This window comes from Vidua macroura, chromosome 2 (assembly GCF_024509145.1).
Source record: "Vidua macroura isolate BioBank_ID:100142 chromosome 2, ASM2450914v1, whole genome shotgun sequence".
Classification (NCBI taxonomy): Eukaryota; Metazoa; Chordata; class Aves; order Passeriformes; family Viduidae; genus Vidua; species Vidua macroura.
Window position 1 is genome coordinate 111990102 of NC_071572.1, and position 71700 is coordinate 112061801.

The following is a 71700-nucleotide window of genomic DNA, read 5'->3' on the forward strand; positions in this document are numbered from 1 at the left end:
GGGATTACGAACCCCACTGTCAGCAGCAGCAACCTCCTGCAAAGGTTCTCCAGTTTGACACCTGGGCCACCAGCCTAGGGACACCATAAAGGAACTGAGAAATGACAGCACCATGGTCACCTTTAGTTGGGGAAAGGTGTCACTGGCCCTTGCAATTGTTCTTCCAAGAGACTTTCAGTGGTTTGTACTAGACAAAAAAAAACACTGGAAAACAGTCAACACTGTCATTTGTCTCTCCCCCTCTCCCTCCTCTGTATTACAAACTCTGAAGTTTGTAATAATTTTTGTATTTTCCCCACTGGCTACCAGCTGACACAACAGCTGTCAAAAGGGTTTCCCCGCAAGATGACGAGGTTTGAAACTTGAGATACTGGACTAATTTGTTTCTTTTACTTGCAACTTACTGTATTCTGCTTTCACATCAAGGCCCAAATGAAATGCTATTCAGAATTAGCAGAAACAGCGCATTTGCTTGGTTGTTGATTTTAACATAGCCAGGAATCTAATGGAAAGCTCACTTGTCATACCATGGAGCTCAGCACAGCAGTGGCACAGCTAAATTTTGAAGATACTGGGATGCGACAGAGTGGAATTGGCTCATGCTCAGTGCAAGCCAGCACACTTTATTACCATTGCAGTCAGAGCACAGCCTCTGCAGCCCCCACGACCTCAGCACTGGCTGCATTCTGCTGAGAGAAAAAATTGCTCTCGGCATCAGCTGTGCTCTGCTGTCTCCAGAAAGAGCCATGAATTTTAGCTTTCCAAAAGGATTAGCAGATTAGCAGGAGGCAGCACAGAAAACCCCACAAAATCATTCACTCTGGAAGACCTCTGTTTCCCACATTTCCTGAGTCATAACCTTGGGTGTCTTGGGGGAAATCCATTCCTCTCCCCCTGCCTCTCCCTTTATGGCTGCTGGAGTACAGACTATATTGTTTATCCTCTTACTTGTAAGATGTTTGACAATATCTTGTGAAATCAAATTGGAAGGAAAAATAGGGGCTGTTTTTCAGGAGAAAAGATACTTAAAATACTCATTTAAATAATAATGGGTGAAGATCAAAGAAGGAACCATATGTAGATAAACAGAAAATAGCTGTCATTTATGCACTGTTAACAGTATTATACTCTGAAACTAATTAAGCTGCTAAACATTTCTCAAGATGCAGGGTGGTTTCTTTTGTATAGTTTTCACCGAGCTGTATCTGCTCACCCTTCAGCACAGCGGTGGGAGAGGCAACTACAAGAAATCTGATCAAACAAGTGGGAAGTTATTCCATTAAAAGCACTTGCGGCTTGAGGACCATCATTTCTTGGTGTCTGACTGCGACTCATCACTCGTTCCCTTACAGAACCCACTGTGCCAAACACCTCCCCACACAGTATCATTTCATCTCTAGCATTTACCCATGCATGTGATGCATCCAGAAAAAAAAACAAGAATTCCCCTTTCAAAATGGATAGATGTTAAGATGTCTGCAGGATTCTGCTTTCCCTCCCCATGAAGCACACAGGCTTGCACCGGACCTTAGCACCAGGTTCAAGCAGTACAATTTTAGGCACTGGAGCTAAGATTTTTTGCAAGTAGTTCTGCACCCTGTGAGAGTTCAGCCTCAGCAAAGAGGAAAAAAAGTGTCTGGTTTCCCACCTCCGTCAGAAGACTCTGAGTGTATTTCAGGGAAAGGGTTTACATGTCCTCCAGAATTTGCACAAAGCTTCCTGGGTCCCTATCCCTGCTGCAACTGCCCTCCCCATTGCTGTTTGCTGCCCACCCATCAGTTTAAATTTCTTCCAAAACCCAGAGAACTGGATTTGGAACAGCTGACCCACTCCCACTTCAGCTTTCACAGAGACTTGTTCCTGAAGCACCTGTGAACACAATATCCAGCTCAGGTGGATGGTTTTTACAAGCAACAAGCAATTAGATACACCTCATTGTGCTGTACTCATTTCTTTGCCTTTCCTCCCTGCCCTGATGCTTTATTGGTGTCCTTTCCTCCTGAGGATGGCATACCCCTACAAAGAGCTTGGGGACTCAAAAATACATTTGTTTTAGTGATGCAGTCACACTTGTTAACACATGACTGTACCACCCAGAAACACCCACCTCATCCAAATGCACTTTTGGCAGTCGCCGTCTTCAGCTGGCGCCTGATTGTTCTCCGTGCTGGGGAGGTGCATGGAAATAGCTCAGCGCCAAATTATTTTCTCCAGTAGTTACAAACTCAGCACTTTATTTCTAGGCAAGTACACATTACTACTCGACCTTTGCATGTCAGATTCTCCTCGCAGAAGAGAAACAGAAAATCACTGCTGTACTGCTGTAGCTGAAAAAAAAAAAAAAAAAAAAAAAAAAAAAAGAAAAAAAAAAAGAAAGGAAAAAAAAAAACAAAACCCTTGTAACAGCCCTGTAAAGATTAAGAAGAATCTTAACACTTGTGTCAGTCCTACTACACAGACAGTACCACCAATAGCAGAACTGCTAAAAATTACTAGCAAGATGTTGATATCTCCTCCCCTGTGAAATCCTGAAATTAATTAAACCAATTTTTTTTTTCCCCAGATCTTTCATTGTCTTCTGGACAACCAGGATCAAATTTCTTACTTTAATTCTCAACCAGGAAAGCTAAACCTCTAAAAGTAACATAAATGGCTTTGTGATTTAGAGTTTCTAGCCATCATAAAGTAACTCCAAAAAATTAAATCTTTGATGATACTGATCTTGGCTAAGAGGAAAGATTACAGAGAACAGAACAAACAGAAGTCAGCTGCAAGGGCTGTGAACCACCAAGGTTACCAGCCAAATTCAAAACAGACTTTCTGGTGCAAATCCCCCACACATAATGAACACCAGTGACTGAAAGCAACTTTATATCCTCACTTTCTCTCCTAATTTATCACAGTATGAGTTTCATAAATTTCAGTTGTTTACTTCACATTAAGTGAGTTACTTCTTAAGTAAGAACTCTGCAACTCAGGAAAATTTCAGAAGGGAATATTTTCAGGCAAGGAAAAAACATACTGTCTATCATTAGTCAAAGTACACTAGTAAAATTATGAATTTAAAATCCTGGTTGGGGCTGGGTAAAGTCAGAGATCTGCTTATCGAATGCTATTGCTTTTAATCCACTAATAGCTCAAACCAATTTTATCTACTCTTGTTTATTATATAATACTATATTATATATATAATATAGGCCTAAAATTATTTAAAATATAGTTTTGAAGGTATTCATTGCTATGCACCAGATGGGCAGCACACTAACAAAAATTAGCTCTCTTTCTACTTTAAAGCAAGATACCTCCTATACATGGATGATATTTTCCCCTCACTAAATTGAGACTTTTCCTTTCTTCCTGTACACTCACTTATCCGAAACGCAGAGCTGTATTTCATGGTTTGGGTTTAAAGATGAAAAACATGTTTAACACCACAAAAAGCGCTAACTGCTAAGGTAATGCTAGAAGAGGGATTAGTCTTCTCACTTTCGGTTTAGATCATGACTGGTGGTAGACATTTAATGCAATAGCTGGTTCTGTGCTCTGGCAGCACTCCAAGATGCAAAAGCTGTGGTTAATTTGTATGACAGCAAGCGTCTGCTAAGCAACTCGCTCTTGGCTAAGCCTGGTTTCCTATCTTTCACAGTACAAGCTGCATGAAACAGTCCACAGCCATGAAATAAGGAATCAGCCAGTTTACACTCCAGATGTTTCTAGTCTGGCAGTAACTGGAAGATAGTTGCCCCACAAACACACACCACTAACCAATAGCAGCAAAGCTGTGCCTGCATCCACAGGAAAAAAAAATCTTTCACATTCATCTACTACTTTGGAGGCAGGCTGAACTGACTCATAGCCAGGTGGGCTCAACATAGAGCAGCACTGCTCCCCAGCCAGACACAAAAAGAGATCCCTTCAAAGAGAATGCCAGTGATTAGCAAAACAGTGTTGAATTACCTCAACAGCTCTGGTCAATACAGGGCTTGCATTCTCTGCCATCAAAAAGTTCGCCTCTTGAAGCTTGAGGTGATCCATCAGCTGAGATATATACAAAAATGCTGGAATTTAAGGTAAGAAAAATTCAAGCTACGTGTTTTCAGGTTGGGGATTCCTTCCAAATCTACTTTAACAGCCAGTAAATTGCAGTCATTTTGAACCCAAAACAGTTTTCCAAGTGAGATATATCCACAACAGCTAAGCAGGACTTCATTTTTCACACACATAAATATATGTTACTAGTGGACTGTTTCAAACATCTTTCATTGATGGTCTCCTCCATTTTGACAAGTATTTCTTTCATCTGGTTTACAAAGTGTGGAAGAAATACTGATTAATTAATTAGCTAGGTAGGTCTTATCTCATTTTTATAGTCAGAAAACCAAAAGCTAAGGGGAGAAGGCAGCCAGCACCTCATCCTGAGGTCCTGGAGTGGAGGGGAAAGCAGGGGAAGGGAGAACAGGAATCTCTTTTTAACTGCACAAGGAATCACATGCTAATGTCTGAGGGATGAAAATGAGAGCTGTGGAGCAAAGCAAATCAGAAAGGGGAAGGAGGAGGAAAACAGGGAGAAAGACTGAGCAGCTTTCTCCTTATAGGGCCTGGCAGCCTTGAAATAAACTCGCTTGAACTCATCACAGCTCAGATCCAGCTAACAGAAGTGCCAGTTCACTTCGGAGCTGCCTGGCACCTCCTGGAGCTGAGAGAGGGAGAGGAGGTGGTTTTGCCACCTCCATCCCACGCAGGGTCAGTGCAGCACTGCACAGCTCAGCACACGTGATCCTTCTCCAAAACTGCTGTGATAACTCTGGTCAGCACCAGCCGTGCTCAGCCAGTGAGGCTGGGGAACTGCAAGTACTGAGATCTTGAGAGGTACAAACAGCAGAGGAAAAAAAAAAATTAGTAGTAAGAAAGGGTATCTTAAAATCCCATTCCAACACCCTCCCGCCTTCTCAAAATCCACCCCAAGTACCTGGAGAGCTGAATGGAGACTTTGTCCCTTGCTTTAGACAGGGATAAATGCTCAGCTTGCTTTATATTTCAGAAGTACAACCCATACAGTCAAACCACTTCCATGTTTCCCGCTCTTCTTAGTTAAATACCCCAGTGTATGCCAATCCTCCCCAGCGCCTGCCAGCCTGGCCCTCGCCTGTGTCTCCAGCTCACTGAACATGGTGTTAAAGCACTCCATAACAATTTACTCCAGCACTCCTCTCTTTCACTTGACTGGAGAAGAATAACAAAAAGCAACTGAAACCCCCTCCAAGCTCTAAACCTGCAAATAGGGCATAAAATAGAAATAGAAGGAAGCAGCCTAGATTTAAGAGAAAATAAATCAAGTGACAGTCCTCAGAACTACCCTTCCTATTCACCCCACTCCACAACACACACACACACACTGTGAGGGAAGGGAAAAAGTTATTTCAGTAGCGGGTTTGACTTATTTTGTATAGTTGGGTAAAGAGCTCTCGTTTAAAGATCCTTCAGGGGAACGAGAAAGGCTGTGAAATTATAACCTGGTTTGCCTTCTGTCATCCTCAGCTGTACAAAGAAAACCAAAGAGGAGCGAGGGATTATTGACTTGGGTGCAGACAGGGAAACAGCACAAAGGAAAGGGGAGGAGGAGGAAGGAGAGGCTCTCGCTGAGGGATGGGTTCTCACGGGACAAAGCAGCTTTGCCTGAGCCCTCGGACACTTCGTGAGGGGATAACCCCAGCCCTCCTCCGGGGGCAAGGAACCAGGAGTACACAGCCAGCGGGGTGGGAACGGGAGGCGATCTGGGGCTGTTCTCGCCGTGCCAGGCCCCGGAGCCGCTGGAGGCTCGCTGCAGGGCCGGGATGTGCCGGGCCGCGGAGCTTTTCCCGGGCGGGCGGGTCCCTCTAGCGGCACCTGAGCCCGGCAGCGGCCCCGGCCGAGCTCCCGGTCCCTGCCCGTGGGTCACAGCCCCGGCTGCCGTCCCCACACACCCTCCCGGCCGGCTAGCAGCCGAGCCCCGCGCCCCGAGAGCCCAGCATGGCACCCCGTGCCGCCCGGTGACAGGCACCCTTGGCGGGGGAACAAACGTGCCGACAAGTGGGGAAACCATCAGCATGGGATCCCCCTCCTTTGCCAGCAAGATTCCCAGAACCCCCGTGTCTACCTTCACCCCTGTTCAGTAGGGTTTATCAGAGAATCACACAATACCCTGATCTGTAAATCAACCATAAGGATTATCGAGTCCAACCCCTGGTCCTTGCACACGCCAACAATCACATCACGTGCTCAAGAGCTTTGGCCAAGCTCTTCTTGAACTCTGGCGTGCTTGGATCTGAGACCAGTTCCCTGTGGAGCCTGTTCCAGTGCACAGCCACCCGCTGAGTGAAGAGCCTTTCCTGATACCCAGGCCACTTTCTCCTCCTCGACACAGCTCCACGCCGTTCCCTCAGGGCTGGGTGCCAGAGAGAAAAAAGCTCTGTCAGCCGCTCTGCTTCCCCTCATGGGGGTGTTGAAGACCACAGTGAGGTCTCCCCTCAATCTCCTCTTCTCCAGGCTGAACAGACCAAGAGATCTCAGCCATTATAAGGCTTCCCCTCCAGTTCCTCTGCCATCCTCATGGTTCTCCTTTGGATGCTCTCCAAAGTCTTTTTTTATATCATGGCACACAAAAATGCCCTCTGGACTGGAGGTAAGGCCAACCAGCACAGAGCAGAGCAATCACCTCCTGACTGTTGAGTAGGACGGGAACAAAGAACTCTAGATTAGTAGGCTAAGAAAATGAACTCTGATTTATTTCAAATGTACCGCTCTATATATAGAGAACATCAAGAAGACTAATTTTATTGGTCTTAGAGTAAAAACATCCCACACCATTGGTGGGCAGTGAATGATGCACAGTGGCAGGACATATCTATAAACAATGTGAAAAACAAGACAGATTAGAGAATTATTTACATTCTTTCTAACTGCTTTCCAGGCTCTCACCTGGTTAGAAAACCTTTTTCTTTTCTCTCTGACTGAGCTGAGAATATCTACATTTTCCCTCGACTGACCAGTGCTGCTGCGCCTGACGCACCTCAGTGTCTGCTCACTTAGAGACTTGCCACACACACAAAAGGAAGAATTTCAGTGAAAAGTTGATTTGTATACGGAATCATCACTGGGACAATAACCTGGGAGGAGCCACTGAGCACAGAGCAAGTTGAAGGCTGGGTTGGTGAACAAGGGAGCTGCAATATAGCTTTCCTGTGGGTTAATACTCCCGTAGCACGAGGCTCCTGGGACAACCAGGTGCCAGAGGTAACGGAGTTTTCCCAGAAAAGGAGCATGACATTTGCTCCCTCTCATGGCTGCTTCAGGACTGAGGTAGTAAGTAATATTTTGTGAGCTGAATGGGACTCCAGGGCATTCCAATTAAAGTTGGCAAGTCTGGGGAGTTCAGCAGTGTGTACAACTTCCCGAAGCAAAGGTCATAAAAGACTCATTTGAATGGTGTGCAGAAGCACCTATGCAGTTGAAAAATGTACATAAGGGAGAAAAATTAGAAATCACCAGAGATCAGGGGAGCTGATAATGCAATAATAAAGGCCTCAGTAACAAGTAGACACTTCTAAGGTGGTTTCTATAGAAGCTGTTTCTTTCTGATGTGTTATTTGGTTTATTTCAGGATTTAATTCTAAGTACTCATGAACAATAGCAAGCACTACAGAAATAGCCACTTAGCTCTCTAATTAAAGTAATGACGTAATTTATAATAACTATTTTTGATTTGGATTTGTTTGTGGTTACTGGGCTAGAGGTTTTGTTCACAGTTGCTCTTTACCACTTTTTGATACTGCACAGTAGTTTGCAAAGTGGCCAAAACTTCCTCATCTCCAAAATCTGTAGCCCCTCTCATACTGCACAAGGACAAAGCAAAGCACAGGGCAGTGGGGAGTTATGCTCTGGAATTATAAAGTGGTCAATAACTGGAATTTCATTCTAGGAAAGAAAAGTCATGCTGAAGTGTGAATAACTGAAGTCTTACTGTCTTCATACATTCTCTGTAAAATTCTACCAACAGCATGTCTGAATTTGGTGGAATACTGGGCAGCAGTACATCAATGCATAGTCTGGGTACTGAGGAGAGGAGTTTTAAAGTCTCAGCTGACACCAGAACATGTACACAAAGAAACATATATAGGCCACACAAATATTTGTACATGAACATAGAGCTAAAGTGCCATGAACAATCCTTTACAGAGTTAGAAATTACCAGATATAAGGGATTCATGATGGCAGATTTTTTTTCTGAGCAAGAGAAGAACTGTTCTAGAAAGGGCTCTTTCCAATTCCCCTGGCATTTTTCATGTTCAGAAATTCTCTCTTGTGCATTGCCTAACCATTGATTTATACCCAAGTGCTTCAGCTGGTTCCTGTCAGCTGTCCAATTCTATTCCTGTTTCTGGAAAAGTAAATCTAGAATTGTTTATGCAATTCACTCACAGTTTGAATTTGCTTCTTTTTTTTTTTTTAAATATAGACAGTACAAAAGCCACAGAAATACTTGAGCTGCTTTGCAAAGCTAAGAAAGAAAAATTATGACAGATTTTTTGACTCCTGTGCTTCTGTCAACATCTTTTTTTTTTCTGTCCTATATGCTTTCTTCACTGTCATACAGACACAAAACAAAGAAACAAATAAACAAAACAAAAAAAAACCCTACACAACCAATTTTTCCAGACCTGGAAATTTCTTTCCAAGTTTTGTTGGATTCCAAGGGGGAGGGGGGAAAAAAACCAAGGATCAAAAAAATTAATCCAAATCTTTCATCACAACTGTGAAGCCAGTTACAGTTACACATGCTGCATTTCCAAGGGAATACACAGGGGCAGTATGATCCCATCTCATTCCCTTCTGCTGTGGAATATATTGCTAATATTGGTGGTAATTACAGATACTCAGACACCCTCAAGCCAAGCTAGTTTTAAAAAGCAGAGAATTTACATTTTCAGGTTGTTTGGAGCGATGTACAAACAGCAACCCTGCATTCATCATGGTCATACGGTGGTGCAAACCACATCCTCCTATTCAATTGCCCAGAAATGTGTGGGTAGGATTTCTTGCCAGATAGTGCTCTTTCAAATATTCAATGTTTTTTTGATGCAAAAAATATCACGAAGACTCTTTCTACCTGCAGTAGTTCACCATATAATAAGCAAGTGTGGAATAAACTCCTTCCCTTATTCCCCTACCTCAATTTATTTCTTTCTGTCCCTACATAACATCTAGACAAATGTTCTGGCATGGGAGGTCTCCTTGCTCAAATGCATCTCCTGGAGTTTCATTCCTGTAGCAGGGAAGTTCAGACATTGTCACCAACACCTAAGGAGATCACAGATGAGTGAGTGATCATCTCTGCATCACACAAGGTACCTGTCAAAGGCCCCAAGGTAAAATGAAGTAAGTTGATCTGAAACAAATAAGGATAGGAGCTTCCCCAGGCCCTGCTAAGGAAAAGGAAGATTGATGGTGAGCCAGTCAGCTGAGTGTGGCTTGGAGCACAACCAGAATGAGTGAAATCTACAATCCAGCATCCAGGGAGAGCACCCTCCCAAGAGGTCTCTCAGTGTTCAGCTGAGCTGGTGTCCCAGCAGCAGCTGCAGAGGGACAGTGTGGGGACATGCTGGCTCACAGGTCCACAGGGCTGAGGTCACTGCAGTCAGGGAAAGGCCAGCCCAAACACACAGTCAAGGAAGATGACAGGACTGTGTCCCTTTAGTCCTTCCACTGAAATGCAAACACTGCATGCTAGACAGTCTGCTGTCATTAAGGTATGGTCACTTCTGAGCCTTTTGAGGGCCTTTTTCATACAAGGAAGTCCCCTGCTGACCAATAAGTCCAGATTGCCCTTTGTTTCCCATCACACTGTGCAAGCAATGCAGACCATGACTCTGGCCTTTGTTGCCAGAATAGAATATCACTGTCCTCAGCAATGGATTTTCTGATCTGGCTATCTATACATATAAAGTACGGCTTAGTAACCCAAAAGTATAAATACAAAATAATCCTTCATTAATGCAGCAAAACACTGACACATGCTACTGTTTCCTCCCTGGTCTTTAGAGGTGTATTTCTATTTCCTTCTTTCACACCTCCCCCACACTGTGGTCATTTCCTTGCTCTAACCCCATCACCATGATCTCCTCCTGCTTCAGTACAACCCACTTCTTCACAGGTGGCCCACTGCTCAGAGAGGCTTCTCAGACCACAGGGCAGCCAGAGTCTGATACTTCTGTAGCTTCTACATGCAGAATTACGGCTCACAAAATCATGGGCTTTTCCATTTGCACATTTCCAAGTGTGTCAAAAGAGCAAAGTCAAGCACCTGGACTTTTTTTCCAAGTACAGAAATACAGATATTACCTTGTCCCAAAAAGGCTAAAGAATGCTCCCCAAGCAAATGGAGATTAAAAAAAGAAAAAGGCAATAAACCAGACATTCGTCTGAATGACAGCACTGTCAGCCAGCAGTTTGTCCTGTCAGGTGGCTGCTTTGTCTGCATGTTGCAGGGAAATTCCTTCCCTCCAGGCTGCTTCTGCCTGAAGTTCATCAAATCCAAAGGTATCAGCCAGCACCATTTGTGGACAGTCTTGGTAGTTATGGGAGCTCAATGTCATGTGCTATTTCCTTGCTAATCTATTCATCTCCTTTTCAAAGTTGTTAATAAGCCCAAGCTGTAGCAATCTAGGCACAAAACTCAAATACAACAAGAGGAATTCTTTAAGTACCTTATTTTCTATTTTAATAACAACATCAACAAAAAAAAAAAAAACCAAAAACAAAAAAAAAAAAAAAAAAACCCCACCGTAAACCAGAAAAAGAAAAAGCCATTTCATTCTACACTTCCATTTCACAGGTGGTTGTGTTTTCTACAGTCTTTTTCAACATCAGAGATTAACAGTTGCAAAGATATCTTTAAAAGTGAGACCAAGGTTTGAGTTGGCAGCAGAAGTCGGATCTCTAACCCAGTAAAGTGCAGATGCTATTGGTGTCCTGACTTCCCATGTTCACAACAAATTGATAGAGATATTTAAACAATCCAGCCTTAAGTCATGAACCTCAGAGTAGCTTTGTTTGGGCTTTTTTTTCTTCTCTTGTACTTAACACAATCCCCTTGCTTTACTGTCTGAGCTCTTCATTGTCTTTTATAGTAATTAAAAGAATGCATCTCCAGGAGAAACAAGAAAGTTTCCTTTGTTCCGTGTCCTCAGTTAGAGATAAAAAATCATACCAGAGAGAGAGACAGAGAAGGAGAAACTATTGCCCAAGATCACAAAAGAAAACAGCTACAAAGAATTAAAGACAATTCTTCTCACCTACTATGACATGATTTGATTCTCTCTTCATTATGTAATTTTTAAATGTCTGTAAAATGTTAAAGTCAGGAAACAAGCAAGGGACCTCCTTTGACATAAAAGTGCAGGGTCTACAGTAGAGATTTGATTAAAGAATATAGAAATTTATTATTTTTGGATAGTCTCTTTATTGTTGACCTTTACTGTTTGAAGTCATAGCTGGGGCTTCAGAAAATAGTACAATTGAGATTTGCTTAATTTGCCATCAACAGCTGTGGTGTCAGATCCACTGGGTTTTCAATAATTTTAAAATCCAGAAATACAGAGTAACCAAAACTGGCACACAAACAAATGGGATTTTAAGGTAAAACAAAGCAAAAACCATCAGAGACTCTGTGAGTAATCAGTGAAAACAAGCAAGGCTGTAGTCAGCTTGTGTTCTCAGAGATGGTGGAAAGTGCAAAATTATTTCACACGAGGAAATTTTGCATGAAGCCAGTAGGAAAAATGTTAAGCAGGTTTCTGTGGAAGGCCACAATTAAATTTTCACTCTGTCCATTCAACATCACTCTAAGATGGCTCCTCAGGCTGCCACTTGGTAACCTGAGGAAGGGTGTGATCTTCCAAATATCAAGCACATGTCAAACTCTTACCATATCCAGCAGTTTTCTGATCCAGATACAGCCACCATGGATTTGAGGAGGGACACATCTATTTTATGTGGGTCTGTTTATCCCTCCACACACCCAAGGAATGGACACAAAAAACATATGGGAGTCATACTGAATGTATACCTTGCATCAACACAGATTCATTTACATCTCTGCCCAAACAGCTGCTGAATCCTCTGATGTGAAACTATCACACATCAAATTAGTGATGAGACTGATAATTAAAATTTCCTAACACTTTGCAGTGAAAGCCTTCATTTGTACCACTTCTCAAGGCTTTTCACTGCTCAGACTGACCCCCTTCTGCCTCAAACAGGTGCCTCATATCACAGGAGTGCCTAGGCTAACACAGAACCCTGGCCCAGCCCACCTTGCCAGGTACCAAAGCAAACTTGGACCAAAATGCTCTTCTCATTACAGAAGAAATTCCAAATGTTTCTCTGCAACAGCTTTTACCCACACACACCCTTTTCCTACTTACAGAGCACTGGCTGTCCATGACTCCAAACACCAATCCCACAAAATCCTCTAGCTCTCCCAAAGTCCAGGGATGCAATGAGAGCTTTGGGATTCAGAGCTGCTCTCATCACAGCTTTTCTTGCCCAAAACCTAGCAAGCCCCTTGCTTAGCAATTAAAGGTATTTTGCAAGACCAGCTGTGCTAACCAGGTGTTAGCAATTCCCTGAGCTTCTTGATCCACAGGACAGGCCTTTTTGCAGGGCAGTCATCTTTCCCCATCCTTTCAGGGTTTCCCCGTGTTCCTAATGTCCATTTTAATTGAATTTACCCTTATTTCCAGAGCTGACTGGGCTGATGTTTCCTTTGGTTTAGAAGAGAAGTCCCCAGCATCTCTACATCTTTAACATTAAGAAACTCCCAGCTTCATTTAAAATGAAATCTTGAGCTTTTTGGTCCATTCTGCACCATTTAGTTTCCCCTAGTTATGCATGATTTTCCCTTTTTAAACTAGGATCACATACCCATGTTCCAGGTCACATAAACTAAATCAACCTCACTTGCTCTCTCAGGGGTTTTTCTACAACTATCTCCTCTAAGTTGTTAATGTTTAGTTTCAGAAACAAAATTTTAAGTCACATAAGCCCCTGGTTTGTTGACTGTGGAGTTAAATAGATCTTCTGTTGTCACTCCCGTGGCGTATGATTGCTAATGGTTTTCAGTCTGGATGACTAAGAAAATTTCCTGTGACACAAATCTCTGGAGTATTTCACTCTCTAAAAGCATTCAGTAATTCTTTATTTGCATCCAAATTCAACTCCCCAGTCTGTCCCAGGAGGGCTTCCTTTGACATCTTTTTCTGGAATAATTCTGATGGAAACTAATCTACGTTATCCACATTACCCCTTTTTTTCTTAACATCTTTAAAGTATGTTTCTACTCCTCCAATACCTTTAAAATCATTATTCTATCATTTCTGTACAGCCCATTTCCAACATGATTGCTCCTGTCATGTAATAATCACTGCTGCTCTTCCACCTCAATGTAGTTGATGTAGTTGATGAGGATATTCAGTTTCCTGCTCTAACAACACCTGCAATAAACACTTGGTTGGTGTGAACACCATATCTGCTGTCTCCTGACCATACTTTCTAGGCATATAAAAGTAAGTACTTTGATATTCATATTGCCCCCTTAACTACAGTTGGCAGCAGTTTTACTCCCTTTTCCCCTTCTGCTGGTATTATAAAAAAAAGCTGTAAGGACTTCACTACTTTTCCAAACAATTTTATTCTTTTCTTTATTTAGATTTCTTTTCACAAGCCTTGTTAAGTGTGATCCCAGGAAGCTGTGTCTTCAGCATTATCCACCCTCAGATGGGGGATGCCCTTTGCGTGGCTTTTCCTTCTAACAACATTGGTTGCACTGACTGCAGTGATCTGGAGGAACATTCCTGTCCTTCCTTTCTATCCTGAATCCTACCAAATTTCATCTAAACCAAGTCTTTGTTGAATATCACTTTCACACAGGTTTTGTTTTTTTTTTTTTTATTATTCCTTTTGGGCATTGACAGTTTTTTTTTAACAAGGAAAAATACACTGTTGATCCTTCCTGTGACCTTCAGAATCTTTTACAGCCTCAACACCCTGTCCTAGTCCTTCTTTAGGGATGTGGTTCATGAGTCTCTCATTCATCAGTGAAAACCTGACCAATTTTTCCTTAGCCAGAGTTGTTTGTTTACACTCCTGGATGTGCCCTTTTGAAGGCAGGTGGGAATCTTTGAGGTCATCTCCCTACTATTCTTCTTCCTGACTCTTGCCTCTCTTTTGGAGTGAGGCGCTTTGCTCCTCTCCTTTGCCAGTACTGTTTCTTTTGCTACTTGTTGATGGTTTTCTTCAGCTTCACCATAATAATGCCTCCTCCTCTCAGCATTTAACTACCAAGAAGTGGGTTTCAACCACCAGCAAAAATATTTCTTTCACAGAACATAATTAAATTTGTGGAACTCACTGCCGGATCTTATATTATAGACTAAAAACATAATAAAGGTTAAAAGACATTGAAATAATTATGAAGGGCAGGTTTATCAGTGGCTGTTAAGAGATGATTCAAACACAACTTCCATCTCACAAAGTCCTAAACCCTTGACTGTAAGAAACTGAGCAAGGTTTTCAAAGGGTCATATAGCTGTGGTTTCCTATGGTCTTTTCTATTCTGGCTATTCTGGACCATCCTATAAAAGTTACACAAAGTTAAAACAGTCTCAAGCCATCTCCAGAATGTTCCTCTGAGCTGCTGAAAAAGAGATAAGTTTCACAATATCTGGCTTGTTTCACAGCCAGCTCCTCATTCAAATTATAGAATGAGTGATGAAATGGTTGGGGTTGGAAGGGGACCCCAAAGTTCATCTGGTTCCAGCCTCCCCTGCCATGGGCAGGGCATCAGACACCATAGATGCATTCAGGTACTGATTCAGACCCAATTCCATCAAACTCTACCAGGCTGAGCTCTCCACTGATGGCACAAAAACTGGAAGGGCAGAAGAACTGCCTGCTCACCAGGCAGTGTCTGTATCTAAAATGTTTGCTGAGGGTGAACTCCAGATACAGGACTGCCCTTACAAAGGACACTACATCTAGTAGATGTATTCCAAGAATTTGGCTTTTTATGTATTTTTTTGTCACACACCCTCCTTTTTTTTTTTTTTTTTTTACAGATATGCTAATTCTCCATTGGCATTTAAGCACAATGACCTTTCAAATGCAAGCTGTTGTGCAATAACAGTAGAAATTCTATGCCAGTTTATATTTATTTATTTATTTATTTATTTATTTATTTATTTATGTGTAACAACTGAATAAGGGAAATAGGACTAATGCATTTGCAAATCATTGTGCAGATTGATCTTAAATCGTTCTTTGTGGTATTTCAGCATTTGTGAAGAAAACATGAGGCTTAGCCAGCAATAATGCCTGCATGAAGCCATGTCTGCTATGTTTTCTTGCCAAGCAATCCAGTTTTGGCAGGTCAAGAATCAGTCCCCAGTGCTTTTTGCTAGACTGAAAATCACAGGAGCACACTCAATAGTTGGCCTCATCTTTTCCATGCGCATCCTTTGTGTGATCAAAAAAGATCTTCAATACATGAGCACTGCAAATTGGTATTTTTCAGTGCCTTCTTGGAGCTGATGCTGAAGTTATTTCTTGCATACAAAACAGGTTAAAAAGAAAAATCACACTGCAGGAAGAGCTTGTTTAACAAAAGCTAAGTTTATCTCATCAGCTGCGTAGCTCAGCAGGAGTGATTTGACAGAGCACAGCACGAGTTGGGGGATTTTATTTTGGGCTAGCTCTGGTCTGATCCTGTGAGCTGAACACCCGTGAGCAGCTGGAGAGCATTAGGTGAAGCCCTGGGGTGCTGCAGAAAAGATGCAGCGTTTGCTGTGTGCTCCAAGGCTGCTGGACAATACCAACCCCGCACAGTGAGCACGGGACCACCGGGAGCTTCTTTTCAAAAGCACATTCCTGACCCAGGGATTCACTGTGTGAATGCATCTGCCAACAGATGACTGCAGAGAGCAACAGCTACAGGAGAGTCCCAAGGACAGAACGTGGACACCAGCTCTGGTGTGATCCAGCCTCTCCACACCAGAGCTCAAATCTCTTTTTTGCTCATTTGACAGCCCTTTTTGAAATGTGTTTTTCTAAGAATGTGCTATAGAGGGAAGATGACAGCTGCAAGCTGAGAGCTAAAGAATGTTTTGTGTTTAGCCAAACATTTCCTCTGTGCCTTAACGTCTTCTATGTGTTTCTTACTCTCTCCTCTATAACCTACCCCAAGCTGTCTCCTACACCAAAATTAGGTCCTATTAAGACATTAATCAGTTCAAAACTGCTGCAGCAGTTTTAGATGTGGGCAGAACTGACCAACAGGAATTACATTTTTTTCTGCCTTACACCACACTGATACCAAGACAAGAGAAAGGTTTAAAATACTCACAGGAGAGGAAAAAAAAATTCCATTAGTCTGAGATGCACTTTACAGTCACTGTCAAGATGGCATTTCCATTTGTGTATCAGAAATTCAGATTCTTTCTAAAAGAGGGAAATGATATGCAAACAATATTCTAATGGAAGACAAAGACTAGGATTTTGAGTGCACAGAAGAAAGATTTATTTCAGGTTATGGTTTCCACAGCAACTTTTCATTTTATCTCTCATGTGTCTATCTGTCTTATAAGGTCTTTCACAACATTTATATATAATAAGATGTTCTGTTGATGGGAAATTATTAAGAAATTAATTTCTCAAGGAAAAAACCCTGTAACTTTTCCTGTGTATATTCACAGCTTCACACACACTCACACACAGAGCAATGTACCTATGAATCAAGATGTTTGCATATAGGTGTACATTTTTATTTTTATTATCTATAGGAGCATGAAATTGGCAACCACTGTTGATTACACAAAAATGACAATAATGAAGGATGTAATACTAAGTGTAACTGGTAGATATTCAGACCTGGAGATAGGCAGTGCTCCTGAAGGCATCAGAGCTTTGCAGGCACTAACTTGCCTAATTAAGGAGGCAGCCCTAACAATACACTGACTGGTGGTGTTGGATTCCAGTCTTCCTGATTTGAATATTTCAAGCAAGTTGTACAAAAAGACAAACAGCCAGACCAGAGCTTTTCAGTAGTTGGCTCGCTCGTCTGTTTATTCCACACAACACTCCTCTCACACGAGAGGGAGTGAGTTACAAGACATTCATGTACTAAGCACATTTTTCTGCAGCATGTGGCCACATGTTTTGCACAGAAGAGGGGGTTGTACTCTTCAGAGATCATAAATCTACCAGAGAAATTATTTCAGGGGGGCTGTCCATGGTTTCTTTTTCAGATGTACACACGGAAATCTAAAATATAAGCACAGCTAGATACGAACATTATGATATGACAATATAAACGCTGTTGGACTGTGGCAGAAGTGAGACAAAAATCAATCCCAAAAGCACTTAGCCTTGTTTGCTCAGCAGTACTTATTGACAGCTGAGAGAATAGAATGAGTGGAAATGAAATTTTCAGAGCTCAGTACACAGTGATGAGATTAAAGTCAGAAGACCTAGAGAGGGACCATCGGCATAAAAATGCCTTAATAATGTAGAATCCGATGTTTACAGCATCCTCTTTCCTATTATAGCTCTGCTGGTGACTAAGCCTTGCCTAGTGCATTGACCTTGGCTGGCTGCCACCTGACAGTGCCCAGCCAGACACTCTCTCACTCCCTCTCCTCAGCACAACAGGGGGAGAAAATATGATGGAAAAGTTCATGGGTCAAGATAAGAACAGGGAGATCACTGGTTAGTGTCATGGGCAAAGCAGACTTTACTTGTGGAAGTTAATTTATTTTATTAGCAATTAATAAGAGTAGGATAATGATAAATAAACAAAATTGAAAACACCTTTGCTCTCACTCCCTCTTCTTCACAGATTTAACTCATATTCCCCAGCCCCAGCAGTGCAGCGGGGTGGGGAATGGGGTTTGGGGGTCAGTTCATACCTCTTCACCGCCACCACTCCTTCTTCACACAGTTCCTCTGTTCCAGCAAGTTCCTTACCATGGGATAGAGTCTTTCACAAACTGCTTCAGTGAGGATCTTTCCCACAGGCTGCAGTTCTGCATGAGCTGCTTCAGCATGGGTCCTTTCCATGGGATGCAGTCCTGCAGGAACAGACTGCTCCAGTGTGATTCCTGCCAAAAAACCTGTTCCTGCACGGATCCCTCTCCAGGGTCAAAGCTCCTGCCAAAAGTGTACTCCAGGATGGGATCCCCATGAGCTGCAGGTGGAAGTCTGTTCCTCCATGGACCCCCATGGGTTGCTGGGGCACAGCTTCCTCACCATGGTGTCACCGTGGGCTGTAGGGGAATCCCAGCTTTGGTACCTGGAGCACTTCCTGCCCTCCTTCTCTATTGACCTTGGTGTCAGCAGGGCTGTTCCTCTCACATTTTTCTCACTCCTCTTCCTCACGGGTGCTGCAGAGTATGTTAAATATTTGGAAAAGTGTCTTCACTAAGAAGCCGGTCAGGCATTGTAACAGACTGCCAGGGAAGCGGTGAAATCACCAATCCTGGATGTCTCCAAAAACATGTAAATCTGTCACAGAGGAGCACAGTTTAGTTGTGACCACAATGGTGCTGGGTTAATGGTTGGACTTGATGATCTCAGAAGTTATTTCCAACCTTAACAATTCTATTATTCTGTTAGCCAAGAACAAATAAAATGCTGCATGTTATGCATTTGGCTTTGGTAAGTCTAAGAACAGAAGATGTTTCTCATCAAGAGTGATTAACTTTCTATTATGCATTGGGGGAAAAAAATGAAGGAGACCTGGAGTAAGTATGTCTCTATGGAGAAGTTCAGTGAAAAGCACTAAAAAATTCCAAAGCAAGTCACAATTTGAAACCACTTGTTGCACACATGAAAAAGGCAATAAAAGAATGAAGAATAAAATTGTATTTGATGCCAAAAAGAGAAAGAATAAAACTAGATAATAAATTATCTAGAGAACATAAAAATCAATAAACTGAGAAAACTAGTGCATGGAAAGATGGGGGAGGAAAAAGAGAAAAGTTGGTACTTGCTTAGAGAAGCATCATTAAGAGCATAAGTACAAACTACGGCAGGACAGAGAAGTGATAGGAAATGTAGAAAAAGTCCTACTTGGTTAATTCCTGAGCACTTCACTGTCTCCAGCACATGACAGGTGTATACAGATTGTGGACACAAAATCAAGGAGCTGACAAGTTATCATTAACAGCAAAGACTTCACAAAGTGAGAAAGACCAGGTCACAGAGACATCACAGTTGTTACAGTTACTAGAGGAGAACCGAGGAAAGCATTATATTCTCATCAGAGAGGAAAATTTGTGACAAATCGATGCCAGGAAGGTTAGACAAAACTTATAGCTGCAATTTCAAACTTAGGAAAACCGAGCTCTTCACTGAACTGGCAAATATCCTTTGGACATGTGCTCCATTTCCAAAGTCTGTAGGAAAATTGTTGTACCTTCTTCATTTCAATCCTGGTGTCAAAATTTGTGATTTTAAACAAATATTGTTCATAATCTGAAGCCACATTCCAAATTAAACATAAATGCTCCAAATATAATGCTTTGTCACCATTTTTTTCCATATTCAGTGAAGAGAAAGAGGCATCACAACACCTGCTATTTCCAGAAGACAAATTGTTCATAGATTAATCAGAAAGCAGACATCATCATTATTACAAAGAGTGTCCTATGAACAATGTGAGTGAAAATCCACACAATAAACAGAAGCATTTTCATTTATAATCACATCTGGTGCTAAAAAGCTCAAGTGACATTCAGTCAACTGTGCATTTGACTAAACAGTGAATCTGAAACAGCAGTGTCATGCTCCCAGGCTTTTTTAAATTTCTCTTTTTTCTTGTGACAATGTGCAAATAGTTCACTCCAATTCCCATCACCTTTTAGTAGCTCTCTCACAATGATTATTCAACAAACAGTCAGCATTTTCCTACACATTTTGGCAGTCTAAAATACCTGCCTGCCTTGATTAAATTTTCTTTCAGTGCAAATAAAAAGACTAGGGTCACCAAGAATGTACTCATAATTAACAGGGGGGAAAAATCATGATAAATATAAAAACATTTTGAGATGCTTATTTTTGAGACCAAATTGTTATAAGACCCCAAACACATTTTGTGTTGTTCTCTGGGTTACACCAAGCTGCCTATCCCATACAAAAGCAGCATGACAGAAAATATTTAAGTGATTTATTTCTCATTCTCTAATACTCAACAGATCAGCTCATCAGCCCAAGAAGCATGGCACACATAGCTCTGGTCATGGCAGGCAGAGAGGAAGCCACCAAAATCCATGCCATGAGCTCCACCTATGACAAAACCCTGTCCTTTACCAGTCATAACCAACAGTGAAAGTACCTATAAAAGCTTTATTGATGTCTCAGTCTTTCTTACAACAACCCCCATAGCCACATTATTCTCTTTGGCCTGATAACTTTTATTAATCATACACAACAAGCCTAAAAAGCACAAGGGGCCAATTTTATTCCAGGATAGCCCGTGTCATTGCCAGAGCACTTCATTTCAGCACTAAGTCTGCTCAGAATTTCTACCTTAATGGAAGTGCTGACACATTGCAGGTGACTGGGCCAATTCCACCAAATACAAATTAAAGGTGAAAATAAAGATATGAGTGTGAAAACCATATCCTTCCAGCCAGGACATATTATCACAGATAGCTTCAGAGAGCTTTCTCCCCATACACCATCATCTCCCTGTCTACACTCTAATCTTTTCTGTATCCATTAGATCTTACCCTTCAACACTTCACTTAGGGCAAAGGAATTAAGAAAAGGTCTTACATTACACCCTAATGATTACAGCACACCTGCACTGTGATTCCCAGAAGCAGGCTGCTCCACAGCGTAACTCTCTTGATTTTAACAGCCCTGTCATCCTTCGGTCTGGCTGCAATGATTCAGCTTCTGAAAAAGGCACAGATTGCTGTACTTGTCCACAAAAACAATCCATGCTCACTTACCCCACTGAGAAACACCAGCCCAGGAACCCAGGTTTAGACCTGACTGGCCAGATCCTTAAGCAACAAGAGATCTTTCCCTCTATTTCAGAAGCTTCAAATCACAAATGGCCCCTTGACTGCACCGTGGACTAAGGCACTGCTGCGGATTTCACTAGAGCTGCAAAACACTTTTCCTATCTAGCATCATTTCAAACCTATTTGCACTACTTCCAAGCTGTCACTTATTTCTCCTAGAGGTTTTACATATGAAAAGTGCCTCTCCTTCCCCACAGAAGGCATAATGGTGCTGCACGCCAGAGTGAGAGCAACCCATCCCTGACATTCAACACCACAGGAAAGGCTTCGCTTGTCCACCAAGCCTGGAAACCAGCTTGGCCTCTGTAGGCCCTTTTCCTTAAGTCATTCTTCATGCCTTTCTGACTAAAATGAAAGGCTGCAGTGATGTCAGCAGACATCCATGTCTATTTAGAAGTGATAAAATGCAATTAAAAGGCACTGGGAGATGCTTCTGCCTAAGAACACTTATGGAGCAGAGATGACCTTGCAGAAACAGTCAGGAAAAGGCTCTTCAAAACACACATTTCAGTTTAGTTACTGCTGCATTAGTGTTTGGAAGCTCTGACAGACCTGACCAATGAACACTGAAATTAACAACCAGTCTGTGGAGAGTTTTTTTATCTTGGAGACTTGAAGATGAGAAGAAATAAATGGTGCGGTTAGGGTTGTCTTTTTTTCTTTTATTTTAAACAAGCACACCACCTGCACTTTATACAACTTAATACTTCTGTTCTCAGCTTTTCAGAAACTGTTCAACAAACATTTGCCCAAATAACCACAGAAATCTTTCAGGTAAATATTTGCATATTTGCACATTTACATTAAAGAGTGTCCAAAATTGTCCATTGCTGTTTCTTATTTCCATATCCAAGTATAATGTCAAATTGGTTTTATTTTCCATCAATTATCAATGCAAACAGATTAATTGAAAAAGAAATATGTTAAAAATTAAAAATAAACAAAGATATCAAATACTAGATCATCATATGTCATGTGCAACCAGAAACAAAACAAAACAACCAAAAAAAACCTAAAACTGCCTTATTTTTGCATTTCTGTTAGATGTATTGCTTTGACCTTCTGTGGTTTTGACCCCGTGTCATTTTCTGGTCTCCAACACAGAACTTTAAAGAGAATCCACTTGTCAAAATGGAAAGAAAAGTGCTATATTTTCACCAGCAGTCTTTTACTCTGGCACAGAAATATGTTTATTATTGTTTTGAGGAAGGGCGGCACATACATCAGAGTCCATTTTCAAACAAAAATAAGGTATTTCCCTAATTCAATCTTTAAAAGTTCCAACTTTCTCTAGAACTGTACTGATATTTAGAGAAAGAGAAAAAAACTTACTAAAATGGGCCTTTCTGCCCCACCATCATCAGGTCAGGAAGGACAAAGGTTTTTGTCTTTTGGGTAAGGTCTGAGGCTTAAGAGTTAAGTACCAGTTTGAGTAGCTGAGTATCATTAGTAGCTGAGCTGGCTACTTGTGCCTACACTCTTATGAGCATACATAAACAGATCTGGGGTTGTAATTCACATAGATGTTCTCTGGAAAGTCAGGAGGCTTGACTGCTGCTCTTCTCACACATGGGAACTTCCAGGCTCTAATCTGCAACAGGAAGAAAAATATGCACCATTGTATTACATTGTAGAATTTTGTGGGATTGTCATTCCTACAGATCCCAAAATAAAAACAAAGAGTAGAAGAGATCTGGTAGGTAACATTACTGTTGAAAAAGAAATGTGATTTCTCTGAGCTCTCTGTGCAAAAGGGTAGAGCACAGAGGGTGAAACATGAACTGGCAGACAGATGCAAGAACAGCCTTCACAAAGCCTCAACAGGACAGCCTTTGAAACTGTTTTCTTAATATTGTCTTTTCAAAAGCAAATTTCGAAATGGTGTTATCTACAGCAAAATAGATGAAAATGAACAATGCTAGCTTCTCTGAAAACAAAGTACCAAAACAAAACAAAAACAAAACAGACAGACCATAAACAATCCAATTTAGGCACCTAAAATCACTGGAATTCTTTGATCTCTGCAGCTCCCCCTCTCATCAATGAAATTGTCCTGAATGTCCCACAAGAGCACACCAGGAAATGAATCATTCTAACTTCAGAGCACTCTGACTGGTTTGCAACAAACAAGGCACACGGACATTAATTAAATCATGAGCAGAAAACAAAATAGGAAATAATTGGTCTTTCCATGTGTATTAAGTAAGGCAGAAGCCCCGAGGAAAAGCAGCACATTTTCATTTTGTTAAATATATATCACAAAACACAGGAATTAGAGAGTGAGTAAAAGTTGTGGTGGCAGATTTATCCCTGGTGTTTCCTGGCTTACAAGTATATGAACTGCCACATAAAAATAAAAGTTTCATAGCTGTGTTTGTCTCCAATACAGCGAAACAAAATGGGCCTTTTTCCCTCATTGTAAAAGGCGTGTCTGATCCCATCCAATCTTAAATCAGGCAGGCTTCTGCCATTAAGAATACACATTCTTAAATAAAACATCTGAGTAAAGTCTTCTCTGTGAAGCAGAAATATGAAAATATTAAGTTTTGGGAGAGTTAAAATTCAGCATGGTAAATGTGACTTATAGACAGGAAATGCACCACACCACTCTCTACCCAGTGCTTAAACAATTGCTCAAATACTCTGATTATACATGAAGATAGGGCCATCCAAACAACAGACATTCTCACAGATGATGTGTTCCTCATTCCCCTCCAAGTGCTCACAGAGGTACATGGGAGGTTTGTCAGAGCTGACACAGTGCAAAGAAATCACAAGTTTTAGTGAAGAATACACCAAAACCTGCAAAGCACAGACACACACAAAGCCCACTTACTGTAAAGTGTTCTGCTGGGCCCTGTGCTCCTTTACGTAACCAGCAAGCTGAAAGTAGGATGTCAGGAAGGTAGAATGGTTTGATGGTGCAGGGTACACAGCTGTTATAGCTGGGGTTCTCCTCCAGCTGCCCCCAGCTCTTGAAAGATTTTCTTCAGAACAGTTCCCCTCATATCTCTTATTTTTTTACATCCTGCTCTTTAACATGCTCTTGTTTTATTTTTCCCTTCATTGAAACTTCTGGTCATGCTGGGTGCCCTGGTTTCTACTGGAGTAGAGTTCATTTTCTTCTAAGTAGCTGTGTTTTGCATTTAGTATGAGAAATTAAACAAATTAGCTATCTAATATGCCCAATGCACAATTATCTGAAAGATATAAAACTATCTTGTACATTGGCCTATTCTTACACTTGCTCAAAGGAAAACTTATCACTGCTCATGGAAAGAGATAATTTGTGTTTAGTCATTAGTTTATAAACTGTCATTCTTAAGTATAGAATTTCATGCCAGTAAATGCAGAACAAACAAAATAATTCTAAAAACTCAGAGCCTTCCCTATTCTCAGAAAGAATCCTTTTCAACCTGAATGAATCTCTGACATGTCTGTAACACATTAATACCACAATACCTATGGCTCTTTCAAAACTCCAGACTTATTTTAAATTGCTACCCCTTATTTCATTATGACTTCTCCAAAAGGACCATGCATTTATGAACATTTTCCTCAACCCTTGCCTCCCACCTCAGTCTCAGCAATAAAGTGCGTGTCCTTGTACCTGCACATAGTCAGCAATGGGATTGTAATATATTTCAGATTCAAAGGACTCACCTCTGCGCCTGAAAATCAAGCATAAAGTCACACCAGTGACAGCAACGACACCTGCAGCTGCTCCTGTCAGGATGTAGAGGAGCCTAGGGGACGTTGTTCTGGTTTGAAGGACAGAGGTGTCTGAGCAATGAGAAAAGAGAGCAAGTTACAGAGCTAGGTGTCACTATCCGTGAATTTGTGACATAACTGCCTACCTTATCTAGAAGAAAAAGCTAATCCTCTGCTTCCAAACAAAGCAGAAAGATGAGATGTCTGGATGCCAACCAGCAATAAGAAGCTGCCTCACATCCCAGTCGTTTGTGTGTACAAACACATTTTCATTTTCAACTCATCTACCTTTACAGTCTCATTTTCTTCAAGTACTACTAGCCCCAAACAACTGAGTGGCCATCCCTGCAAAATGCTGTTATTAATGACTGATTTAGGCTGATTTTTGTTCTTCTTGCCTTTACTAGTAGAGATACTTTGGTGATACGAGCACTTCTTTACCTGTTCTTACAAATCCCACTGAGACTTCCAACAGGTCCAGCACAGCCAGAGAAGCTAAATTTTAGCCTTTACTGCCTTTGCAAGTCACAGACAGACAAGCTCCAAGTAAATTTCGTCCAGGCCATCACTACTGTGGAAAAGCTGGACAAAATGCTGTGGGGAAGGTGCTTTTAGATTCTTTCTTGTTTCTTGCTATCCTACTCTGATTTGAGTGGCAAGAAATTACTTTCTCTCAAGTCTCTTTTGCCTGTGACAGTAATTGGTGAATGATCTCTCCCTGTCTTCACCTTGACCCACAAGCTGGCCATTGTATTTTTCTCCCTGCCTTGTTGAAGAGGAGGGAGCAATAGAGCAGCTTGGAGGGCACCTGGCAGCCAGCCAAGGTAAACCCACTGAAAGCGGAATAAGGAATTCTTGTAAACAGAACAGGAATTGAAAGAAAAATACACCAAAGGCTTCTCTATACAGTTCCACAAAGCATTTGGTTTCAAAATTATTAATTTATCTCTCAACATGCACTAGGACTTCGCCTTATAACCACGCTAACCTAGTTCCAGGGCTCTGGCATTTAGTGGGAACAGCTGCACAGAACAGCAGAGAGGAGCCCAAGACATGATGAAAAGCAGTCACAAAATAACATTATTTACATTTCAGGTCCATGACCAGAGTCTGGTTCATGGCTGCATGGGTGACCAGGCAGGTGACAGAGGGAAATGAGCTGTTGGCCCAGCCAAAGTAGCTCACTCTGGTTACTGTCCCATTGGGGTGATGGAATTCTTCCTCAGAGCTGTGATTGCTTGCAGGGATCCAGGAGATGTCAGCAGCTGGCTTTCCTGCAGATGCCTGGCAGACAGCCACTCTGCTCTTGTCATGGGTCAGAGTCACCATAGGAGGGACTGCAGAAGAAATTTTAAAAAGGCATAACCATTATTTCTATTCATATTTTATATTTCTATTTCATTTTTTAGTATAAAATCACTAACTGAGAAACTGACAAACAGGTATTTTTTAAATTGTATGACGAATTTGTGAGATTTTAAAATAACTTGAAATATTAGCACATCTTAAAGGAAAAAAAAATACATCGAAAAGTCCAAGGTGGACACCTCAAAAACTAGCTGGCTGTATCTGAAGTACTGCTTCCTCCTTTTTGCCTAAAGGTGATGACAGATTAACAGGAGATGGGATGACAGAGAGGGGTGGATTCAATAAAGATTTTCAACTTGACTGATAAAAAGGCAGATTGCTGAAGTTTCAGGTACAATATTTAGGAGTTTGGATATGTAGAATCAAAAATCTGATAGCAGGGAAATAAAAGAGGAATTGGGCAAAACATTTATCAGAAAGGCACAATTCTAAAGGGAACAACAACAAAAAAAAACCCAAAACAAACGAATAAAAGAACCCAACCAAAAAAAAAATCAAGTTACTAAAATTAGTAATTGCAATCATAGAGTTAAAAATTAATTTCTTATAATTTTCAGTTAGATTGAGATGATTTAACTAATATAGCCAAAACACAAAGTTTTCCTTGTCTTTGTATTCATTATGCTTCTGAATATTGTTTTGTTCTTGCCTATGTAGTAAATAGACTAATTTAATTTTTATTTTAGTGATGCAGTCTTACCTATCACAGTCAGAGAAGAGAAAAAATGAAAATTCCCTTCACTGTTGGCAAATTCACAGGTGTAAATTCCCTCATCCTCAAGTTTCACAGGGTAAATACGAAGTGCAGGGTCATTGACAGGTGAATATTTCCATGTGATCCTCTCACTGCAGTTCAGCCTTCTTGTCTCATTGTGATCCCTTCTATAGGACAAGCAGTAGCAACCTCTGCAATTCCTCTTCCATGTCACCAGCAGCAAAGGCACCCTGGAGGTGCTGGGGCAACTCAGCACAGCTTCATGGCCAGCCTCTACACTCACCCTGTTGTGAGCTGCACAAGATGAAAAAATGACATTAAAAAGATGTTACAGTCATTGTAAAAACACAGGAAACTCTTGGCTTCAGCACCTTTAAAAATATACTTCCTGACTGTACTAGCAGCCTTGGGGCACAAATTGGTATTCAACTTCCAAATCCACCTTCCTGAAGTTTGGAAGTGTAGTGGAGATGGTGCCTTATTGCTGTGGACAGTGATGCTGCAAGTCCTCCACCTTTATTTTGGGTAACAAATTTCTATCACTTTAATATAGGCTTTGAAAAATTGATGGGGCAGGCAAAATTCACTCTTAAGGAAAAAAAAAAAAAATTTAAAATTTACTTTTAAAAATTTATTGTGTTCCTGAATTAGGTGCCTTGCTTCAAGTGCCAGTAAAACCCAGAATAGCTGTGGAACAAACACCTGTGGCACAGTTAAAACCAACATCACCTGGAGCAGAAGTTTAGTAAGAGACATATGTGGATCCCTTTTATTCCAGAAATCATAGCTCTCCTGCCTTTGTCCCAGCTGAACAGGTATGATGACCAGTTTTGGATTCCTATCAGATTTATCATTCTGTGCCACTCTGCAAGGCACTCAATTATTTTGCCAGCCGAGGTGACATTACTCTTTCCATTCCTACTAAACAATAGGTAAAACTTGCTCTGGTGTACTATGAAGTTTCAATGTCCTGGCAAGTTGGAAATGCAGAGTACCAAACAGTGCTACATGTAGTTTTGCATTTTACTCACTTACCTTCAACCAGATTGATTGGCAAGAAAAGGAGCACAGCCAGAACTGCCCATTTCTGAGCCATCTTCAGCAGAAGGAATCAGCCCTGCAGAAAATGAAGGCAAAGAAAATGGCATATAATCACAAAGGGTTGTGCTCATCCCTTCAAAGAGAACATGCAGTAAAACCCCTGTTTCCTTTGAAAGCAGGAGTTCTAAACAAGACCCCATGTCAAGTGCGACTCTTACAGTGAAGAAAGTAAAGCAAAAACAGGGTTGAAAAAAAATTTAAAAGAAAATAAAGACCAAAAAAAAAAAAAAAAAACCCAAACTAGCTACTGTTTACAAACAGTTTTTTTAAATCCTGGATCTCTGGTACCACTCAGGATCTAGACTTCATCAACTATTTGGCAAAGAAATTATTCCTAGCCTTTGCATGCCTTTAATTTCTTTAAAAGTAACTTCCCTTTTGGAGCAGAACAAAAAAGGGCAGCCCTCCTATTGCAAAACCATGTAAGTTTGTTTCTTGCTTTCATAGGCAGAGTGAACTAAAGGGACATCTAGTAACTCCTGCTATTCTACAACTATCTAAACCCTTTAACAAACCATGTCTTATAACTGCTGCCATTTCTATCTCTTTAATAATTTACTTTCTGAATCAGCACCTACAGCTAGAGATGATTGGAAAATTGTGCTCCCATCCCATGGGAAATAATGACACAATGTTTTCATTCCCAAGTCAAAATCCAAGATGCAGCAGACAAGCAAACACCTCTGTGCAATGGCTGATTCAGAAATGTCATATTTGTAGTACCAGGACTTTCCTTGAGGCTTGTTTGGATCATGCACTGTTCACACCCTTATTCAAACACAGCCAAGTTTCCCAGCATGTGCTGGGAGGAGGGGAAAAGGCACCCAGGGTTCACTCTGCACCCAGAGACCTGAATCCTCACCTGGTACCAGCTGCCATTAAAGGAACGGCCTTCAATTATGCAGCATTAAAGATTTCATTTTAAATGTGAAACAAACCATGAGAGGCTGCCTGGTGTAGAGGAGAGAAGCCACAACACTGCCACAAGTGTGGCACAAGAAGAACAAACGCTGCCACAGGCACGAGCAGGAGATGCAAGAGACGGTGTTTTCCTTAACACAGGGCGATACAAGTGCATGTTCAAGTCACTGAATCACAATCAATGGTTTGGGTTGGCAGGGACATTAAAGATCTTCCAGTTCCAACCCACTGCCATGGGCACTTCCACCAGACCAGGCTGCTCAGAGCCCCATCCAACCTGACCCTGAACACTTCCAGGGATGGGCCATCCACATCTTTTCTGGAACAGGGCAACCTGTTTTCCTTGTATTCCTCAAGGAATTGTTTTGCTCACAACTCTAACAAAGAATTGTGATGCATCTGGATGAAAAGCTTTCATTACCACCTAGCAAAAATGCCAATACAACCAGTTTGATCTACATTCTGCTACTAGTGTGTAACAAGCAAGGTAATTCTTACATTAAAAACACCTCAAATTTCATTTTAATTCACATAAATTTTTTGCCATAAAGGAAATATTTTGGTTTGTTTCATTTTATTCAGTGCTGTCAGAAGTTTTGGGATTTTTTTTTCTTTGCAATTTGGATATATTATACATGCAAAAGTTGCTTTCAATCAAAAAAAGTCTGAAACTTTAAAAGCTGATTTTTTTTAACCAAAAAAATTTAAAAGATACATTTTGACCAGACTTATGTACTGAACTTGACCCAATTTGCAAAGATTTTCTCAGTCCTTTCAAAAGGAAAGTAAAAGAAAATACAACAAACCTTCCACAATTTCTTTCAGCAAATTCAGTATTCACCAATTTTGATGGATCCATAAATATTCATAACAGAATATTGTCATATTGGAACTTGTCCCAGAGAAGTATCTTTTTTTTTAAATGCATACAAATCTCATATATGCCGTTTACTTGCTCAAAAGAACACGCATTAATAATTAAAAATGGGACCTTACAGAAAGAAGAGAATATATGACTCTCTTTAAATATTCATGTGTGAAACGCAGAATTTAATCTGCAATTTTTAAAATTCTCAACCCTTGAACAGTTGTGCCTCTGAGCGAGAAGGAGCTCTCAAAGTCCAAAAAGGAACAACCAAGCAGAGATGAATCAAACCCATTTAAAAGTAGCAAATGAATACTTGGTAGCTCGCCTTGTGTTATTGCCTTTGATGGAATTAAAATGCCTCAATAGCTGCATTAAAATAAATTAAATTTTTTACTCAGCCTCGGTGGCGGTGGCTGGCACAAGACCGTGCGATACATGCGCTGCTCTTCCCACTCGGATTCATCCCAAGGAGAGCTGAGGCTGGGGGAGATCCACTCACTTTACAGGCTCAAGAGGAGCCCTCCTCACCCTGGAGCCTGGGAGGGGAGCGGCAGCAGCTCCAGCGTGCTCTGGGTGTCCCAATTCTCCTTCTGGGGTGAGCAGGGAGACTTCAGCTCTCGCAGCCGCTCCCACGGGGATCCCAGTCCTGAGGGCTGATTCCGAGGCAGCTCCTGCACACCAGGGAACTGCAGGGATGTAGCTGGAGCTCCCCTCCCTCTCTGTCCCCACCAAGGGCCCAGATATAACTGCAAAGTGGGAACTATCTCAATTTAGGAGATTCCATCCCTGCGTTCAGGTGTATGGTTCATTAGTTTATTTTTGTTGATGCTTCTGAGACTTTAACATGCAGCTGATTTTTCTTATAGGCAGATAAAGCCTCCACCCCCCTCCCCCCTTGAAAGAGATGCCCTGAAGAGGATGTGGCAGAGTTAAATTGAGAGAAACAAACTGCTTTGTGACATGACAAACAAGTCACAACCTTAGCTGTCTGTTGTTACACATCACACACCCGCCACAAGCCTTGAGCTATGCAAAGCCCCAACTTAAAATCAGGCAAATGCATGCAATGTCCAACATGATTTAAATATTTGCTAACACAACCTGAAAAAGGAAAAGGTCAGGTATCCATCAGTGCATCAGTTGTCACCACAAATTTTTAAAGGATAACCAGTATGTAACAGAGCCATTCCCATGTTTAACTCGGCAAAATATGGTTCTGTTTTAAAGTGAAAGCACATTTTAAAGAGTACAAAAGGCCCTGCCTTAGCAGGGTCTCTGTTCTGTATAAGATGTGTGTCTTTGGGAAAGGAGGGGTTGGAAGGGATGGCAAGAAGAGGAAGCAGTGGCACACATCAGTATCAACTCTCTTGCTTCCTCTTATAAGGATAAGGATTTGCTCTGCAAATCAAGGCTAGGTTGTTTAAAATCCAAGGCCACAGTTTTGGCAGTCAGAGCAGCAGCAGCGTCTTCTATGCAGTATTTGATGTTTCTACCTCATCACCAAGACCACACAGCACTCAACTCAAAAGCCTGCAGTTTTTCTGAAGTGAGAGATGCTGGTTATGCTGTATTTTCAACATCCCCAGGTCAGGCTCTTCTGCTCCCGTTTCTTCCTACCAGTGGTCCTCTGCTGGGAATTCCTCAAGTCCCTCCACTGAAAATAAAGCAACAAAATACAGCAAGACTTTGAATGCCCTCTGTGGAAGACAAAACATATCAAAAGGGGCAGCAGGTAGATATTCCCAAAGCTGAAACTGGAAAGCTCTGGGGGGAGAGGAGAGGCTGTGTTCTTTCTCTGTTCTTAGGCATCTTCCTGAGCCATCTGCAGCTGGCCCCTGACAATGCTGCTGGGTAATGGATCTCTGCTTCAACTTTAGAGCCTCTTTATTCTCTTAAAGATACCCTGGCCCTGAAAACTGATCTCTGAATTCCTCTACTAGCACAGCAGAAGACTGTTAGCTCTGTCAGGGACTCATGGATCAGAACCCCGTTAGTGCATTTTCTTCTCAGACTCCCTGTTTGTCTCACAGTTGCTGGCATCAGCTGAAGCCACAGATGATTTGAACTTTGGTCCATCCAGTTTGTGAGCTATTTTAATTCAGTTCCAAACTACAATGCTTTCTCTGAAAAATGGGAAATAGAGGGTGGATGAGAGAGAATTTCTGAAAGAGAGAATTATCCTAATAGAATGAGCTCTCAAAACAATCACAAGCAAGTTACACAAAACAACTGTAAAATTACAGTGTTTGGGTAAATATATACCTAAAGGCAAATAGTTTTGAAATTTCCTCCACAGCAAGACAGAGATTTGTGCCACCTATTGAATTCATCGAGATACCAGTATTTAGAGTAATACCAACATTACAAAGTGTGGATTTTTCCCCTGGGGAAAAAAGTTTGTCATACATAGTAGCTGTAATTCCAGAAAGCAGTTGGGCATCTCCCCTCTTCTCAGATATATTTACCTTTTTATCACTAGCTCATCTGGAAAATAGTTTAGTCCCATGAAGTTATTGCACAAGCCAAGGCATATTCTTTACACCTGTAGCTGCCTTGCAGCCAGTCCCTCAGGGAGTAATCCAGTGTTGGGAAGGGGCAGTAGGAGCCAAGAAAGAATGAGAACACATCACCCCTGGTAGCTCATTCTCTTCCTTCCAGAAAGGGAGAAGACATGTGCTTTACATCTTCCATTTATCCAGAAAAAAACCCAGTTCTTGTACCTAACACCTTGACTTTCCCAGGTATAAACCATCTGTGGCTCTCACCAATGTCAGCAAAGAGAAGGGGAAAGCCCTGCTGATAATGAAGCCTGTAAAACATGAGACTTCCATGTTAAAATATCCAGAGGCAATTATATCACAATTTGCAGAGATCAAGGAAATGTATTGCTTTTTTAACTGTAGGTCATTAACCTTAGGAGCTTCTTGCTCTATCCCAATACTGCAGCAGACAAATGTACCTACCACATATATGTTCATGATCTTAACTGCTTTAACTCCTGCCCCTTGTGGGCCTACTGCTCTTTGCTGCTGATTTCCCAGAAAAAAAAAAAAAAACACCTGGGAATTAGCAACCCACAAGTGTAATTACTGCTTTCAGGGCTGTGGCTAACCAGAGGAAAAGTCTTCCATACAAGTATTCAGAGATGAACAGAGAGGAGATGGTTTATAGCTTGATGTTTAACTCCTTTAGTAAGCATCAGGACATATCTCAGGCTCCCCAGATGAAGGTTTCCTCCCCATCTTTCAGTCACAGGTACTGGCCTCCCACTCCACAGCCAAACACGATGGAATTGCACCACACATCCCAAACTGCACATAAAGAAGCTACAAACCTCAAGTAATTCCTGCTTTAAAAAGAACAGAAATAGCAGAAGACCTGGTGTATAGCAGAAATAAAACCCCAGGTAGTCCTTCCTCACCTGTCAGCCAGTCCAATCTGTAGCATCACTAACTGTGGTTTAGGCAGTGTTAAGCAGGGAGTTACCCAACCTCTCACCTTCGGTTCTTCACTGCTCCTTCTCCTTCACACTTCAGGGAACATAATTTTCTCTGAAATCTACCACTTCCCCATTCCATGGACAGCTGTGAAGATCCTGCAAGAAGCCCTAGGAACCCCCATCAGCTGGGGGACAGCTTCTCCAGCCTCAAGGAGCTGCATCCTCCACCCTCATTGGAATCATTGCATAGATATGTATTTTATATATTTAAGGAAGGAAAAAAATGTCCCCTGTGTTTATAGAGCATCTAGATCAACACAAATACGAAATACATACTGCTATTGTATGGCAAAGGAGGAATAGTTTTCTTTCATTTCCCTTTCTGTGTGTTTGTTTTTTTTTTTTAAACAAGTGGAATAAATTGGTTGTATAACAAAATGTACCTAAAATAGAAACCCACATCTATATTGGAAAAAACTACACATCCCACCTCTCAAATACCAAGTAAAGTCATGACACCAGGGTCAGGATGCCATGTATCACTGCCTACACTCTTTTGGTGCAGCGTAATACACCAAAGGGGATGCTTGTCCTTTTTCCTTCCTCACCACATAGGTTTCTTTGCTGTCATAGACTCCCTTTCTCATGAGCCAGTTAGCTCTGTGTCAGTGGTGTAGAAAAACTTTCCCTGATGGTTTCCAGTAAAACTTCTCACCTCATTTCTTTTCTGGTTACCAGCACTTCTAGCAGATTTTAAGCTCCGTTTGAGGCAGGATGATGCAGGAGAGTGGAGCAGCTGGGAGGAGTCCTACAATATATCCTTATTCAGGTTTTTGCTAAGCAAACTTCCCCCATATTTTGTAGTCCAGTGGTCTGCAGGTGAAAAGGACAGTATAAATTCAGGTAATCTCCCACAGATGTTAATGCTGTCACAGGACTGTGGGTATTGCTGATAAAAGATCTTCATTTTCTCATCTTCCCAGAGTGGCTTAAAGTACAGCCCAGAGGGGAAGCTCCTGAGGACAGGGTGGCAGAGCTTCTCCAGGCTGGGAGAACATGCACATCATTGTCTCCTGATTCAATGCCCAAAGGCGCTGCGTGAAAAGTCAAGGCACGGCACTATGACACAAATCAGAGAATGGGAAGTAAGATGCAAAAAAACAAACATATAAAAAAATCAGCTAGCACACAGAATGCAGAAGTGTCAGACAGAGACTCAGGAAGCCTCTAGCTCTCCGCCTCAAGGACTTGGCTGAATGCATTCATGCCACAGACCACAGCCTTTTTGTCACCCCTGCCCTCAGGCCTGTATAGGTTATGTACATACATGGGCTACAGCCGTAGCTAAGGGCTCACTTAAAATATATGAAAAAACATGTCTTAATCTGCTAAAAGTGTCTGTGCTGTGGCCATGTCTATGTGTATTGCTATATACATGAATATTTTTTTAAAATTATTATCTAGATGTACAACTTTATGCACACACTTGGAGCTGCTGCAGTCACAGCCCTGTGATACAGCAGGAAAAGTTAATTGGCTTTTTTGCAATGTCTCCTCCACTAGAAACCTGAGTTTTGCACATTGCTTCCATATGGTTTGTTGTCAGAGCTAGTTTATGGCTTTTGTAATGAAAGTGTCTCTGGAAAAAAATATTTTAAAATGCATCCAAAGGGATAAACTGGAGGCAACTTTGAAACATACAGGCTTCCAACAAACCTCTTTGAACAGGATGATCTTCCCCAAAGAAGGTAATTCCTCATGTAAATAAAGAAGACCTGTGGACAGCTGATGGCATTTTACATGGGGGGTACCTGCAGCTGAACAATGAAGGAAACAACCTCACTCAAAGTCCAGGTTCAGCGAGTCCAGCACCTCTACTCCATCAGGGTTATGTACATGTGCTGCAAAACTCCTCCAAAGTAGTTTTAATGCAGTTAACAAGGGCATAAGGAATATATGGGGTGAGGGATCCTGGTTGAATGCATACCTGGACAGTTAGCTTGAAAATCTATTTTCACTGAAAACAACATTTGATCTGGAAGCTTTGGACTAACAGTCTCTATTTCTTTATAGGCTATAGAAACATGTATTGCACAAAGTACTCAAAGTTGTCTTTTGCTTGTTTACACAGGGCAGTTCTGAGATGGATAAAGAACTGTCATTCTTTCCTGTGAAACAGGGAGATGGCATTGCCCTGGCATGGGACAAGAAACTGGCACTATAGATTTCTGAGCAGGTCCTGAAAGAAAACCCAGCTCTGGCTCTACCGTTGTCAACGACAAAGAGAGGTCATACTGACTTGTGCAAAAGATTTTTATTTGGGAAAATTAGTGTTTTCTTACTACTGAAGGACACTCACAGAACACCTTCCCCACGCTCCTTGTGCCACACAATGATTTTAAAATGCTTGTTAAGCCTTGGCCTTGAGCTGCATCTGGGCTGAGCTTCTCCTGAGCTTATCAGAAACTCTGTTCCTAGGAGCTAGTGCTGTCTAGCAAGCTTTTGGTTTTTAACAAGCAGCTTTGGAATCTTATTTTTCTTGCCCAAATAACAACCTGAGTTTAGGCCTAAGCTGTTGGCCAAGTCCAGGCCCAAGTTTGACAATGTAGACCTCTCTGAACTTTGGGAGGGCCTTCCTTATTCCTTTCTATATTATTTTTCCCTTTTTCCTTGCCTAGCATCAGTGTAGATCATTTGTGGGTGATTTTAGTTTCAGATTGATTGATTTTACATTTCAGCATTACTTTTCTCTGTGCTTTAACCATCTAGTAAGCAATAGAGTGAGCCTTGCCAATGCATTTTCTCACACTTTCACTTTAATATTAAACCTGCTTTTGCCAACTCCTTTGATTCTTTGAGCCACCTAAAATACTCATTTTTTACAAAAAAATTAGTATTTTCCTGTTACTCAAGGCTACACACATCACAGAATTCCTAGTCTTGTTTATGTGTCTTCCATAACAGAACGTGCCTCTATAACAACTGGTGTTCCCAATAGACAGAATGCACAGGTATTTGGAGCTGGGATTTCAGTAGGTGTGCTCATGTCTCCAGTTACCATGGATATACACTGATGCTCCCTCCCTCAATGTAAAACGTCTCTCTGGTGTCTTATTACTCACAGGCCTTCTGCAAGCACCTTGTTTTTATGACCCTTCATCTCAAGGACTCATATTCACAGTTCTTGCAAAGCACGATATTTGGAAGCAGCTGCTATGCTTATACACAGCATAAAATACTGAATGCCAAGGAGTTAAAAATCCCCCTGAGCTCAAGAGAGCTGCCTCTTTACAATTCCTACTTCATCATCTAGTGCCTTGCAAAAACAAACACAAAAAAATTCTCCTTAGTCTCTCCACAGCTATTCCTCGTAGTTGCCAGGAGGTGGAAACATAGACACACCAAGCTAGGGAGAAGCATGGGGTTGATGTGCAGCTGTACAGCGTGCTGCCTGCTGAAGAATGGTGCTAAAAATATCTGCAGTCCAAACTGGCTCACAGGAGCCCAAAACATAGCATCATACAATGCTCCCTGAGCCCCTCCACATCCCCTTCCCCCACCTAGCAGGACATCTCTACTGCTTGCTATGGGTGCCCTTCAGGCAGCTGGTTCTGTCAGATGTGACTTACACGTTTATTTCAACAGGAATCCAAAAATCAGGCTGCCTTGTGATTGAAAGGCTCCCACAGCAGCAGCCATTGCAGCCCTTCAGAATTGATAAACAATCAGATCTCTTGCAAAGTGACAAGGAGATAAATTTTCACTTGGTCTATGTGTCTGCTTTGACACTCAAAAACATTACACACATGTCCAAGTATGACATCAGCAGTGCTCATCAGACAAGCCTCAGTCACCACAGAAACAGCTACAGGTGTAACCACCTTCCCCTTGTCATTTGGTACCACATTTTAAGGCCTGAGAGAGAAGTCCTTTCACAAAAGGCAAATGTACAATCACAAAAGGGGAGAAGGACACTGCAGTGTTAAAAGGCTGCAGACAAAACAAGCTTTCAAAATATCACAGAGTTGGGTAAAACATCACATCTTATTTTGGTTTCTGCTTGTACAAGAGTGAGTTTGGCACTAACTTCATTTCTGCTTCCTGTGCATTCCCCACCTTGAGCTCATCCCACTGAGAGTGCTCTCGGCTTTCTCGGAGCAAGCTGAAGGGCACCAAGGATGGACTAGAAATGAGCCAGAAGATATTTCAGAGGAGAGAACAATACAGGAAATCCTTCTTTGCACAGAGAGTGGTAGAAGAAAGGAAAAAACCTCCCTGCATGGGAAGCAGGTCCCAGAAAGTGCAGCTGGAAAAAAAATAAATGGAGAAGGGGTGTCAATAAATACATAGACAATTCCAGAAATCCGCCCAAGAGACATGTGATTTTATAAAATCAATCATACCCCTTATTTTCAGGCAAAAAAAATATTAAAATATATGTATATATCTTCTTACCTTTGACTTAGACAATTATCCAGGATATCATGACCACAGCCTACATCTTTTCCAGCCCAGAATCCACTCTCACAGTTTTGTTCCATTCCAGGTAAACCTCTGTACTCTCTGTGGAATTGGCAATACCACACCTGTTATTACAATGACAAACATGCAAATAAAAGTCTGCAGAACTGTATCTTTCCTTACCTAAAAGCTGGTGTCAAAAAGGTGACTGAAGGCATAATTCTCATTTTATTTTTAGCCAAAATATTTTGGAGAAAACTTTAAGAAGGAGAAAGAAAGGTGAATATAAATCCCTATGTTTTAACAAAGCTGGGGAACAGCTTGGAAGGAGTGTGAGCTGGTTTCTCAGCCCAACACACATCAACCCAAAAATCAACAGAATCAACCCAAAAAGCTCTGGGAGCTCACCACCTTGGCTACTTAGGCCAAATAGATATTTCCTTTTGCTGGGGGTATGGAGCTGAAGTCACTGGGCACAAGTAAAGGACAGCACACCATGTAACCAGTTAAGTCACTTAGGGAAATGATTGCACAGGGGCACTGCCACTGTGTGTTTCAGCCTCCCCAGCCTTTCTGCACAATATTTTTTTTTCTCTTCTAACCAATGAAGCAGGAAAATTAAAAAGGCACCTCAAAAAGAACAAGTGACTCCCAGCAGCGGCTGCCATACCTCAAGTCCCACTCTTCCTAAGCACCAATCCCCCTCAAGTTCTACTTGCACAAAAAATGAATTCCAGAGGTGATAAGGCCAGGCTGTTTGCACATACAAAGCTCTCAATTTAAGAAAATTCATAGATCTCCATTTTAGATAAAATAACTTTGCTGCCTGTGAATGCAGCTGTGGCTGTGAACCCAGAAGAGATGCTTGGTGAGCTGGGGTAGACCCGCATCTAACCCGAGACTAACACACATTTTCCCGCCCTGCTTTTTTCACCCAAATTCTTTCAGCTCTGGTAACGGTGCTCAGAGCAGAAATCCCATGGGAAGCTATTTCCATCAGCTCAGAGAAATGCACAGCCAATCTAAAACAAATCCCTGACATTTTTCACGTGTCAGCCTTGCATTTAGCATGCACAGATGAAGAGACAGAGGAGTATGAAACTTATTGCACATGTCACAGTGTGGCAGCAATCAATTTGAGTTTCACACCCTAGGAGGAGAGGATACGTCTTCAGGAACATGGCTTTTATCATGCAGAAATTTCTGCTGAGGCACCACCGTGTCACCTCCCAACTCCCTCTACAAGCAAGTCCCTGGACACACAGAGCTTATCTGTTACACTCACCATATTGAAGTGGCCCACAGCAGTCAGGAAAATACTCTTTATTTTGGCTCTGCACTAATAGTCACTGTCTGACTGCTTGACTTCCTATATTCTCAGAAGTTTTCAGTGAGGACGTGACTTTTGCCATGGGTTCTGAGTTTTGTGAGAGGTGCAAGCTTTCCACCTCCTTTCCAAACCCAGTCTTGTCCTTATTGGCTCTTTTTTACCAGTGAGCCTCGATTTGTGATTTGTGATTCTGTTGGTGCCTGATGAGGCAGCTCCAATCTAGGTTCTTTCCTTCTTCCAGGTATTTTGTGGCAGATGCATAAATGATTTCCAGCATGCTGTGATCTGTGGTGGGAGAGTGTAGACATCAACTGAGTTGACCTTTGTTCCCAGCCAATCCCCCTTCCTCCCCATTCTTCTCCACTTGTTTTATGCACTGTAAAAGGAGGGGTACCCTGAACCCAGGGTAACAGGCAACACAATGAAAACTGTACTTTTTCCTTGACATGAGAGGACATGAAATCTATTTCACAACACAGATCTGCAGCAAAGGCCTTATGCCAACAGAGTAGTCTCTATAAGCTTTGCTGTTTTCATAAAAATGGAAAATGAGGAAAGCATCCTCTCTTCAAAAAATAAGCAAGTGAAAGCATCAGGGGAGAGGGATATTTGGGAGGGCTCTTTGTTCTTATTTCTTCAATTGGAAAGTTTTTTCCTTTTATCAAATGTTGAGCTGTTCCATTGAAAAATAACCTAAAAATACTGATTGGCTCAAAATAGTTCTCTTTTGGGATTGGGTTTCACCTCCCAGCTCTCTGGGCAAAATTGAGCATAGAGAAAACAAAAGACTGAAATACATCATGCCTCAAAAGAAGCTTATTGCAATAGATGTTTTTTCTTTCCCAGAATCCAGGCAGCACCTCCTGGCCACACCAAGTAACTCCTAAACTGGACTGAAAAAAAGCCAAAAGACAGCAAAATTCCTTTGTTATTATTTCTCCTCCTCAAGAGAGCACCTGTATCAAATTACCTGGTTAGCACAGGTAAGAATCTGACTCCCACCAATATGAATATATAAAACAACATGCAACTGGCATCTCTTTTTCAAGGATGAAAAAAAAAATCCTTATTGCTGTAATTTAAATAAATTCTTATTCTTTAAACAAATACTGTACTTTAAGCAGGAAAATTCTGATGTGAGTATCTCGAAAAAAATAGACAAATTCAGAAAGAAAAAAAAGAGTAATGCTTACCACAACATCCTCCTGTTTCAGACTAGTATTAAGAGGCAGGAGAGCTTCCTTCTTTACTTCAAAATATAGATTTCTTTTTTCCCTAGAAAAACAAAGCTGTCTTTTAAAAACATCTTTAAGTGCCAGACCAGCAAGTGGAACTTGGTACACCATTGGAAAGGAGAAAACAAGAGTGGTTTATTTGGCCTCCATTTTCCAGATGGGTACATGGCTTGAGAGGTTCAGTGATTCAATAAGAAACTAAAAATCAAAAGAAAGTGTTTGTTTGCTTTGGGATTGATTTTTTTCGCCTTCTCACCTTAGCCATGGAAGGATTTCTGATTGTTCCACATTGCCTGGTCCTTTTAAGCTGTGTGCTTATGTCCTGTGTGCTTGTGAGAGTTAAATGAGTTATTTTGGGTATGCCCTGATCTTGTTGGCAGGGGAGGACAGCAAATGGGATTAAAAATTACAAACATTTATCTGCACTTTTCTATACCGCATAGAAATTCCTGTGTAGGCTATACTTGCAAGAAGTTGAATGTCTGGTTGGTTTCTGTGTTATTTTAACTATTCTATGTATTTTTCACTTATCTTTCAGCTCTCTGTTGGTGTACTAAAAGGGTCCACATCGCACTCTCTGGTCAGCTACCCAGGACCAGGAGATTTTGTTGGCTTTTATTAACTAAGGCCAGCTTGGCTTAGACTTTCATGATGGCCTAATGATTTTCAGATTCTTAAGAGACGTTTCAATTTCAGACTGCAGGAAACAAGAACGAGTTCAGCTGCTCTTTTAACAGCTCCAGATGTGCACAGAGCCCGGTGGTTGATGGAAAGGGAACAGTGGGAGCTGCCAGCTCACAGCCTCTGCAAGTCATTGAAGCAACCAAAACCCTTACGGCTAACAAAAAGCAGTTCAGTGTCCCAGACCTGCTTACTGAACATGTAAACACTCTGGGCAGGCACACATTCGCTTCCAGAGCTGCTTCCAAACTTCCTTAAGGAGACATGAAAGGTTGAGACCTCAGACACAAGCAACAGCCATTCACAGAGCATGCACAACTCTGAGAGCAAAGCAAGGTGTTCTTTTCTTTTCTCCTTCCCCTCTCTGATATCTCATGCCAATCCCAAAGCAATTCCTTCTCCTGCAGAGCAAGCAGTGGACTTTGAAGTCCATTCAGCACTGGGTCTCAGTGCAGTGTAATCCCAGTTACTCAGCCTCCTCAGAGAAGCCTCTGGATTCACTTCAACAGCAAACAGCACTGGACAAGTCTCTGAGGTTGTTCCCTCAGAAACAGGGTAGTGAACAACCTTTTCATCTGAGAAAAGCCTTGGGAGGCTTGAAGCCAGCACTGTGAGCTGCACACACATCCTCAAGAGCATTGGAGCTGGGTAACACAGGAGGACAATGTGCTTAGGGCTTAAAAGAAGGGGAAAATCTCCTTTAAAAAAAGTAAATTTCAATTACCTAAATAAATAAATAAATAAATAGCAAAGTTTCATATAAATAAATAAAATAAATAAATAAATAAAAAATAGCAAAGTTTCTCTTGATGAGCAAATCTAAACATGTGCCCATTTGTTTTCAGGCAAGCAAGACCTCCTCAGACTGCCCAGATTTGGTAAATCCATCAGGTTCAATACAACTGTTAACAAATTTCATTGCAGGACTGTAAGGCAATCAGGACTAGGGAAAACATAGATTACAGGATCAGACAGTGTACTCTCCACTGCCCTCCTGTATATTACATATGTCCTGCTTTAGAAACCCATCTCCTCTTGAAAGAGGAGGAAAAAAATATATATGGTTTGAGTTCTTGTCTGTGTTTATATTAAATCAAAATATTAAACAGTGATAAAATTTAGCTATTGAAATCCTGATATTTTTATCCTATTTTGTTTTAAAAAAAAAAAAGCATCATCATGGGAAAAATACATATCCAAACAATTCAGTGATGACAAAAGGCACATTCTTACCCTACTGCTTTACCTCAGTTTCAGACTTAGTTCTCTGGGTTTGCTTTTCTAGAGTACCACTTCATTATTACATATCTTATATATTGGGTTCTAGAAATGACAAATGGGCTGTCAATTTTACTTTCTTATATCAAGTTAGAAAAATAAAATTTAAAAATTGAATAATTAACATCAAAACCCAAGAGTTCCATATTGAATTAAAACAGGATACCAATTAGTGAAAAGATGCACCTCTTTTTTTTAATCAATATAACAAAATTAATTTTGTCAATCAAATAACAAGTATGCAAACCTTGAGAAATCAAGGCTGCACTGTTAGCTAAATGAATTAAATATAGAATTTCACAGAATTACAGTGGAACAGGGTAACACAGTCAAGTGATCAAGCCCTCAAACTAAAACAACAGATTACTGCCACTCACTAAAGGAACCCTAGGAGAGTTTAAGACAATGACAACATCTTTCATTTTTACCTTACTTAATATAAATGCACTTTGAGTGTGCACTAGGTTCTTTTTTCCTTTCATTACAGGAGGGTTCATCCTCTATCATTCTCTTTTTCAAAAGAACACAGTGAGCTTTAAAAAAAATGTCTAATAGTTAAGTCATGCAACAGCTTAAAATGCAACCATTATTACAAGAAAATCTGACAGAGTGAGAAGTTGTGGTTTAAGTTTAGGAAATCATTAAAGAATTCTGCTGGGAATCTCTCATGTGCTCAGAAAAATGAAAACCAAGAGATAACAGTGTAACTGCCCCCTGCAAGGCAAAAAAACCCAAAGAAAACCAAACAACAAAAAAAATAACATAAAATAGCATCATAAAAATAACATAAAACAAAATAAAATAAAATTAAACAAAACAAAATAAAATAAAATAAAATAAAAATCATAAGAGCAGAATAAATTATTTACTGCTTACCGTCTTGGGATCTTGTCACTGGCTATAAGGACTCAAACCCTGAACTTACTGCCACACAAAGGAGTCTCACTCAGGCTTATGCTGGCTTCCCCAGTGACAAAGATCTTTAAATTCTTCCTCTGCTGGATGACCTGCCAAGGAACCAACTTCAGTTGTGTCTGTGGATAACGGGACCTTTTGTTTTTCCTTCTCTGGTCTTTACTTCTTGAAAGGGCATGTCCCACTCACTGCAGCTCTCAATCCAGTTCAGCATTTCAAGATCATTTTTTAGGCCCAGTTATAGTCATGTCAGGATGACCAGGGTGATTTTCAAGGCAGGCAGTAAGCTGAGATGTAGGTGGGTATTTTCTAGAACGTTTGTGTCATATTGCAGTTAAATCAGGGGCACAAGTTCTGCTGTAACCAAAACCAGTTTTATGTTTACAATCAAACCAACCTTAGTTTCAGGTATGCATTTTATTGAGATTTATCCTGTCCTTAGGGATGGTTTCCTGGTAGAATCTGTTGCTTATTTGGAGGGAATTTTAAAAGAATAAGCTCATACAAATTCTACTGGCTTTTACACTATATTAAAATAATTTAATTTTATACTATTTTTTTATTTATTAAGCTTGGGTTCAAATAGGGTCTAGATTTATATCCCTCCCAAAGCGTATAATAATGGTTTTCAATAGTTACACAGGAAAAGGGCTGCATTCTGCATTTCTGCAGTGCCAAACATAGCAGAAGCCATTTCCTTTTTGTGATAACAGATAACAAGCCTTTCAAAGCCACAAAGTGACAAGAACTAATAAAGACCAGGCATTATCCACCCTCACGTTTCTATTAAAAGTTCTATAAGCATCACAAAAGCCTCATCAGAGCAGAACACAATAGTTCTCCCAACACAAAAGCCAATATACAGCAAGCAAGAAGATGGAAACCCACAGGAAGTTTGTATTTCTCTTTGCCTTCAAGGCTACATTCAGATTTTTTCCATTATGTTCACTGATCTCAGATAGAAAGGTAAATGAATGCTAGTCCAATTTAAATCCTTCTTGCTGCAAGAATGAATGCACCCAATGAGAAATTTGAAGTTAGGTCCTAATTAGCTGAGGCTAAAGCACCCAAGCACTCCAAATATCAGTTCAGCCTGATCTTAGGGTAATGAAATTTCAGAATAGAGTCTTTACTGGCAAAGTGAAATTAAACACTGACTACTACAGACAGGTTAATGCAGAAATGAGGGTCATTTCCTTGAAGGATTACAGACTTGAGGGGTGGTGTGGGACAAGATGGGACACAGGCAGCAGGAAGATGAATGGAAGAAGGGAAGAGGAAGAGAAATCGATGCCTTAGGCCTGGATACTTCGTGTCCCACTGAGCTGCATTTCTGGAGGAAGAGGATGTGCTTTCTCTGGTAATTGGATAATCTCCTTTTCATCGTAATCCTTGAGGAAAATACTGAATTAGACGTAGTGGTTATTATTTATACATTTCAAAAGCTTCAAAGAAAAGGAACACAATCAACTGTCAAATTCAGAAATCCATCTCCAAAGGGCACATGCAACAGAGAGGCAAGTAACTTACACTTCTCATTCATAGGTCAAGAGAAAAGAAAAATTTATAGGGGTACATACTGTAGTAAATAGAAAAATCCATGAGCTGGATGGAAAAGCCAGACTTGTAAATTTATGACATTATTTTTTATGTCTCAGCATCATGCATGTCCAAAGAGTACCAAATGATACAGCAAATGAAAGGCAAAACTGAAGAAATACACATCCAGAAAATGTCCAATGGGATGAGCTGGAATGAAAAGTCTTCTCAAGTTACCAGGGCCTGAGGTAAGAGGAGAATTCCAAAGGCATTTCCATTTAAGCAGCATTAATCACCCCAACATCAGCTCCAGTTACCCAAGCAGTGCTGCAGACAGCCTGACTGATGTGCACGCACGTGAATATACCCACGTGTGTACTGCCATTTACTACAACAAATCCACCAAAAAAGTCCACTCAGCTTGCACAAGTCCTCCTTTTTAAGACCTTTGAATTTTTGCTGCAACAGAAATTTCCAGGTTTTTAACACTGATTTCAGTCTGACACGCAAAGGAGGAACTCATAGTTAACTCAGTAGTAAATTCTGCACCCAAAAGCCCAAATTCATGATCAATACAGAACATTCTAGAGAAGAAAGCATTGTTCAGAGTTTATATTCTCCAGTAAAAAGGGCACTAGGGAAGACAATTCAATATTTAAAGCATAAAGAGCAAAGCCTGGGGCAAGAGGACTGCCACTGTAGCTCCTTGCTGGCAGGTCCAGGGGATAGAAAACCTCTCTTTGCTGCAAACACAGGGACAGCAAATTAATTTTTTCCCTCTCCTACTTTTTAGGAAGATATTAAGCCCAAAATGCTCGAAGAAGGGATATTCCCCCTTCCTCTAGGATCCTGCAAACCAGTAGGATTGCAACATTTTCTTCCCCTCCTTTTTTTTCCTCTGAGTACCTTTACCATGTCAGAAATATGTGGTCACCAGAAGAGAGAGAATTAATTACCACTTGGCTCTGTAAAGGATGACTCAGGAGTATTCATTTGGTAGCTCAAATGCACTTTGCTTCATGATTACAGAGGACTTCAGAGAACCAAATATTTCTATTACCAAATCACACAGTGCTTTATACAACAATTGCCAAGCTAAAGTGGAAAAACCATCACTGGCAAAAGAAGGGGCAAAGGGAAAGGGCTGCAGTGATTCTGAAAGGCTTAAATACAGCCCCACAGATAAAGTATGCTTCCAAATATTTGACCATGAATTTTCATTAACTGTTTTGTTATGAATCCAAGAAAAGGATGGCACTGCAAGGAGAGAAGTGAGCCTGTGGTCAGCAAGTCTACAGTAAGCAATAGGTGAACAAGCACTATTTAGAAACTTTCATCATATCAATTTTTAAGGGAGGTACATGCTCCCAGGCAAGAAAGTGAGTCACCATAACAAAGAAGGAGCATTTTTACACCAAAATAGCCACATAAACCTTTTGTCAAAAGAACAATGCTGGCAGTGTTACAGATCATTTGAGCACAACTTTATTTTCAGGACCAAACATATGAAGTATCTTTATTTAATTTTAGGTCTAGACACCCTGTAAAATTGTGTTAATAACAAAAAGGCACCTTTTAGTCAACTGAACTTTGTAAATTTACACTCATATTAAAGACATTAAAGATATACTTCACCTGTGAATTTGCTAAAGTCAGAGATCCCAGCAAGTACCAAAATTAAGAACAAAGGTGCTTCCCTCCATTCACCCAACACACTGAGGAAACAATGTGAACACTTACAGCTACTAGAAAACGCTTATTTCTGACCATTTTTGCTAATACAAATGAGTTGCATAGAATTTTTTTAACCAAACATCAGGAAAGCTTTGGCAAAAAAGAATTAGAGAAAATATTTTGTAAATGTTATCCCACAGGATAATACCATGACACTAGAAACAAAGGTTCATGTATTACTACAACCAGGATACAGTTGGAAAGAGACATAATTTGGAGAAAGCAGACCCCCTAAGTCTACTCCCTGTGCTAATAGAACCACACCACCTAAGTCACTGTTGCCAACTCCTGCAATATAGGAATATTGTAAATTAAGAGGGTTTTTTTGATTTTGCCACTTTACACAGTGTTAAAAAATATCTTCTCTCTCTCTTGTTTTTTTTAGTTATGTTCCTCATTTTTGTAGCTGTATGAATATGCTCGAGAAGAAAAGGAGACATTACAAGCTGCCTTTACTCTGATTAATTCTCAAATAATCGTCATTCTACTGATGGGAGGATAGGAAAATTTTTGAATTTCTGAGCTTCACTAACATTTTACATTGGTGTAGCACCTTTTTCTTGGAAAAATCCTCTCGGGACCCAAAATTACCTCACTTGACTATGGCAGTGGCACTACAATTAAAAAATAAATCTTGGATCAGGTGCTGTTTCCTTGTATGCTGACCTGACATGCTTGTAGAGTTCCCATCTTGGCTGATGAGGCACTCTGATGTCCTCCATCATCCAGTATGACTTGTATGAAAGGTTGCAAGCAGAGGACAGGGCAGGTTTGACTTGTCTGGTTCTTACAACACCGGGGCTCGCTTACTTCACTTTGTGGGTTTGAAGTTGTACCAAAAGGAGCAACTCCAAGCCACAACAGCTTGCAAATCCACTTAGGGTAAAGTGGATTACAGTAAGGCTTTTACAACACCAATGACTGTCGTGTTGCAGCACATTTGGGTTATGATCACTTCTATTACCTTCCCTTGGAATTAGACAGTTGGAGCAGACAGCTGGGGAAAACACAGGTATTACTTCTAATAATCCAATTCCACAGTAAGTCAATAAGAGAAATAAGTAGATTTAAAGCTTTTTAAAATTGAATTCGATTTTTTAACAAGAAGTTCACACGGTCAGTTTAGTAATTACCTTGGTACCTCAAATTTAGAGGCTTCCACCTCTAAACACTAGAAACACCCTCAGGTCAGTCCATGTCCATAAGTATATCCTGCACATGCTCATGGATAAGATATGCCCTTTGACAGGCTGACCCCAACCAACAGCCAAACACCCAGCCTGACTCCCTCTCACTCCTCTCCTGCTGAATGAGGACAAAATAAAAGAAAGGCTAGACTTATGCATTGAGATACGGATAGCTTGATAGGGAAAGGAAAGCTGCACATGCAAGAAAAATGGGAATTCATTCCCTGGCTCCCATCAGCAGGCAGATCTCTAGCTATCTTTGTGGGAAGCTACACCTCAACATGCACAACAGCTGCTTGGGAAGACCACCACAACCACAAACAGCCACCCTTCCTCCTCCTTTTACCAAGCTTTGCATGCTGAGCACTACATCAAATGGTGTGGAACATGGAATATCCCTTTAGACAGTTCAGGTCAGCTATCACCACTCTGTCCCCTCCCTGTAGTCTGGGAGGAGTGAAGGGGAGAAAAGCCATGAGAGGAAGCAAACAGTGTTCCTCAGCAGCCAAAAAAGTGGTGTAGCATCAACACTGTCTCAACCACAGATGCAAAGCACAGCAGCATGAAGGCTGCCAGGGGAGAGTTAACTCCACCCCAGCCAGACACAATCATTCTCTCATTCCATACCATCCCTATCACATGTGATCTGAGATATCAAAGTATCTTCTGTGCCACTCATACATTGCTTCATTTCTATACCCTACTCAAACCTTTTCATTCCATCTATTTATCTTTCCTGAAATTGCTTCTTACCAACACCTACAACTTCTACTACATACCTAAACCATCCTTACATCCAACAGTCAGGTTCATACATCCTCTATAACCATTACACCTTGTCCCTTGACAAATATACAGATATTATTCCCCCATTCCACACCCTCCCTCCCCCAAATTTCCATAAGAACAGTCAATTGCTTTGGCCCTGTCTGTCAAGGGGGTCACTCAGGACAGCACCACGTTGGATTGTTAAGCAACAAGACCACTTGGGGTGGGTCAGCACTGCACTCACATGGTTCCTGGTGAGGCTCATTCTCTGTTGGTTCAGATGATTCCTGCTATATTCCTTCCTATATCATACAACTCAAATAATGGATTCTTTTCTGCCAGGGGTAAATCTCCTTGAGGTAGACAGCAGATTTCCACTTTCTCCTGCACCAAGTGCACCTGGGTCCCTGAGGAAAGACAACCCACAAATGCACTTTCCTTTTCCCAAGGCAGAGCAACCCACCCTGCCTTTCCCAGCACACCTATGGCCTAGCCAGTTTACTATGCCTCACCATATTGATATCACAGACACCTCCCTCCACCTGCTCCAGGGAGATTTTACCTACATGGGTCGCTTGATTGCAGTGCATGTTTCACATGTGTTAAGGCCTCAACAGTCAGGGCCCACCCCTTAATCACAAACCCATTTTTTTTCAATGCATCTCTCCCAGTCATGATCCTTCTCTTGAATTCTACAAGTTTTTTCATCTTATTTTCTCCTCATGTAGAGGAAAGTGGCTCAGTGGGCATCTGGCTGCTGGTCAAGGTTAACCTGACACAGCCTTTATTTTTTTTTTCATCCAACAACAGGCATACAGATTTTAACCAGTAACTTCCTAACCTGCAAGCAAATGCTGCTGGCCCAGGTCAATCCAGCACCACCTAAACCTGCTCCCTTTAAGACATTTCTCAGAGCAGGAAAAGGCTCTAGCCCAGAGCAAAGGTCAGCCTTGCCTCAGATGACCTCCCTGAGTGAGTTTTTGAGTACAATATCAGTAGGACAAAATGCAAAGCTAATGAGAAATGCATGTGATTAGCACTTCTGCCCCCAGGGACAAGACAGCCTATCAAGGTATCACACATTCAGTGAAACTTGGTTAAATAAATCATCTTTTAAATCAACCTTTACCCAATCAAAGTCCAGTCTTACTTATACGTACATCTCAGGAGGAACAGCAAAAGAGAACTCCAGTGAAGGCTGCTCTACACTGATATACAGGTAAGAAATTCCTTTATTTCTAATTCCTTTTCCCTTTGAAAACTTCTTTTTGCAAGACAAATAATTTTGCGTGGATCAAAAGGTGTTGTATGCAGTGCATTGTAACCTTCTCTCCACTTCTAAATATGAAGAAATAATTTTTCCCATAGAAGCCCACTGTTTCTCCAGCTCTGTGTAATACTGGGTTTGCATCTTAATTTCTGGAAATATCACAGATTCCCAGTGTTTGTCAAGAAAAGCTGCTTTGAATGGTACTTGCAATTGATACAGTCTGATGTGCTCTAAACCAAATAACAGGGAAGTTCATCCCAATATTAGTTAATGTCAGTGCAATACACAGAGACTCAAAAATGCTCAAAGCACTGGACCATGGACTACAAGTGAACCATGATCTGCAGGCTGCATATCCTTGCAAGCTGAAATTCCTGTATTCTCCAGCTCCAGAGACATCTGTGCCAAACTTACCCCACACATCCATGCTGCTCTACATGCTGCCCAAGTAACATCAACAGTGCAGCTTCAGCTCCCATGGCAGAGTCTGCACCATGGGTAGCTACAGCAGTGGTTCTGCATTAAGCTGCTCCCACAGAAGGATTTGACTGCCAGCAGATCTAAAGAACTGACTTCTGTCAGTAAAGACAGAAAAAAAATCTTTCCAGTAAAATAATAACCAAGGTTGCTAATTATCAGGATTTTTACAACTGGAGGAATTTGTCTTCATTTGTCTCATTCCCCCATCTTCATGGATCTTTGGCAGGACAACGTCTTGGGAGATGTTCTCTGGTCCCATCTGTTATTTACCTTCCATATGTGGTATTCCTGCATGACAAACTTCACCCAAACCACAGTTTCTTTACATCCCAGAGCAGTTTAGGTAGGAAGGGACTTTCAGAGGTTGCCTGGTACAATGCCCCATCGAAAACAGGGCCAGCTTAGATCAGGTTGCTCAGGGCCCAATCCAGGTATCTCCAAGGACAGAGATTTCACAGCCTCTCTGGACACTTCTAGTTGTATCTGACTGGCCCCAAGAGGAAAAGCTGTTCTTATGGATGTCTGGTTGGAGTTTCCCTTGCTGTGCTGCAGCCTGTGTCTGTTCCCTCTCATCCTCCCACTGTTAATTTCCAAGAAGAGTCTGCCTGTGTTCTCCGCAAAATCCAGTTATGCAGTGGGAAGATATCAATAAGATCTTCCCTTTACTTTCTCTTCCCAAGACTGAACAAATCCAGCTCTCTCAGCCTCCTTAAATAAGTGTTTCAGAACCAAAATTCCTTCTGCAAACTAGCTCAAATATGGCAATCACTTGGGGAGATCAAAACTGGGGACATGTGGTCCCCCAAGTGTCAAAGGGAGGGGAACAATCCCTTCACTCCATTCCCTTTTCCCAAAACTTCATTTCCTCTGTAAGACTCAATCCTGGTATTACACCCTTTCCACAATCCTTACCTTTCCACAATCCTTACTACGTTTTCAGGTAGACTTTTCTTATCTCAGTTCTGCACTTTGCTTAACTTCATGTGAGATACAGAGACAAAAAAAAAGCAAGGAGGGTCAGAGAAAAGGGTTTGGTTTCTTCTGGCTAGCCTTGTTAACTAAACTCAGCTTTGCACAGCTGGATTTCCAAAAAAAAATCCAAAAAACAAAAAAACCCAAAAACAGGGAAACAAACAAACAAACAAAATAAACCAAACAAAAACAAAAAAAAAAAAAAAACATCCCAAGAATTCTGAAGCAAACCCTCTTGACATGCAGTTTGGGGGAATATACCCTAGGTAAGCTTCCTGTTCTTACTCACAGGTGTTTTCTCCATCCTGTCTGGTAGAGATGACTTCTGCTCTGCAGCCCCGAGAGTGCACAGTGACCAAGAAGCCCCAAAAGAAGTACGGCTTCTTCCTGCGGATTGAGCAGGACACCGCAGGGCACATCATCCGGAACGTGGAACGCAGCAGCCCAGCCGAGAGGGCTGGCCTGCAGGATGGAGACAGAGTGCTCAGGGTTAACGGCGTCTTCGTGGACAAGGAGGAACATGCACGGGTACAAATCTGTTCAGTCTGGGATCCACACCGTGCCCCAGGCCCACAGCTGCTGGGTGAAGCTTTTTCTTCCGGTTTTTATGGCTAGGAAACCCAGGAGCAGAGTCAACTGCTCTGAGTATCCCCCTGCATCATTCATTATCCACCACGGGCATGGAATGTCTTTGGGATGCTTCCCTAGTGCATGAGCAGGGGGTGAGACAACAAAAGCAGTGGACAGTGCAGCTTTTCCTGGGTAAAGCTTTTAGCTCTATCACTCCAGTACCTTCTTCCTTTTCCCCTTATCCATTACAGGTGGTGGAGATGGTCAGAAGCAGCGGGAATTCCATCGTGCTCCTTGTTCTGGATGACGCATCCTATGAGAAGGCACAAAAGGAGGGAGTGAACTTGGAAGAGCTGGGTCAAAAAGCACCCACAGGACAACAGCAGGAGCAGCAGTGCCCACCATCCACGGCCACTGCAGCTCCACAGCCCCGGCTCTGCTACCTGGTGAAGGAGGAGACAGGCTATGGCTTCTCCCTGAAAAGCACAGAAGGTGAGAGCCTGGAGAGAAGAAACTGGAAATATAATATAAATATGTATATATTTGGCTGCAGGGACAGAGGCAACCACAGTTAACACTTGGGGGCTAGTCAGGAGACACCAAATGCTCTTGCTAACAGAAAGAGAGAAGTAGCATGATGAGTTCAGATCCATATCCAGTACACTTCTGTACAGCATATGCGGCACAAGGTTTTCTGAGGACCATGCTTCTCATGGCTTGGAAAACAGATGGAAAAAAAAGAGAGAGAAAAATAAGCTATTTTCTGCTTGTTATTTAAGCCCACTTAACAAAACCAAACACTAGATACGCACTCAATGTGCTATGTTAAGTCCTGTTCCATTCCTCAAAATCACCTCAGGAATCAGCACATGTGGTTCTAGACAGCTGTAAGAAATGCTTTCCCTGATTTGTACGTTAATTCATCTAGAAAGAAAAGGATTTTGAACCTTTTCCATATATGCCTTTTTTCCAAGGCCAGTCAACGGAAGAGGGAGGTCTTCTGGAAAGCACCACCTCTAAAGAGCCCTCTAAAGGGTATTTTGGAATGCAATATAATTGAGAGACCAAACATAGAAGGCTTCCAAACACAGGAAATTATGAAATGTATAAAACAACAGTAAAAGCAGCTTCTCTCTTCAAAATAATGGGGGGAGAGGAGGGAGGGAGGGAGCAGGAATCAAATCCCTTTCAGCTATGTTAATCAGCCCTTTTGCACCCCTGGTAGGGAAATAAAAACCATTTTGAGCTGCAGCTAGTGATTGAATATCCCCCTCCAGCACTGAAGGGATTTTTCCAGGCCAGAGTAAGAGACAGAGGAGTGTCTGTGTGGAAGGTTTGTGGTGCTCCCACAATCTGTGTGCAAGCAGAGGCCAAGACTCTCTGAGGACATCAGTGCTGAGTTTCCTTAACCACTATATTCAGGCTTATTGCAGTGACTTGCCCTGTGTAATGAGTTTTCATTTATTTTAGGACAGAAGGGGTTGTTCATAGTAGAGCTTTCATCACAAGGAGCAGCTGCAAAGGCTGGTGTCCAAAATAACGATCGCCTGATTGAAATCAATGGGAAAAATGTGGAAAATGACACCCACGAGGAAGTGGTAGAAAAGGTATTGATTTATCTTCTGTTCTGGCCTACTTTTACAGCAACCTATCAGGGTTACTGAGGAGGCCAGGCTGGCTGATTTAAGCACTTCACAGTAAATCTTGGGAGCTGCTGTTCATGCACCACCAGCACAGCAGCGTAGCCCTGTGCGCTGGTTCTGTTATCAAGCAGCCTCTTGAACTGCCTCTCAATGAACACTGCCATCAAGACAGGCCAAAGAACTTTAAATAACACAAGTATAATGCTGCCAGGAACCCTATTAAATCAATTCATTTCCTAGAAGTCCTGGAAATGCTGCTAATGGCAGAAGGGCAAGTGATCAAATGGGGTTTCCAGGGCAGGAAGAGGGAAGCCTCTGATGACAGTCAGCATGGAGCAGGGAAGATTTCATGATTTTAGACAGTAATCCCCTTTCTCCTGTGAAGAAGTCCGAAACTCATGAGATTTACTGCGCAAGTAATTTCACTAATTGGCTGCAAAGAACATTGCTAATGAGGCTTCCAGCTTTCCACTGTTGGCACTGCTAAAACGCAGCTGGAGCTGAAGAGGTTTCAGATAGCCATGAGACTCCAGCATTCCAGCAGCATTCAGTGCACACGGCTAACTATGGAATCGTGCAACACCTGTGTTTCTTTGAGCTACTGCAACACCACCAGCAGAGTGACACTGGTTAAGATGAGCAAAAAGAGCACCCATTAGAGTAGAAAGGACTAAGAGAAAGACTTGGAGAGGTTGAACAGACAGGAAAAAAAAAAACCCTCACCTCAGAATCAGTAATACAGGGAGACAGAAGAGGATCATGAGTGACAGAAACTCGAAACTCCTGTCACTGTAATCTAAAACAGTGGTATAGGTAAGTCTGTATTGCAGAGTTCCACACCTAGAATAGCCAAACACCATCTACTCAGGCTCCCTGGATTCTACAGCCCCATGGCCCTCCACAGGTAATTTCCTACAGGTCAGGAACACAGTATGAAGCATGGAAAATTTCCTCATTCATTACATGCCCTTGATTTTGTCATGGTCCAGGTATCTGACAGGAAAAGAAAGATCAATTTATAGTAGCATGGCCTGGACTAACAGCACCCAGACTCCGCTATGTATCAGTGCACCAGTTACCAAATATCCCCAATTCCCATGTGCTGTTGAAGGGGTGACATCTGAGACTGTACATGTGCTGTCACAGGTAAAGAAGTCTGAAAATCATGTTATGTTTCTACTTTCAAATGAAGAAACAGACCGCTATTTCACAAGCCAGAGGATGGCACTGAGCAAAGAGAGCGCCAGCCTAAGGTTGCTTCCCCTCAAACCACAACTTATTGAGATCCAGAAAGGAAAAAGCGGGTATGGATTTTATCTACGGATGGAACAAAATACTGGTGGTAAGATCCAAGTTAACACACAGACCATGACATTTGCTGTGCCATTTCTTCCTATATGATGTTCGCAGCCCTCATTTTCTTTGGCTTCTTGTTGGCCATCTAGGAGAAATCCTCAGGGAAAACAGCTTCAACCTGAAGAGCAATTCTGACCATTTACATTTGCCATGCTTTTTAATGTTTTTAAAACTCACCAAGCTCTGCCTTCACAGCAATCTTTCTCCCCTTCTTATCTCAGACCACGTAATCAAAGATGTTAATTCTGGAAGCCCAGCAGCCATAGCAGGTCTAAAGGACAATGACATCTTAGTGGCTGTCAATGGCGAGCGAGTGGATGGGCTGGATCATGAAAGCGTAGTGGGAAAAATTAAGCAGTCTGAGGAAAGAACCTCCCTGTTGGTGGTGGATAAGGAAACTGACAGCATGTACAAGCTGGTAAGAAAATGCTAGGAATTGATAATTTATCACAATGAAACAGCCAATCTGCTCTGAAACTTTTCCAACTCACAGGAAATGTCTAAGAGACACCTGTATTCCAGCAACTCCACTTACACTGGTACAGGAAGTCACTTAACACCCAAATCTTTGCACTCTTCCCGATTTTTACAGACACTATTGGAACAATTCTAATACACCACAAATACATCACAATTCAAATACATCACAAGAAGGTTAAGGTCTACTGTTAAGACATCAAATTCAGAGCTACATGACTGTGTAACCATTTATGAATAACAATCATAAATGATTGTTCCCTTCTCACATAGATCAACACTAGATTGCCACTCAGAATAGGGAAGAATTCTTCACTGCAGCTAAAGTCTGACTCATTAGCAAAGTTTCAAACAAAATATGTTGAGCATGAGAGCCTGAAACAGATTTGACAACAGAAATTTTTGTTTTAATGTAATTTTTTCACTGCTTTCAGGCTCAAATTTCCCCTTTCTCATACTACTACAAAGCACAGGATTCAACCCCAGCTAAAAGGGAGGAAAGAGTGGAGTTGCACACTGAGCAGAAAGTGAACCACAAGCCAAGGATCTGCAAGATGGTGAAAGGACCTAATGGATTTGGCTTCAGTTTAAACATGATCAAGAGCCAACCCGGATTGTTCATCACTGAGGTACTAATGAAGAATGAGGAGCAAGGAGAAGCTCAAGTAGTCTGTTGGGCAGCTTCCTCCCCTCCATCCTGCAAAAAAAATGCAAGAAAAGCCACAAAAGTCTCTTTTCCAAAGTTCTCAGATCAGAGCTAGAATTGTTTTAAGTCAGACTAACATTGTTGACCCAAGATAAAAAATAAGCACCAGAAAGCATTCCTTCTTCTGTTAGACATCTAGAGAGTAGTCAGCTTTTGCATAATTTTTGCTTTTATTCATGAGTCTGGCCCACTAAAATTATTTTAGATAGATTTGGTGCCTTTGGTGCCTTTGCCCTACTTCTACCCACCTTCTCTGAATTCCACAGCTGGTGAAAGCCAAACTCCTCCTGTCCCAAATTACATCTGTAACTTCAGCTTTCTTGAGATAAAGGGTTCTACTCATTACTAAGGGATCTGTGAATTGTACTAAATGTTGAAGTTATTGGACAGAGACCTCCAAATAGTTAGAAAACTCTTTCTGTCTTCATGGTTCTACCATGCCACATTCCTATAATGTAAGTCTATCAAGATCAAGAAACATCTTAAAATCTCAAACTGATGGGCTCCATGTTATGTCTGGACCCACTGCCCATCCCAATTCCTTCCTGCCCCACAAACCTCCCCTTCCCCACGCTTATTTCACCATCCTCTAGGGAAAGCAGTAACACAGCTAACCCCCAGCTGTTCATGCATCTTTCCAAGCTTTATGCCAAGACCCTGCTTTGAACTCCCCTCTGCAGGTACAAAGCCAGGGACCAGCTGGCAGAGCAGGTGTGGAAAACGACGACTTCTTGGTGGAAGTGAACGGAGTGAATGTGACCAACGACTCCTATGACAAAGTGGTGGCAAGGATCCAAAGCACTGGGGACAGACTGACACTGCTGGTGTGCAGCAAAGATGCTTACAGGTACTTCCAAGGCCAAAACATTCCCATCACAGCCTCCATGGCAGATTCAGACACTCCTGAGCCTCCTGCTCACACAGAAAATCATCCACCAGAGCCAGAGAGGAACTCACCTGAGCCAAGGGAAAGGGTGAGTAATCCTGCATTAGGCAGATGCTGAGTGATCACACAGGGGATAGAAAAAACAATTTTTTTTTCAGGTAGTAAGTTTTCCAGAGCTAGGATTGTTAACTTGAGCCTGGATTTTTGCAAGTTATTAAAAGGAAAGCTGTTAATTATCACAACATCTCTTCTTCCCCACACGTAATACAGGTGAGTATCTTTAATGCAGTATTAAATCACACGAAGAACACACATACAAGAGATTTTATGGAACAAGATAATCCAAATACAGTAATCCCAATGATGGGAAACAGGCAATACAATTGTGGAAGTGGAGGGGAAAGTGCTTAAATACACAAAAAACATAAACAACATTTGTGAAAACCACATGAAATATTTCAAAGTGGATCACTGGAGAAGGAATAGCAAGTGATAGGCTATGATGACATTTTCTATGCAATGTGCTGATTTGAAATTATTTTACTCACTTCATGCCACTAGAAAGAATCCAAACCATGACTAAAGTCAGAAAAGCAAGAAGTTGCTACTTCTTGAAACACTTTTAACCCTCTGTGGTCAGCCTTAAATATTAAAATGCTTATTTTCTGATCATGCAAAAGAGACAGACAAGGTAAGACAAATAGTGTTTCTCATTTATTTTTCATTAGCCTTGTCTGCAAGTTTTTTCAAGAATGTCTTAATCCCCACGTTGCATTTTGCAGAAGTTAGCACTACTTTTGAGTTCAAATTGAGCAGATATGGGAATTCAACAATAGAAACCCTCTATTGAACAAATTTCTCTCAAAATGTACTTAACCAAAAAACCCTTCAACAACAAAAATGGTATTTGTTGGTTCATTCTGCCATCTCAACAAGTGTGTGATTAGGGCAGATGAAAACGTGAGTCTGCAACAGTGCAGACTATCAAACATGTTTAGAAACTGAAAATAATCACATCTTTGTAACTCCTCTGCAGGCAGACTCATCCTCCTCCTCCTCCCAATCCGCTGCCTCCACAAGAGCTGACAGTGATAACAGTGATGACACAAAGTTGTGAAGAGGCAAAACTATACCAAGAACAACAAAAAAGAAACCTGCCAAATCTTTTCTTCAGTTCTTCTTTGCTATTCCACCTCTCAGAACTTGGCTGTTCCAAGGAGTATGAGAACCATAAAGGACTGCAAACTCCATCTGCAATAAACACTTCAGTGTAACTTGCATCCATTTAGCACCCAGCTCCACTGGCACAATTTCTGCCTTGTGAAATGGGCATTTCATCACTCACTTCTGAAAAGGCTTAAAGAACTGCAACTTTATAATTAAGTGTCCTGCAGCAGAAGCTGGAAATGTTTTATAGATTTGTAAGCATCTCAGGCTGTTATGGATAAGCTCTTAATAAAGAGCAATTGATTTCTGCCCATCTCCCAGGAAAGGCAGCTCTCCCCCTAATCCAAGCCCATCACCTCAAACTCGGTGGCATCTCTGCTTACAGCAGTACAATTGCTCTGAAATGGCATAAACCCAGGTACACTGTGCATTATGATCCTTTTTCCGGCTAACATTGCAGAAGCTTCCTTCAAACATTAAGCTAACTTTGTAATTCACATCTCAAGATGTTTAATCGCTATTTTGTCTGCTCTGCATACAGCTGTGGATTAGAACAGTGTATGTAATTCAGTCTAACCCCAAGTCACCACCATGCTGTCCTGAAGGTGACATAAATGGTTCTGTAATACTGCTGCTGTGCACTTTGCTTCCTTGCTGTACACCAAAGACAATACAGAAATAAATTGTTTAAAGTGGTTATTTTCCCCCTCCAAGCCTTAGTCTCACCAGCTACAATTTATGTTCCAGAACAATTATAAAACAAAGCCTCAGAGAGTGGCCATGGGAACCTAAAAGTTTAAGTCACAAGAATAAAATTCCTAACATACAATGTAAACAAGGCATGGCAGTGGTCTTCAACTCAACACTGAATTCTACCAAAGAGGAACCCAAAACCTCAGTTCCACTTATGCAGAGAGAGAAAAGAAAGTTGACATTCAGTAAGAGAAAGCAAATCTCCAGTTCCTAAGGATAGTAGTTACTAGTGATACACACTAGCACACACTACATACAGAAATGGAGCTCTCTCCACTCCACTCCTGCTGGACAGCAAATCCCAACCAACTTCTGGCTCAAATCCAGCCAAATCTTTGGGACTGACAAAAAACAACTGTGATACTTGCATATTACATAAGCTTATTTAATTCCACAGACCTAAACATTCAATTCCAGAATTGCTGTCCTCCAAATCACAATTATAAGTTGCTTTTCAAAAGAAAAATCACATTTCTTGGTGCCTTCTGTGAAGATGATGTTCCAACAGTAGGAGGTGTTCCCTCAGCCAGCCTACCACACAAGCTCTGATGCCCCTGGATAGTGGTGTGTCCAGGATTACTTTTATTGCTTGGCAATTAACTGTCCCAAGTTTAACACACACACCCCCATCCCTTCCAGCTGTGGCACTGAACAAAACGAGCCACAGAGCTTGATGATGACACGTGTGGAGGTTCAAGGAGCCAGAACACACAGAGCAGTCCTGTCTCTCCAAGTTTTGCAGTTACACTGCCAAACACACAGAGCAGTCCTGTCTCTCCAAGTTCTGCAATCCACAGGAGCTGCAGCAGTGCAGCTGACAGGACAGAGAGCAGTGCATGGCTGCAGTTCTGCCTCAGAGGGCCATATGCTTTTCTGGGGCTTGTTTGTGTGCTAAATAGAGGAAGAGGATACTGGACAGGGCACTGACTAGGAATATCACATCAAACCAACGGTGATAGAAGTTGAACTGGAGCTCTCCCAGGACCTCTGTAATAATGGTGCGGTATTCCGGAGGCATGCTCATGCGGATCAAGAGCACTGATGACACAAAGTACATTCCCTGGAAGTTAAAACAGGGACAGCAGTTACTGCCTCACCTCAGGCTCTGTGGCTAACAGGGCAGCACACAAAGATACTGTTATGTGTTCAAACACACACAAGGTATGCATGCAGAAATGCACGTGGGTGTGCCCAGGGTTCTCCATACTCACCATTATCTGGGCTAACAGCAGAACAATAACATTGGAGGACTTGCTGCTGGAAATGGCATAGAAGAACTAGGGGAAAAAAAAACCAAAAACATTGGGAATAGGTAAGTCTGATGTCCCTTAGGACAGTGTGAAAAGAAGATACCATTCAATACCTTTGCATTTCAAAATACCCCATCAAAACCGTACATTCTAGAGGGCTACCTGTAAACTACTTTCATAAACCTCAAACTTTCATAAACCCTTGTCTGCATCAGTCTTCCCCAGCCAGCTGCACCTTGTGTTAAAAATCACAAAACAATACAGAGAAGTTTAAGCATAGGTACCAAAGGCCAGGTCAAGTCAATGAGTCACATATCTGTTGAGTTAATGCCTTTCAGTCCTACCAGCAGCTTAAATTAAGTAATGCAAATGCTTTTAATCACCATCTCATCAATCCTACTAATAAGCCTTGGCTACAGCAGCATTTTGAACCCTCGCTTACATTTACCATCTTATTTAACATCTAGATCCCTTCCTGACAGAGAATGGGGAAATATCATGCAAAAGGTATTCTTCTTACCTTACTCTCTCTGCAAGAATTTATATTCAGATATTTAAACATAAATACATATTGAAAGTTTATACAGTACTTGTTCCATCGAAAGGTAAAGATCTGATAATTAATTTCTCTGTGTAAAACCACTTAACAGTCCTGGCTCTTACCTTTGTAAGTGTGATTAACAACCCTCTAATAGAGGTAACAATGATTATTCCAACAAGAATAAAGGAAATGTGCTGAGACCAGAATTTGACCTGTATCAACAAAAAGAACACAGTTAAAACTTTAACACTAACTTAATTTACACCACATTGTAAAGCTGCCAATTCTTCAGGGTCTTTGTCTCTCCTAATTGTACAGATATCTATTGTATACAAGGTTTATATAACAGACATTTTTACAAATGTATTAGCAACTGTTTACTCCAAACACAAGAGAAGGAGATTTAGTTTATACCAATCACAAAGAACCCCGTTTTCATAGACTGTGTAAATGACAGAACAACTATTTGCATAAAGTATCAAAATTACTCTGGAGCTGAATGTATTAATCTAATCAGATTGTCTAAACTGCTTCTATTTCTCCAAAACAAAAAGAAAAAACAACAAATCACTGCCTCTCTGGCAAGACCACATCCCCATCTCAGCATAAAATCAGTGTGAAAGCAACATGCATGATGCATTTTCCTTTTCTCCTCAATTAGTCAAAAGCCAAAGCCACATTCTTGGGGTCTATCACTTTCTCTCTAGCAGCAGGATGATTTTATTTAGATAAGATATGAATTGTTGAAATGGCTGCAAGAATTAATAAAGGCTCACATCAAACTGGATTCCCAGGTAATTTACAGTGATCTCAATTCCTCTTGTGACTGGATCAGTCTTCCCCACACGGTCAAATACAATATTGATGGTTGCCTGCAAGAGAGATGGATTTACATTCAAGCAAAAAGGCAAAAGCATTTCTCACTCTCACAGGTGAGGCTCATGCATGAACCATATTGTACCACCAAGAAAAGGGCAGGGGGTGGTCAGATTGCTGAAGGCAGCACAAACACATCCATGCAAGAATTACTGGTAATGCTGTATAGAAAAAGCCAATCCAGAGCTTTATTTCAACCAAGGGCCAGTTTCTTTCAGAATTTCTGGACTTTAAAGAAATTACAGCATTACTTAATGAACTGCATGTGTAGCATAATCTATGCAGGGTATATTTGCATACATCCACAAAAAATGAAATAAAACATTTACATACCATGAAGATTTTCCAGACACAGTAGATGGAGAAAAAATAACCCAAAAAGTTAAAGTATTTTCCCTGAAAAGTTTTGGAATACTCTATTCTCTCCTGGAAATACAAAATAAGGGAGAGGGAGTAGAACATAAAAAAATGTATCATTTTCAGAATCACCCACAAAACAAAATTGTAATGGAGCACAAACAGTAGCAAACACAGTCCTATCTTTCTACATCTTTTAATTCAAATGTTTCTGAACTCCTAAGTGTTAATTCATAAGCTTGTAAATAGTTATAGGGCCATGGGGCAGACTCAAGGATGGATCTGAACTGTCATCTAGCCCCGAAGTTAAAGGAACAGATCCTCACTCCACTGCATTACAACATTTCACCATTTACCTGTTGAACAGGTTTCAATTTCTCATAACACATGTACTTTCAAACTACTCTGACCTCCCAACACCCATCTGGGCAGTTATTTGCTGTGTACCTTTGTTGCATGCAAGTCAGCAGTTTCCAGGAAAAGCTGCCGACTCAATTCTTCCAGGGCATCCACTTCTTGCTGGATAAGGGACAGATCTGGCAAACCAACATAGTCAAGGCTAGAACACATCATGAATTCTTAATTAAGAAAACATTCCCTACCTTCAGCTCAAGGGCCATACCTAATAGTTTGGTCTCCTCTTAGATGCAGGTCAGCTTTGTTATTCAGTCTTCATGCTCCTCATTACAACAGCAACAAAGAAATCTCAAGGATGAACCTGATGCACACTACTCCAGTTTAAGGAGGTAGGCAGGACACAGTATTTAGGCAGTTGTGCAACAAAATCTTTATTTCTTTGCCTGGGAAACACATCACAGAATAGAACCAGAGCTCTCAAAAACTGCTGGTCCACTTTGACCAGTGTCCCTTGCCACTGAAGTGCATCTCACAATATGTCATCTCAGATCATCTTCATAAACAAAACTGCTGAGTAACTGCTGCAAGAGATTAGTGATTACTATAAATAGTCTGTCAAATAGCCAAATTCTGATTTTAGCAGCTAGTGTGAAAGGAGAGGAAGAAGAGTCCTCAGCCTCCAATATGCAAAATGCACACTTCAAGTGGTCTGCCAGAAATCAGTTGCTGGTAAGCAACTCTGACAGAGAAGTACAGACCCTTGTTATTCCCAAGAGATTCCTTCTACAGGGAACTGGATGATCTTAAGGTCCCTTCTAACCCAAACCATTCTATGAATCTGTGGTAAGTGTGCACATCAAGTGTCCCCTGATCTGCTGTACACCTCACCCATGGTGATGCAACAGAGCATTTATAAAGCAGGGCAGAAACATAAAACTTCTGCCTGTGTCACAGTAAAACTGTGTCCAAATAAAACCGGGAAAAAGGTCAGACAGTGCCACAGAACAAACTTCCCAGGAGACATTAGGCTTGAAATGTGTTGAAACACAAATGCTTTGTGACTGTCCCAATTAACAATCTACCTCTCAAAACAAAGAGAGCTGGATCCACCTCCCAAGACAGGTGCCAGCATGCAGATGAAGGATACTTTCACTGCCAGGAACAGATGTTGTAACACTTTTTATCATTCCCCAGAAGCCAGTGGGTCTGTTATGCACTTCACCTCTCTGGAACATTGTCCTGTGAGCCACTGCTATTCTGAAAGAATAGAAAACACAAGTCCTTAGGAATATAATATTTTTATGAAAAATCAAAACAAGAAAAAAAAAATCCACCAGTTTCTTAGAAGATGCTGTTAAACTAAATTCACCAAAAAGAGATGACCCTTTTTTCTTCCCCTAAACACCAATTCCGCTACATAAAATTATCCTGATTAGGTCTGGAGTAGAGCCCAGATCGAATCAAGTGAGATTCAATGAGACATTTGCCAAGTCTTCCATTCAGGATCCTGTTTCAACCCTAAAGGGATTTAAACCCAGTTAAAAATTCAGAATTCAAATGGATTTCTCAATCATATGATTAGTTGCTTTCCTTTCCTCAAACACATGACCGTGTTATCTCAAGCTCAGGAATTAGAAGACTTCTCATGCTCCTCCCTCCCCTTGGACACCTCTTCTTTATCTCGGCACATCTGCCTTTTCCATGGAGCTATGAGTTCTGGATGGTGTGCAGAGCACTCTCTGATATGCTGTCACTCACTGCTGGGCTGCATGACAAGCTGCTATGAAGCACAAACACACAAATCCATTCTTGGACTGAACCACTGGATGCCTCAGGCGATCTGAACGTGACTCCTGAAGTGAATTCCAACACCCCAGCAGCTGCTGCGTATCGTCCCTCACACTTCCATGTGAACCACAGCATAATCCCCATGAGCAGTGTTGGCTTCTGGTCTTGTTCCCTCACATTTCTCCCCAATGAAATTTGTGAGCAAGGTATCCATTCCTAAGCTGAAAACTATTCACAGGATTCTCAGGATGATCCATGATTCTGTGGGGTTTGGTCCCTTTCTTGTAGCTGCAGCCAGCATTGCTGCATTTGGCACTGAGCCCTCTTCAAGGATGTTGATAAGCAGTGTAATTAAAAAAAAAAAAAAATCATTCCATCATTCCTTTCACATCAGCAAAATAAACACCCTTGGGGCACCCTACATACAGATAAAAGCACATATGGCCACAGACTACAAGTAACAGAGATCTTAGAATCTTGATAACTGCCAAATGTAAGAAATGCATTTTTAATCCTTGCTTTCTTCACAGTACACAGATTCATATGGTCCATCCCAAATCATCCACAGCATTGCAGCAAAAATGCACCAATGTCCAGGTGAAACACAAGGTTATAGACATACAAAGGCAAATCTTCTCTTTTTAGATCTCTGTATCCACACAGCAGCAGTTATGGAGATGTCACAGAAAGGATCCACAGACAAACCCCACACACTCCGTGTGTGTAGTCTGGTAATGATGTTATGTGATATTTGTGTCACATCAGCTGATCTGACTCCAACACGACACAAATGAAGCAATGCCATCAGAATGCTGGCATTTCAAACCTCAGGATTAGTTATGTCACACCTGCAAGAACGAGTATAAAGAATCTGACAGCCTGAGAGGTGAGTTTCCATAAGGCTTTATTTGATGGTGCTCAGGAAGGAGAGAAAAGTGATTCCTGTGCAAAAACCATCAGGTCAAACAACTTTCACCATCTCCTACTGACTAGGAAGCCAGCATGAATAAGGGTTGGCATGAGAAGAAATGTCAGGATCAGCAAAGAAAACAAAAGCGTTCTGTTCTATTGCCTTACAACACTTGTGTTCGCTGATAAGTTCTGAACTATGAGTAGTACTGAGAATGTGGCCATCACATCAGTGACAATTTATGCAACTGCAGCATTTACCCAGAGCTGGAAAATACTGCTATTCCCACTTGTTCTGCCAATTACTTGGTTGCATTTGGACTGATACATATCTAACCTTTTAAATTTGGCTTTACATGAGCAAATAGTCCAATCATGCAAGCCCACTGCTCCCTGTTAAAGCAAAAAAGAGAACAAGAATCTACAGAACTCAAGCTTCTGCTACTTCTTGCACAGTTCTGAGACTACTTAGTTTTGCACATTGTTTTGGGTTTTTGTTGTTTTTTTTTTTTTTTTAAACATATACATGAGTTTCATTATAATTCCCAAGTGATTATTACATGGCTCTTCATAATAGTTAGGAATTTGCCATATTCAGATTTCCTGGCCATAGGAAGGCACGAATGTGCTAGTTAGTTACAAGCTTCTGGCATCCTGACTTTTACCCCAACATCACTCTCCCTGGACCAGAGACCTAAAATCACTGCACAAAACACAAGAGCAGAGTCAGAAACAGCACTACACAGTATCTTTTAACTCCAAAGGCAGTCTTTTAGAGTGCTTCCAGTCAATTAAATCAATTAAATGTGAGTAATTAAATTCTCTCACTACTTACCATCTCACACATGACCACAAATACAGAGTTGTTCACTGCTTCACATTTTCAAAGGGGAAGGAGGTTATGCTTTAACCACACTTCCATCAGCTAATACTCATCAGCAGATATATACATGGTGATAAATTTGGCAAGGTTAGGCTATCTAAAAACTCCTCTGCACATGTTAACAGGTTGCATTGAAACATTAAAGCACCAAAAGTAAAGTCTGGGAGACTGTTGTGTCAGACAGTCAAACCTTTGAAGTGACTCCAGTAACTGGATTTATTCTGCACTACTAGCAAGACATGAAATATGTAATACTGATATGAAATATGCAGACAAAAATCTTTTCAGTGTAAATGAAACTACATTGTTTCTGAAAGTAGGTTTTTTTTTAGCTTGGGGGACATGGAATAAGCTAAACCAATGCCAGCAGAGTTCTGATGGCACACTGGTGTACTATAGTATATCCACATTAGCAATGTTTTGCAATTCTGCAAAACTTAACCAACCTAAACCTTGCTGTTTGCAAGAATATACCTGTGTCCACACCAGCTTATTACCCTGCTTCAACTTGGGCCAGGATCCACCATATGTACAAACCACTTTCTGTCCTGAAACCACGAGTAAGAGCCAGCTGTAGTGGCCTAAGGCTCCCTGAGTCAGCAGGAGAGAAAGGTGCCCATCCTACAGATTAGTTATGTTGCCAGCAGAAAGTTACAAATGGTCTTGGAAGCCTAATCTGTGCCACTGCAGCCAGAAAGGGCACTACTCAGTGTTGAAAACAGTCATGTATCAGGCCAGAACAAAACACCACACAGCTCAACCCAATTCAGATTTCAAGAACTATCTTATACCACACTGACTGCAAATCCTTGAGATAAATAATTTCGTGCTACTGTTGTCCTCTCACCTTTTTTTCTTGCTAACAATCATGTCCATAGTCTGAAGGAGTCGTCGCTCCAGAGCCAAAATATCTGCATCTGTTACATTCCTGCAAAATAAAGACCCCAATTAGGCCTGCTACCCCATTTCAGAGGAGATGTGCACATGCCTATGAGGCAAAGAAAAGCCTGTATAATGTGCAGCAGCAGTGGAAATGGTTCTAGCATGCAGACATGACAACAGCTAGATTCAGAAAAAAAGTAACAAAAAAACTTGAAACAATGCCACAGGAAAAGCAAAAAATAATCTCAAAAAGCTGGACAAGGCTGCAGTTACCTGAGAAAGTAGGACATGTAAGTATATGGACAGTTGACAGCCCCAAATCCTGACAGTAAAGCCATGAGTGTCACCCCAATCACACCAACACGGCTGATGAGCTGTTCTATAGACAGGATTCCTGAGGGAAGGAAAAACATGGCATCAGCAACCTTGCTCTCTTCACTCTGCTCCATACTTGATGCCTTCCTAACATAACACACAGCTGCTTAATTAATCTGACTGCCTTCCCACTGCAATGACCCCGGTAACAGGAAGAACAGACAGGGACTAGGAGAAGAAAGGGGTAGAAAGTCTCCCTCAGAAATCACATTACCATGCTTAGAAACAGGGATGGGGAACTCCAGCGATGAAGAAACTTAAGACAGATATATGGATATGCGGAGAGAACTAAATATCAATATTTTGGTTCCAAACTAATAAAATATGTTTGCCATTTGCTGAGATGGGAACCTAGATCTTCCACCAGGCACTTATAAAGGACTGTCATCCAAAAAAGCACTTTTGCAATTATCAGCAATTATTACCAAACCAGCTGGTCCTGGCAAACTGGCCTAAAAACCTGAACCCCCATCCCATTAGAAGCAGCCCCTCCAGATCAGACACAAGCTGTGCTTGTAGGACAGTGGGCGTGAGAAGCTTAAGCTGCTCCTGGCTGTTCAGTGTTCATCTGGTTGACACAAACTCGTTGAGGTGACCACCAACAAGGTCTTCTACCTGAGCACCAAGTGGACTCTAAAACACGTAATTCAACGTGAACATCAAGCCTGTGCTGTAACCATCACCAAGCACTGAAGCTGCATTTTTTCTTACCATAGACCTCAACCTGCCTTCTCAGGACACAGTACCATGTGTATTAAACACCACTCACTTTTTAGGGAGCTGGTTATAGAGCAGCTGCCACACACAGCACATTTAGAGCTTACACGATTGCAAAGCTGAGATGGCTGAGCGCCAAACCACATTTCATGCTTCAGAGAAGTGGAATGAATGATGAAAACAAGGCAAAAAGACTTCACAAAGGGAAACCGAGACACCCAGTCATGTGCAGCTGCACAGAGATTTACAGGAGCTACAGAATGTGCTACAATACACTGGCCTTTTGCCCCACACACTGTCAGACTGCAGCACTTAAAACAGAGATGCCTTCAAAATGACATGACATGCCACTGGTTGGAGCAATGCTTCCCCATGAAACTCACACATAAAGTGAATTAATGTTCCATCAACTCAGACAGTGGTAGGAGCTTTATTAGAATATTGGTGTGTCATTAGGCATAACCTTCCTTCCACGACAAGCTCCCAAACTCAGGTTTGTGAAATAAGTTCAAGGGAGCCTTTGCTCAGTGGTGCACTTTTCAGCTGCAGGACACTGCCATCCCCATCCCCACCTGACCACTCCCTGATGAAACCCACAGCAGCCTTGTCTGTACATGCAGGACAGCAGAACCCCAACAATACAGCAGGGAATAAACGTGCAGAATCCTTTGCTCTAACCTCATGTCTACACCTGGTAGGATAAGGCATTGTAGAACTCTTAAGTGGAGGTAACACACCCTGTAAAGTACAATTAAAAACAGAAAACACCCTACAACGCATTCTGGAATCTGCAGGTGTTACACAGCCTCCCAGAACCTTTTGGTGACCTAAAGAGGATTACCCAAACCCCATGTTTCCACTGGATTGTTACATTCTACCAACTCAAGCACCTTCTGCAGCTCACAATGGATACAAGTTTTTCTTGGCAATGGAACACTGGGCAGAGGGACCTGCGCTATACATCAGCTGCTGGATTTCGGAGGCAAATGACACAATCACAAAACACAGATACACATTTTCTCTTAGGAAACCTTTAGGATCACAGATGAAAGGGTGAGCAGACCCTACAGCAGTTGGTATCCCTCAACTTCTCATGTGAGTACAGAGTCAAGCAGCTTCCCACAGCACAGAAAGACTAAGCTGAGCATTTTGCATGCAGACAGACATATTCACCAATTTCCGTGAAACAGCCTGAATTTCACCAGTTGGGAACAATATCCAAACAATTTTCCAGTGCAGGGGAAACAGAAGGGCAATGTAAGTTACACCAGTAACACCAGTGACAAACAGTCTGGTTCTAACAGCATTACAATCCTTCCGCACAGTCAGGTGCCTCAAGGGTTCAGCACAGCCAGGCACACCCCTCACTCTGTTGGACCCAAGCTAGCCCAAGTGCACACAGTATCTTCACACTGAAAATACTCATGACCACAACAGAGACACCCAAGCTAATTCTGTAAACAAACAGCTCTGGCATCCAGCAGGACTTACCAACCCACACTCCAGTCCTGTGCAACTGCACAACCTCTGGGCTCTGGCACAGCAGGAATCTGTACCAAAGCCAGCACAACTGCCAGGCCCCATGCTGGCTACAGTCCGTGCAGCTCTGGAGTTTAGGCACACTGCTGTGTTTTGGACACAACTGGACAGCCACACATGCTAAACTCATCTGATTTCAGCCACAAGAAAGAAAAACCTGACTGAAAAAAAGTCAGATGAAGGATTGGTTGTTGGTCTGCTTCTTAAATAAACTAGGTTTAGTCTCCACAGTAGAAAGAAGTAAGTAAATAAAAATTGTGATCAGCTTTTTGTGGAGATAAAGTTTCTGTGTCCTCAACAGTACACCATGTACTTACATAGTCTAAGATCAGTTAGGACTTAATTCCTTCAGGTTTTCCTGTGGTACTGAAAGAAAACTAATTAAAACAATCCAGATGTATCCACCCATTTCTGTCAGTCTGATAACCTTCATATTGCAGATTTCAAAGCAGAGCAGACCCTCAGTTGCCGGAACAACTTTCTACAGTCCCAGCTGCAGAGCTGGGATAATAATAGCTCCAAAATAAAAGTGAAATAACAAAGTCTATTTGCAGGAGGGAAGAAATCAGCAAGAAAATGAAACTCACCATGTTTTGGGCTCAGGATTGGAAACGGATCCCCCAACTTCCAGAAGAAATACATGAATGTCAACCAGACAACACATGCAAAAAGTAGTTTCTGTCTGTGCACTAATGGAGAGGAAAAAGGGAGTGTTTAAAATAGGTTCTTCCTTTAGGGCTTTTTATAGCTTGCAACATTTCTACACTGATCTAAATGCTACTTTGAGAACTGGTGGCCAAAGCAGGTGTCACCTGACAGAGCTACAGCTTGCAGTGTGCACCCCTTCACCTCACACAAGGCTCCACTGTCCACATGGGACCACTTCACAGCTTCTTTCTTGTGTGATCTTGAACGTGAATCTTAAATATTTCATCTTCATGGCAAAACTACACATTTAGTATTCCCAACCAACATGCCTAAGCTTCACACAAGAGTGATGTGTATCACACATCAAGGTGTGATGTGCATCACAGCTCAAGGTTTAAGTGTCCATTAGCCCATGGAAGAGGCCTCATCCAGACAGCAGAAACAAAAAAAGCAAAAGTAATTTACTGAGCTTTTCTGCTTCAGAAGTGATTTATTGAGCTTCTCTGCCTCATTTCTTTTGCCCCCTAGCAGAAAAACAGAGCCCTGCCAAGGGTTGCAGAGTTTGGCTGCAAGCTTAAAATAGCAAAGGAACAAATCCCAGTAATATTACTCTGAAGTGCTCAACTTTGTTGAAACCTGTGAAGAAAAGCAGCATTTGCTGGAGTCACATAAAGCATTCATTTCCTGACTGTTCAATGAATGGTCCATGATGAAGTATGAAGGTCCAAAGAGAAGGTATTTAGCCAGAACAAAGCCAGAGCAAGGAGGGAGGCACGAGGACAGTGACCAAAATTATTTCTCATTTGTATTCCTACTCTCAAATTAGCAGCTCCCCTGCCACAAACCGAGTACTCACATAATCTGATATTGCTCACAACAAAGTAACCAATGTAGAAGGGCACCATGAAGACTAGGATGAGCAAAATGACACACAGGTTCAGCTTCCAATGAAAATATCGAGAGCTGAAATAAAACCAAAACACTGATTTAGCACAAGACCATAATACAACAAATTTTTCAAAGAAAATTGCATGTCGGTGAAATCTTTTTAACTACATCAAGCAATGAATAATATTGGCTTAGCATATAGAATATTCTGGATTTTTTTTTATTAGGGTAGAGGAGAGGGAGTTGTTCAGTTTGGGGTTTTATATGGTTTTATTTTTAAATACAGAGATTAAGAATGTGTATTTAAAACTGAACAACTATCCAGAAAACCATGCTGGGTATTTTATCAAGTACTGTATTTTCTATGGTAACTAGTGCCAGTTGCAGCATGATTCATGTGACTGATTGTTCACCCAGTTGAACAGTAAATCAAAACTAAGTAGAAGCAGTAATTAATTTTCTAATGAACAGCTGAGTCAAAAAAAAAGAGCTAATTCATACTGAAAAGACTAAAAATATTTCATGTTAATAAGTCAGCATGTTTCACTTCAGAGTGAATTATCTCCTCTGCAAGATTTTGCAAAGCAAGGTTTTATAAATACATATATAGATCAACATGATGAATATTCCTCTGACCAAATCAGAGTAGTCAAATGCAGGTGAGATCATCTTGGCTGAACTGACCTTTCACTTTACTTGAACAGAAAAATACATGTCCCCATTCCCACCATTAACTCATATCCTTTTTATCCTCAGGGAAGAAGAAATGACAAGGATCCTTGTCACTTTTTCCTAACTAATTCAGAAGCAAACATTTTAATCTATACTTAAGTCTAGTCCTTTATTGAAGCTTATAAAAGCATTCTCCTCAGCAATCTTTCTGGCTACCAGCCCCATGTATTAATAACATACAGAACTAAAATTACCTTTCATCAGTTCTGTACTTCTTGCCTTTCAACCCCTTTGACTGCTCTCTTATACTTGTAGGATGAGATAGAACAGTAACATGTAGAGGCTAAGTTGGGTTTCTTCTTATTCTA

General features: G+C 41.4%; 3 protein-coding genes across 6 annotated transcripts in view; 1 reads left to right on the forward strand and 2 right to left on the reverse strand.

Moving 5' to 3' along the window:
- Positions 1-21841: 21841 nt before the first annotated feature.
- On the reverse strand, positions 21842-34030 carry LOC128804255 (cell surface glycoprotein CD200 receptor 1-B-like). Its single transcript, XM_053971876.1, has 7 exons — positions 33958-34030; positions 27949-28030; positions 26899-27207; positions 25919-26167; positions 24783-24902; positions 23956-24002; positions 21842-22710 (listed from the first exon to the last, which is right to left on the reverse strand). Exons 2-7 carry the CDS (start codon positions 28007-28009, stop codon positions 22600-22602), a joined length of 897 nt encoding a protein of 298 aa, XP_053827851.1. The 5' UTR covers positions 28010-28030; positions 33958-34030; the 3' UTR covers positions 21842-22599.
- Positions 34031-51410: 17380 nt separating this feature from the next.
- On the forward strand, positions 51411-57847 carry PDZK1 (PDZ domain containing 1). The gene is made up of 8 exons (XM_053971864.1): positions 51411-51620; positions 51914-52154; positions 53133-53269; positions 54452-54647; positions 54883-55079; positions 55573-55767; positions 56525-56818; positions 57767-57847. Exons 1-8 carry the CDS (start codon positions 51411-51413, stop codon positions 57845-57847), a joined length of 1551 nt encoding a protein of 516 aa, XP_053827839.1.
- Positions 56996-71700, reverse strand: part of GPR89B (G protein-coupled receptor 89B) — an 18736-nt gene continuing 4031 nt past the window's right edge. For all 4 annotated transcript variants that reach the window (XM_053971865.1, XM_053971868.1, XM_053971867.1 and 1 more), the window contains 11 exons: positions 70629-70735; positions 69712-69813; positions 66767-66887; positions 66459-66539; positions 63179-63288; positions 62122-62210; positions 61651-61743; positions 61218-61313; positions 60564-60653; positions 59862-59927; positions 56996-59710 (listed from right to left, as the gene is read on the reverse strand). In XM_053971865.1, coding sequence (XP_053827840.1) covers positions 59504-59710; positions 59862-59927; positions 60564-60653; positions 61218-61313; positions 61651-61743; positions 62122-62210; positions 63179-63288; positions 66459-66539; positions 66767-66887; positions 69712-69813; positions 70629-70735 — 1162 coding nt within the window. In that variant the 3' untranslated portion in view covers positions 56996-59503. The remainder of the gene's footprint in view (positions 59711-59861; positions 59928-60563; positions 60654-61217; positions 61314-61650; positions 61744-62121; positions 62211-63178; positions 63289-66458; positions 66540-66766; positions 66888-69711; positions 69814-70628; positions 70736-71700) is intronic.

Coding starts and splice junctions, on each gene's coding strand:
- LOC128804255 (XM_053971876.1), bottom strand. CDS start 28,009: ATGGCTCAGAAATGGGCAGTTCTGGCTGTGCTCCTTTTCTTGCCAATC. Junction 26,168..26,898: donor CTCTTCTCTGACTGTGATAG/GTAAGACTGCAT, acceptor TTTCTTCTGCAG/TCCCTCCTATGGTGACTCTG. Junction 24,003..24,782: donor CTTGATTTTCAGGCGCAGAG/GTGAGTCCTTTG, acceptor TCCTACTTTCAG/CTTGCTGGTTACGTAAAGGA.
- PDZK1 (XM_053971864.1), top strand. CDS start 51,411: ATGACTTCTGCTCTGCAGCCCCGAGAGTGCACAGTGACCAAGAAGCCC. Junction 51,621..51,913: donor ACAAGGAGGAACATGCACGG/GTACAAATCTGT, acceptor TATCCATTACAG/GTGGTGGAGATGGTCAGAAG. Junction 55,768..56,524: donor CCGGATTGTTCATCACTGAG/GTACTAATGAAG, acceptor TCCCCTCTGCAG/GTACAAAGCCAGGGACCAGC.